This window comes from Trachurus trachurus (genome assembly GCF_905171665.1).
Source record: "Trachurus trachurus genome assembly, chromosome: 24".
NCBI classification, from domain to species: domain Eukaryota; kingdom Metazoa; phylum Chordata; class Actinopteri; order Carangiformes; family Carangidae; genus Trachurus; species Trachurus trachurus.
This window is the reverse complement of record NC_139910.1, coordinates 15,832,430-15,887,459: the sequence shown is the minus strand read 5'-3', so window position 1 is coordinate 15,887,459 and position 55,030 is coordinate 15,832,430. Positions and strand designations below refer to the sequence as shown.

The window sequence follows — 55,030 nt, the reverse complement described above, 5'->3', positions numbered from 1 at the left end:
TGAGCTTATGTGTATATTCCATGGGGAGATGGGAGTCAAAAGATGAACAGTGAGTGTCCCTGTGAATCTGAACAGATTACAGAGAGAGAGAGAGAGGGTTAGGGTGGGAGGGGAAACAGGCAAGGTTTGGATCAATGGCGCCAGATCAATGATCAATAGGCCGCTCACACCAATACACTTCCTGCTGACGCTCAGAGCTCTGGTTACACAGATGAAAATGGGTGGGCAGGGCCAGAGTGTGATGATGATTTATGTCAGCGGGGCAGATGTGTTATTTCGGAGAGGGACTGTCTGATAGAGATGCCTGAATGTCACTGCCTGGACTCAGAGAGTGAGGCAGTATTTTCACATTTCAACTGGCTCTGGTCTGCAGATGATGATAACAACTTAATAACTAATATATAAGAAAATGAAGACGTGGTTTTAACCAATTTTCGAAAGATAGTTTCTTTTTAAAAGGACTGGACAAAGGAAAGAAACACTGAGTGCGGCTCAGTGTGAAACAAAGGAGATTTGTTATCCAAAGTCCAACAAAATTCATCACTTTAGTGTAAAACTGGGCATTAGAGAGGTTGAATATGTGACGAAGAGGAAGAAGAAGTGCTACCAGTCTATCTCACAAGTAATGGCCAAGTAATTTAATATTCAGGCCAAAGTGTGCTGTTGCAGGCCAAAATCTCTCCTCCACAGACGCTGTACTCAGTGAAGAGGATTCAGTAACTGAAAGGGGAAGATAGCAAAAAAGATCAAAATCAATATCACATTGGCCGGGCAACCAAGAACAAGGAAATAGATCATTTTCCTGCAGTAACATGGGTGATATTTTATCATTATAAATTACAAATATACCCCAGTGTCTTCGTCACAGTTTATTCCAACAGAATTTCTCCACTGCAGAAGCTTTTCTTTATAGAATAAGTGGAAAAGTGGTTGCACTGTAAAACATTTAGGATGGAAATGCCAAAACAAAACAATCTGAAATGGACCTAAACTTAAACATTTTTCTCGAGCAAGATAAAGTTAACGCCTCGAGGTCGTGTGCCTCTGCCAACCACTGTGAATTCTTAAGTGGCAAAACATTTTTGTGTTTTGCGGGGGTCACAGTAACCTTTGACCTTCAAGCACCAAATTCTAATCAGTTCATCTCGGAGTCCGAGTGAATATTTGTGCCAAATTTGAAGAAATTCCCCCGAGGCTTTCCTCAGATTTCACGTTCACAAGGACAAAAGTGTGTTGTGTGAGGTCACAGGGACCTTGTCCTTTGACCTTCGACTACCAAACTCTGATCATTTCATACTCGAGTGAAGTGAAGGTTTGTGCCCGATGTAAAGAAATTTCCCTGAGGCGTCCCTGTTTTATAATTTTGACAAGAATGTGAGGTCAAATTGACCTTGACTTCTGACCTCAGTTCATACGTGAATATTGTGAATATTTGTGTAGGATTTAAACTAAATCCTTCAAGGTGTTACTGAGATATTGTGCTCACGAGAATGAGATGGACACACATGAAGGCCTCAGAAACTCAGAGAGCCAGACTGAGATACAGTACCAGGAAGTGACTCGTCTGTTTTTTGTTTTCATGAACACAATTTTGGCAACTCCATCAAAGACCAAAAACGACTCACATATGCTCCAAAACAAAAAGGTCATCTTTAATTCATTTTATGACAATATTCATTTATCATTTGATCATTAAAAACAGAAAAGCTCTGGAGAAAAACAAAAACCACAAAAAAACAAAACCATCTATTTGAGCAGAGCTGTTGCATCACAGCATGTGTGCACTGATACCACGCGCACACACACACACACACACACACACACAGACACACACACCACTGCAGCTCATGTCACCTAACGTCTCTGAGAACAAAGCTTTTTGTTGCTTCACAAGGTCAAACCAAAAGAGAACACGCCATCAAATACTCGTCACATTAGTATGTTGCTGTGCCCATTCATAGAGGTGAGCACAACTCAACACGCGCACACACCCGGACACACGAACCAGAGCCCGGTTTCGACCTGTCAGTCACCCATGCCTCTCACCGCCAAGGCCTAGTGACAACTGTTAAATCAGAGCATGCCTTCATCCCGGCCATGGCTAATGCTGTTAACTGCAGAGCAGCATCTCGGCTAACACACTCTGGGTATCTCTAATTGCCCCTGGATGAGTCCGGCTCCTCCTTATGGTGCCCCGGCCCCACGCTGCGGCGGCGGCGGCGGAGCGGGCGCGAGGAGGAGACCACGCAGCATCACTGGATGGCTCCTCTTTCTTGTCAATTTCACAGCTAAGTGCTGCGTTCTCTCCTCCTGAGCTCCAGCTCATGTCTCCAACTTCTGCTCCTTATTGAGCTCCACCCTGTTACAACCCCCCCCCCCCTCATCCTCCCCCCTCCCCCTCCCCCAGATCACACTTTAAGTTACCCCTTGCAACTGTGTCCACCCGACTCTTAGCCGCGGTAAATTGGGTTAACGCTCACTAAGTGTCCCATCGTTAGCGTTGTTAATTGACTACTGCGTGTGATAATTAACAGGGAGCAGACTGCCTACCTCGCTAATCTTATTTAGGTCATTTGCATTTAAAATGGTTTTGGTCTCTGGCAAGTTGAGGGAAAAAAAAAATACATGCGCTCTTGGAAATCATGCCTGATGGACGAGTCAGTACAGCCACTTAACATAAAAGCCTGTGAAATTGTGGTTGATGAATTTTGTGTCTATTTTTTATTTTTTACTTTTTGAACCAGTTTCTATATAGAAATATGACTTTTTGTTATAACTTTGAATATAACAGAAAATAAATAAGCAAATAAAGGATTAGAGTGGCCCAAAAAGTTGCCTTAAAGTTGCGTTGACTGTGTTCACCAAAGGCGTCCTGTCCCATAAATGTTCCCATCGCATCCCATTTCTCTCACTAACTAATGCTGTGTACTCTTATAATGTATGAAGGTTGATTTTGTTGTCGTGCTGTGATACCTCCAGATGAATGTTTCCTTTGTCGAAGCACCTTCTGTCCTATTTTGGCAATGACATGAGCGCTCGGTAGCTACGGGGGAGACACACGGCTGAGCACTCCTCCTGATTCACACAAGCATTAACACAGCACATTAGCTCGGCGGAGTAGTGGGAATGAAAGATGGGCTAACGCCGCTGCCCCAGGCAAAGTGAAGACATACTCTAAAGGCAGCTGCCATCTATTATGGATAGCCAGTGCCGACCCCCACTGTTGGTGTTATGGGGGTGACAGTGCTGTCCTTGCCGAGGCGTTGACCTTCTTTGCTGGGGAGAGGGCGCTGGGCAGATTAAAAGTGGACTGGCTCACCGTGCAGTCCAGGCGTGCCCCTGATGTTCTGCCCAGATGGTAAACCACACACACTCATGAGCGCACACAAGTAAATACGCACACACACACACACACATTCTGCTGCATCCTGGGAAGGCAGATGTGGAGTTTTGAACACAGCCGCTCCTCGGGGTGCTCAGCCTTCAGAGTTTATACACTCTACGTCTACATTTTTCCCACACACTCACTGTGCAAGACACACACCCACACCCACACCCACACCCACACGCCACATGCAGCCCCTCAGAGGTCTAACCAACCCTCACCTCCTCCACTCTCCTTCTGAGTGTTTCTCCATCACTTAATTCTGGCTGTATGTATGTGAATCATCCATCACTCACTCAATCAGTCCATTGAATTTCATTTAGTGCGGTGTTACACAGGGCATGTGATTGATTCACTGGTACCTTTTCACTGAAGCTTGAATGACACACAATGCTGGTTTGTAGACGCTTGCACACACGCGCACGCACACACACACATCCCCACACACACACACACCACTTCCTTATACGCTGCTGCACTGGGTCTCCATTGCCAGGGGGGAGAGTTGGGTGCCCATGCTGCCAGAGAAGACCCCTCTGAGACTGACTCAAGGTTGCCATGTCCAGCTGGCTGTGCCAACATCTGTTCAAAATGGCCTCAAGACTGGCATGAGAGAGCCCCGTCTACGCTGCTTGACCTTGGATCAATGGCCACATTTGGAAAAAATAAATGTTATTGCAGCTACTGCACGCTGCTGACTGCATGACTGTATCATGTCTGACCATGGAAAACAAAATTTTTTTCCCACTGATGACAAATATTTACTCATCAAGAATCAAAGCAGACTCGACCAGCTGGCAAGCACGTTGTGACTGGGATGGAAAAATGAACAATACAGTAATTCAGAGAGCTTTTCCAAGAGTAAATCAAAGGTTCATGCAGACCAATAACAAATCAAACTGTAAGAGACAAATGAGACGACTAAAAGAGAAACAATTGTATCCTAACACAAACACAAGGCTTTAGCATATCCTGCTCTGCTTTCTCTTGGAGGTGTGGTTAAAAGAAGTGACTAGTTGCTGCAGCCCTCAGCACGTAGGCACCGATAGTTCAGACATGTGCACTGGAGTGAGACTACCGACAGCTTCGCTGGTGATGAGTTATGTGTTTCAGTCCTTCATTAACTCATTAGAAGCAGGTAGAGACCTTCTCTATTCCGTCTCTTCTCTTAGCACCTAAGAGTCGGCTGTTTTATTCTCTACTACAACACATGGTATGAAACTGATAAGTAAATAGAGGTTCAACAGTTTAAAAAAAGAAAAAATCAAAAAAAAAATATCAAACAGCTTCATTTTGTTATACTTCATAGCTTGATCAAGCAGGCGTGCACCAAAAAGCTAAATGTTTTACAACAGGTTTCATATTTTCTAAGAAACATCTAAGTTCTTTCTGTCTCGGCATGAAACAGGAACAAGGAACAACAAATTCACATCCGTCTTGCTCTCATTTAAGCACAAGACAAAGGTGTGTGTAAAACAGGACAGAGATAATATTATATCAGTTGTAGGAAGCAGGAACATAAAATCAAATATTTCATTGTTCAAACTGAACATGGCAAAACAGGAGCAACAAATGTGCAGCTTTGAGTCAAAGATTAGAATCAAAATGTATATTTTATTACCAGAATATAAGAAACTAATCTCTTTTTGTATAATCAATCTATTCTGCTACAACAGGAGGTATCGTACACTGACGCATGTATTTTTAGTGGATGTCGGATTCCACAGCGACTCTTTCAAATGAAATCATCAACTGCATTTAAAAAATTTTTTTTTTACCTCTCTTCCCATTTCAGGGCGACAGCGAGTTTCCTGAAGGTAAATGACATTTATTCGTGGCTGCATCAGTAAGTGTAGTGTTAGTGGACAGAAAAATGATTGACCGCTACCAACGCTTTCCCTGTTTTAATTCTTCATGGAGGTTGTTCTCTGCCAGCAAGCCTATCGATTTTTCTATCAAATACGAAAACAGGCATTGTGGAGAGGCCGCAGAGGTCAGTGTGAATTAGAGCAGAGGTGTGTGGGTGTGTGTTTGTGTGTACCTGTGTGTGTGTGTGTGTGTGTGTGTGTGTGTGTGGGTGTGGGTGTGTGTGTTTGTGTGGGTGTGTGTGTTCCCCTCCTCCTCTCCTACATCCCCATTGTCACTCCCCAAAGGCCTCTCTGTTAAATTGGCTGACAGATAATAAGATCATACAGGAGAGTAAAGACACAGAGACCTTTGTCCCACAATCCAACAGTCTAACTTCTGGTAAAGCTCCTATTGTGCATCACAAACAACACTCAGTGAGTTCAGCATGGATGCACACGAAGAAGAAATAAATTCAGCTTAAGAATCTGTTTTTGGGGGGTGAATTTATATTATATTGACGAATCTTGGATGAAATTACCTTGAGATTCAACGTTCTTCTCTTGCTCTAACACAATTTTGAGCGTTTAACAAATCCCTCTATTTTGTAAAAGCCTATTACAGTTACATTTCACGAATATTAATTGTAATATCAATGAGAAAGCAACATGTCATGTCCGTATTCACTTAATTTCTTATGACCATATAATAAATATCATATCATACAATATTGACATTAGTGCAGGATATTTTTTTTTACATTTTTAGCTGAGCTTTTGATTTGCAGTGACCAGAAAGTTTTGGCAAAAAAAAAAAAAAAAATCTGAATGATCCGATAACGGTGCTTAAAATACCAGGACTTCTCCCTCTACATGCACCTTGTGTCAGTAAACATCTGTACCACATGTGCAGGCAGTGGCTGCTCATTGTAAGTGTTTCAGTTAGAGCTGCATGACATGTACAATGTTAATCTTTATTGTATTGTAATGGGCTATATGAGCCACGGCAGGCTTGTAAACTAATGGGTGACTAATTATCGGTCCATGTGGTTTACAGGACGGCTGTGACTCGGGACGGTGAGCTGCCTCCGTCGTTATCTTGGTTTGCGCCTGTCAAGAAGAAGCCGTGGAAGTCGGCAGAAACAGGTTGTGAATCCTCCTTTACTCACCCTGTCCCTGCCGGGGATCTAAAAGCTAACAGCTGTCTGCAGATATCAGGCTGATGTCTCGTTAACACAAACAGTGCAGATGAATTAGTGAGCAGACTTTCAGTTTCTGCTCTGTCTGGTCTCAAAGTCATCATTTAGGTGGATGACTGTGCTTCGCCACGACTGAGCTGACGGTTCATGTGTAGCTGTATGAGATATCATTTCTTTTTTAAATTATGCATAATGATGATACCCTTGTAAGTGGCACAGCTTTTTTTATATTCTTCTTGCTCCACTGTTTTGCACATGTATGGCAGCCCTAAAAAATGTATATGTTTGAGTTATTTTCCAAGTGCTAAAGAAAATAAATCCTTTGTCCTGTTTGATGTGTTTCAGTTTATAGTGAGAGAAACTGTCTTCATCAATTATTTAATTTACTATTTGATCATTTACTTGAATATACAATCAATACATCATATGCTCGTGTGAAGCATATTACATCCATACTACTATGAAATATATTAGTATAATAACACAATGTGCATTTAACATGTATTTAAGGAAACAATGTTGAACAAATTACTACGTTGCTAGAAACTACTACAAACCATATGGTGAATATGATTCAAAAATAAAATGTTAAAGTGAGTCTACTTTACCAGGTTTCTTTTGTTTTGATGCTGGTTTTAGTGCACACACCAATGTATGAAAAAAAAGAAATATTTGACATACGTAAACAGCATTTTCAAACGTGTCAGTCATCAGTCAAACAGTAACAGTATAACTTCCTCACTCCTCCGTTTGTGGTCTTGGTTTTTCTATAGCAGTAGCTGCTCCTGCTTTTCTCATTATCTCTAAATCTCTGTGCTAAAATCCCAAATGGGCTGATTCTATTCAACCACTATCTGCTTTACATTTATCTATAGTATTCATATTGAGATGTGCAGCTCTCCCTTTCCCCACAACATCCCTTAATACATCCCCACAGCGTGTCCTCAGGCCCTCTGCCCCAAGGGCTCATGGGATACGGATACTCCCTGGGGCTGCTGTTTTCACAGCCTGTGAGAGAAGCACTCGAGAGAGAAGGAGAGAGAACAGGAGAGAGGCGGCAGCAGCGTTTCTCTGTTTGCTTGATGTCACTATAATGGAAATATGCATAAGTGAGAAAAGGCATAGTGGGCCTTTGGGGCCCAAGAAGTACAAATATTTTAATAACAAACACTTTCAGTGTTTGCCTCCTGTAACGGCACCTGGGTATTATTTCACATTGAATGTAGTCAGTCAGTGCCAAATTCTGTATGCATAAAGATATAGATGTTTTCCTCTTTTACTGGAAGTGATTTTCATGCTGTGGAAAGTTTTCCTGGTGATATGTCCTTTGGAGAACTGTCATTAATCAAAAGTCAAAGTCACCTCAGATCTCACATTAGAATAGACCAGTTTAGCTACGGCTGAAATTGCAGCTGACCCCTCTTGCCCTGAGCACTTATTCAAAATCAGCAACACGGCCATAGGGGGCTAAAACAACTAAATTGAGTGGGGTTGCAAGAAGCTAGTAAGAGTACTGGGGGAAAATACCCAATAAAGCAATGCCAACTGGCAATCTCAAGGGTTTCTTTGAGCTTTCTAATGTCCTGATGGGTGACTTACAGCTTTGTATAGGCTATAAATGTAAATGACAAATGGGGTTATACTGTAGAGAGTAAAGAAAAATGAACAACAGTGGTGGTGTTCGTGCCAAAACGGTAACCCATGTCCAGTGCAAAAGGATGCCTGTGGTCAAACACAGACCTGAAAAGAATCTGACAAAGGTGGCAACCTCCAGCTTCACAAAGGGAGCGGCTAACCCAAAAACAGACCACAGCTATTACAGACGACAAAAAAGTTTGCATGCAACAACTGAAAACTTGGAGGCAAAGGCTTCTGAAATGTTTGATGATATCCATCGACACATTGAAAAATATTGTTTGGATTAGAGAACAACGTAAGCCAAGACTTCTTTTAACAGGCACAGTGTCGCCAACATATGGAACAGATGTGCTGCTTTTATAATAGCAGACAAATAAATATCTGCTGTTGCTTAATGGGGAAAACAGCTCAACTGCACCTGGTTAAGGCACGTACTGTATTTGCAGTGAATTCTAAATTAGATGTAGTCTATTCATCTTGATGTTTTCCTACTTTCACTCTCACCCACTGGAAAACAACAACAGTCCCAGAGAAAGAACGGCCTCAGTATTTGGTGGACATCGGTGTCCATAACCAGTGTATTTGAAGTCGGGGGGGGGGGGGGGGGGAGAGAAAAGGAAATACAGTAAAAGGTTCAACTGAACAAGTTCGACTCCCTCCTCAGATTTTCATAATGAGCTGTCAGTCATTTCTCAGTGCCCAACAACTTTCATCTGCCCTGATTCCTCCCAACCTCCCCCATTTATCACTCCTTTCTCTCTTCTGCGACGCGCTCCTCTGACGCCCCGTGTCGTTTATCACGTCCGGTGGAATAGAGTTTCTCCAGCTGTCAATTTAGGAAATGGAGTGACGAGCGGGACCCCTGGGACCCCGCACTAATCTCAGACTGCAGTGTTACGGAAAATGATGTACATGTCCAGTAGCCAGTTACACTCGCACGTGTAAATCAATTTACCTGTCCTCACCCCCAAAAAATTCATCATGTCAGTAGACAAACAACTAATCAAACGCTGCGCCGGGGCAAAAGTCAGCTCAGTCAGGGTCTAAAAATTACACCTAAAGGTTGGAAAAATCTACTCCACTCGGCTCCGCTTTACTCAGCTGCTCTTTCATGTCGATAGCAGCATTCGATAAACTGCAACCTGCTCCGGGGGGTTTAACAGTCAGCGCTGCTCTGTGCTGTCAGAGCCTGTGGTGAAAAATGCCAGTGTCACACAGTTATGCATCCCATGGGGAACAGATATCATAGTCGGTTACATGACAGGTGTGGCAGATGAGCAGTGAGTGAGACCTCTGCTCATCACTCTGCTGACCGGTTACCACGGCTGCGGACGGAGCAGAGCAGAGCAGAGCAGAGCTACAGTACTCCCCTCTGAATGCACAAACAACTTCACATCCACCGACAACAGGAATCCTCTTCTTGAAAACCCGAGGCAGTAAAAAGTCGATTCTGTCTTTTCAAATTTGTCACTGTCATTATCATATTTATTTGCATTTCAATACGATGCACAAGTTTGTAAATTTCCTGTTTTTTGGGTCAGTGTTTCTTATTAAAAAAAAAAAAAAAAAAAACCCACAGTGGTTACCAGTTCTACCTCAGCTTGACTGTGTGAAACAGTTATCTAATGGCCATAGTATAGCAGTTATTCCACCGACCGGCCACTTGTAATCACCCTTGTGGTTTAAAAGGTCGAGGGGTCAGGGGTTATGGGAGATAAGGACCCCTGGGACTGTCATAAAACACTTGCGACACTTCAGCCGTCGTTTGTCATGCCAGAGCTCGATATCACTCATTCATCTTAGTTAGGAAAGTCTTTTCCCTTAATAGACACCTTACGTCATAATCCTGCATTGGGACCACAGCCTGAGACCAGTTTACTGATTTTATTTTTACACACATGTTTAGAGCATGATGGTGTATTTTTACACTGTTCAAAAATGGGGGGAAAAGAAAAGAAGAATGACTTCCTGTAGTTTCAGTCGAACGTGTGTGATTATATGTCTGTCAGGAAGGATCTTATTCAAATCTACAGAAGCTTTACTTAAAATAATGTTTCCTCTGCGTGTCTAACCATGACATAAGTTTTGGGGTTTTCAAAGTCAAAACACACTTTCCTCAGATTGGGTGGTAACAGCGACTGCTCGCCCTCATGCACATCTGCATTGTATTTTCCAGAAATTTGCAAGCGCAGAAAGGAACAATCAAACAGCCGACAAAACAAATGAGATTCCCTTACATTACGCAAGCGTGTAATCACATTTCCCATGTTGTCTCTTTCCCTATATGCTATGTCCTGACGAAAGTGGAGCCAGAGAGCTGGAGCTGCATCGGGCGGGGAGGGGAGGGGGTGGGGGGTCACGGTGCGACCTGGTGCAGGCCTCCCTCCGTTTTAGCTCTGCATACGGGGACATTTTTTGCTCCCGCTGAGACATCTCATTTAGTGCATCTGCAAACAACATTACAGGTGGAAACGCTTTAGGAGATGTCTTGCAAGCATTAATCCCATTTGTGTCCTAACCCATTTCAAATGTGCATTCCCCTGCACTCAGTAAATGAGAGAGATGCTGCGCCGATCAAATGGATGCAACACAAACATTTCCAAGGACTTCAGTGGACACACAAAGGAGATGTCATCGCTAAGAGGATCTGCATTCAGAGAAAAGAAAAACTACTGATGGTGTTGAGCAATGAGAGGCTGATTTAATAAAAGTATAGTAGCCTATGTATTTCGTTGGACAAAGAAACAAGGAGTGGTGACCGCAATGTAACCAAAAACCACAAAAGAAATCTTAGAAATAAAATAGTGATAGCAGCAGGTGGTGACACAGAGTTGTATGATGCTTCTGAAAATACATTCAATAAATAACCACCCTAGTTAAATTAATGTCAAATTCATATGTCTTGCAAATCCATGTTTTTTAATCTGATAATGTGCAGTAATCTAGAGAAATTAAGCACCTCCACCCGGTTTAACAGTAAACCTGCTTTTATGTGTCAACATCATTTAAGGAAAAACAAGCATCATTACGATCATGACAAGGGCAGGTGATGCTTTGAGGACGACACCGCGAGTTAATGACAAAGAGCCGTGCACACTTTCTGCTCCAACCTGGTTTACTGGAGCTCGATCAGGAGCCATCATGTCCAAAACATTGGAGGTGAATGTAACAAAAGCAGGTGGACTGAGTTCTTTAATCCAGCTGTGATTGCTTAAGTATGTATCATGTAGAAAAAAAAATTATAAAAAAGAAATAAAAAAGATATTTAAATATATATATATATATATATATATATATATATATATATATATATATATATATATATATATATATATATATATATATATATATATATATATATATAGGGCTTTGGATACAGCATGGATACAGAAAGCATGAATAAATATCATATGCTGCCGGTAGTTAAATACTACCCTCTAGTGGAAGTTGATTATTGCTTGATGTTTAGTCGTGGCCAAACCAGAGGAAATACAGGCTGGGTTTTATTACCTTTAAAGTGAGGCCAGTTGTTAACAGATTTTCTTGATTTTCTTGTTTCCAAACATCAACTACAGTTCAGAACAAACAGGAATAAAATCACAGGCGAACGATGCTGATTTGCTCAGATTTTTCAAATGTCAGCCACATTAGTTTGGTGACATGAGGGAAGAACAGACAAACCACAACATGAGGCACAGAGCAGGAAAACATGTAAACTTAGCCCCATGCAGGTCAAATGAGGAAATTATGATTGATGGTTAGTTGATCGATGGAAAATAATTTGGCACCTTTTTTGAATCGTCAACATTACATTGTTCAAGTTGCCATTTTTCTGTGTCATGTGTGATGTGACACATCTTTAAGTTTTATATTAGACAAAATAGGTAGAAGATATTATCGTGGTCACATATTGTGAATTTGTGCTGATTTTTAGACAAAAGTCATTAATTGAGATACTACTCAGTAGATAAATCAGCAATGAAAATAACCACCGCAGCTCTGAACACCTGCACTCTTCTTTTTCCTCACTGCTTTCTTCACGGTTTCAATTCCACATTACGAACTTAAACCACTATTAGCTGAATGACATACGCCACCCAATCTCCATCTCTCTGTGCTTTTAGCATTCTCCTCCTTGGTCACGTCCAATTAGCTATCCCCTAAACACTCTTTCTCATTAGGCAACCCATAATCCACTCATTGTGCCTTGATTTGGCAAATAAATCACACTGAGTTTTTTCAGACTCTTTTCCCTCCCTCCCTTCCTCTGCTGCTGTCTTTTTAAGCTCTGTCTCTCACTCAGCCTCGTTAACCCTGTCCAGAGTTTCTACGGTGACAATCTCCGCCAGGCCTCCTCATTGGACATGGCAGCCGGCAATTTGCATGCCAGACTATTTCTCTTCATCATTGGGCCTCTTTCTCGCTCGCTCTCTCTCATGCTCTCTCTACCCCTCTCTCTCTTTCTCTATGCTAGAAGAATAGAGAATAACTCAGCAACTGACGGCAGACGGCATGCACGTCCTTGTCCTACAAGGTTACGAATCCATTTCATCTGTGCAAGAGGGGAGTGAATTAAAATAAATGATGGCTGGACATTTATTGCATTCTGGGGTGAAGGAGGGATTGGGGAGGAGAGACACAAGTTGCAGAGTGAGACTTGTGTCTCATACCGAGTCAGACTGGCAGACAGTTTGATTTGGACTGGCACACAGCACTGGCAGAAAGAATGAAGACAATATGAAGACAATAAAATGATCTGTCCCAGAGCAGAGTTTGGATCGGTCTGTTTCTAGGCAGACTGGGCTGCTGGTCTGGGATCAGACGAGTCATTACATGTCAGTGTGTGTCCATCATATGTCACTATGTCGGTGCCAGGGTGAGTCAAAGCTCACTTCATCGTGCTTCTTTTCTTTTCAATTATATTATATTTAACACAGGTTAAGTACAACACTATTATACTTGTTGTGCGTGACACTGGTAATGAAATGCATTCATGTTCCCTTGAGATCATTTTGTAGCATTTGCTAGTTAGAGTGGAGCTGGCTGTGTTGTGAAATATGGAGTGTAAAGAAAATGTGTCTTTTTAAAAAAATATTTTTTTCTTTTTTGTAAGTGTATTTTTGAACATAGACAGAAAGGCACAGTGGATTGATAACAGGTTTTTTTGTTTTCATCTACAGATGAATCGTTTGGATGAGAGACTCATGTCAGATTATTGGCCACATTCAAGACAGAGCTCCTGCAAATTGTGTTAATATAACAATGTTGAAGTAAAATCAATCAGCTCTCGACTGTTATGTTATTATCTAAAAGGCAGAAGTGGATCTTTGATCAACGCTTCTTCCCTGTGAAACTTGATGAATGCAGCATGTTATTATTTATTTTATAATACTTATCATCACATGTGGCAATAACGCTGGTTCAGAAGGGCTACACAAGATGCTAAAAATTATATGTTGGCTTCTGCACACGCTCTGTTGTCAATTTCCCATGTGCCAATCATTTTCTACTTTTTTAGATTTTATGTATAAGCTGCAAACGTTCACCTGAAGACTGTTGTTGATAAATCTATAGCTGGGTTCAATACTGAACTTTCAGTGCCATCAGTGTGGGGATGTCTTGTCCACATTTAGTCTCTTTCCCCCGTTTTTAATATTTCTAACCTTGGATTCACTGTCGACATTATATAATTAGCACTGTGACGTTGTAAAAAGACAGCAGTAGTGTTTATGGAGTCACGGGAGAGCCGCCGTGCATCACTCCAAACTGCTCCTTGTTTCCGTCTGCGTGTTCCAGAAATACATCGAGGACCCAAAGGATCTCTGGCTAAGTGACTTTTTTTCCTGTTGACCACAAAGCTATCAATATGTCTGCCTCTTGACACTGCCCTATCTCTCTCTGGACATGGAGGCCGGACTCTGAATGCTGACTACTGCTCGCTGCACAACTCTCCTGGACCTCTTCCAGGACACTCCATTGTAATACAGTTATTTTTAGACAAGCCGACGCAAATAAATATTTATAGTTGTTTGCAGGTCAGGGGTCTCAATGAACCGCGGGGTGGATGGCAGTGAATAAACTACTGTATGTAACTACGTAAGCACGAATAACGGTTCGGTGAAGCAGGGCAGGAATAAACTGATGGGTTTTGAACTGAGATATTTAAGGCTTGGCATTTGCTCATACCTTAAAATAGGAAAAAAAGACACATGTATGCAACACAATTAAGGCTAAGAACACATCTGTCAATACAAATGCTAGTTAGGCTTCAAAATAACCCAAGTGGAGAGCTTCCCGCTGCCTTATGGGGTTATTCATGGCAATGTGGTGTTAGATTTTTGCTCACACTTTCCCTGAATGCGGCTTTCTCATTTTCCCTGACATCTGGATGCCTGTGATAATAGCTTTGGCGCTGATCACTTTTACATTTAACTTCAATGTGTCCGTGGAAATTATTACACTTGTCACTTCACTCCACTTCCTGTCAAATTTATACTTTAGAGAGGGCATTTCTATGCAAAGAGACCGGAATGACCTAGACAAAGCCTTGGCTTGGGCGATGAAGGAGTAGCAAAGAGGGGAAAATTTAAGTTTAAGGAAATTAAGAAATGCTGAAGGAGCCAGAATGGTGATTGAATGGTAACATTTTCCTGTGGTCTCCCCGACCAGAATTTGGACAGAGTTTGGGGGGAATATTGTGTTTCTGTCATTGTTCGTCTGGCCGAGCTTTGAGTCTAAATATAGGTTATGTAAGAAAGACTCAGGCCACACATGCACACACACACACACAAAAGGCAGAATGAACACTGCTTTCTTTTTTTTTTCTAAATGACGCTCATTCCTCTTTTTCTACAATAACATTCATCTTTCTGCCTTTCAAAACTAATTCAGGTATGTCATCTGTGCCATAACTATTATATCAGTATTTGTTATTATTTTGATGTTTGAATTGACTAAGAGATAGTTGTATCAGTATATAGAAGAAAACAATGACAAATGCCACCTTAGGCATATTAAAACATCATATTACATCTGTAACAATTAAATTTCATGTATAGATGTATTGAGGATTCAAATGCAATGGAAACACAACATGTATAAACATCAAAGCCTGATATGAACTGTTGGATACAGATGGCTCTTGTGCAAAAAAACGTCAGAAAGTTGAGTCTGCTCTGTGTCTTTCTCAGTTATTCATCATACAAGAGATTGTCGTCAGAGTGTGCGGGCGGTCAGACAATACAGAGAATACAAAGAAGTCGATTTTAATTTCTGAAAGTAATGGTGTACACCTCCGTCTCTGAAACCACATGTACCCATAATGGATCAGATTCCGCCAGAACATTTTGTCCTGTGCCTTTCTCAATTTTCTGACTCCCTTGATAAAAGAAACAAATAATAATATGGTGGACTTTTCCAATCTGCTTTTCAAAACCACATCAATATGTGCCATTGCAGTGAAATGGCTCACAACAATTAGGGGAAGCTCTGGTTTCAACAGACCGACGAGACGACGGCCCCAAACGGGGGCACACACTCTGACCTTCCTACCAGCCCGCACCACCAGGCGTCCGTCAGTCAAGGCTGCACAAATAACCGGGATACTCAAACACTTGTCATCATCGCTCATCAGCATCTTGATTGTTGAGGAGGAACAGATCAGAGGGAATGTCCACATACATCCAGCGGCCTCTGATGTGACAGCAAGGGTTTATGGGATAGCAGTGCGCGAGCCCCACCCGCCTCACCTTGACCCCGCCGCCACGCTTCCGTCGCCGCCACCGCCGCTCCTCTCGTCTCAGGCTCTACGGTCTGACCTCATCATCAAGGAGGGCTCTGGCCTCGCCTCTGACGGCTGAGTTATTACCATAATTACCCATGAGGCATTGCAGGGAGCGTCCACGTGGCAGAGGCCGCCCATGTTTAACAGAATATTTGGGTGTTTTATCGGCTTTAACTCAGCCCCTGGGGCAGGTGAGAGGGGGCCGGGATGATAAGAAAACCACTCATGTGGGAAATGAAGAGGACCATTTCACAGACGGAACCAAGAAGGGGATGAAATATATCGTCAAGGCAGCAGTGGCCAGTGCACATATGCCATATATTCTCTAAGACAAAGAGTAAATATGCTCATATATTCAGGTGGTGGTCGAGATGACTGCTATATAAAAATAGCACTTTAAACCTTATGTAATGAAAAAAAGTACTTTGATTGTTTTCTGTCAAAATGTAATATTTCATGTCCTGAGCTGCAAGGCAGGCGGAATAAACCAATAATAGATACAATTTTCTTTCTTCCCTTTTCTTACTCCTCTCCTAATTCTTACTTATTTGCTGTCAGTCAAAACAGACGTTTTATGTAGTTATCTGTTGTTGTTGTTTTTAATTCACAAAGAAGAAGAAGAACTGCCCTTAAAAAAACAGTACTGTAGGTCAGCATACCTTTGAACTGAAAATAGGGTCAGGAAAAAATATTTGGGAAATGCACAAAACACATTTCGGAGGGAGGGTGTTTTATTTTTTGTTTTTTTGTTATTTAAAACCACTTAAAGTTTCTCAATTTTTAAAGGAAGTGCTTAAAGTCTGTCATGTCCAACAAGCCAGGAGGCCATGCATATTCATACAGTTAGACTGAAGAGTACAGCCCGTCCTGCCATACTCAGGTCACAGGGGCCATTGGCCTCAGGCCAACGACGCGCATAGAGACAAAGATTGTGTACAGTACGTTCACACATTTATTAGTCTCCATATTTATACTTAAAAGCTCAGTTGAATCCACACAGAGAAAAAACAGAAACACACACACATTCACACACGCCCTCGCCTGCTCAGAGAGGTCAACGCATTAGCATTCCCATACTTACAGTATTCTGACTTTCCTAGCCCGATATAGCTACCCATCAAACATGTCCAAGATGGCACTTAGCCGTGTGTGCCCGTGTCTTATTATGCAGACCCATCTGTGTGGGTTCAGAGGTCATGGCCAGGCCTGGCAGGGGCTACAGGTGAGCAGATGAGAACAGTAGGGGCTCGGTTTAATTTAGCTAAGCACTACAGGACGTGGTGCGCCCCCGTACCTGGGAAGGACAAGTTGAACTTTTCACACTGTGCCTCATACTCATCATTTCAATAGGTGGAAAGTCGAGGAAAAATGAGAAACAGAGTCAAAAAAAAAATAATAATAAAAAATTTGACACAGAATATGTGTGTCTTTGTGGTTGTGTTATTTTTTAAATTGTTTCAGAGTTGTTCAAACAAAGACAGACAAGCTCATAAACACACAAATCCACACACACACGCACACATGCACGCACACACACACACACACACACACACACACACACACACACACACACACACAGGCTTCTGTCACTAAGTCTTTGTTTTTACCTCCCTTTCTTTCTCGTTTTCCCTTTGACTCACATCCAAGTACACAATACACACAGACATATTGTGAGAAGATGACTGTCAGCAGTGTGTGTGTGTGTGTGTGTGTGTGTGTGTGTGTGTGTGTGTGTGTGTGTGTGTGTGTGTGTGTGTGTGTGTGTGTGTGTGTGTGTGTGTGTGTGTGTGTGTGTGTGTGTGTGTGTGTGTGCGCGTAAAATGGTGTGAGGGTGTGAGGGAGAAAATCCCTAATCTGGCATGGACCAGCTTCCTGTCTAGACTCTGCATGAGGAGGCCAGCACTAACCTGGCCAGTGTTGTGAGTGTGTATGTGTGGTGTGTGTGTGTGTGTGTGTCCATACAAGCACATTAACACTGTGTTTGTGTGCATCCTGTTAATGTATGTGTGCGCACAGACCTACATTATGTCTGTGTCTGACTATCAGTGCTCACAATCATCGTTCTGGTCCAAAGCAGAGAACAGACATTAACCCCTGGCTTCCATATCTACTGTCCAATGTCTGTTTTTAATTGGACAATCTCCAGTAAAGCTCCTTTTTGTTTTCTCTGTTATTTTGACACTTTCTCTGCCACGCGTGCCAATGCTGCCGCGATTCCAAAAGCCAATTTCCTCATTATCCAACTTGCTGCACTTACGGGAATACAGAGGTGGGGGTGAGGAGGGTTAAAGTTGGAGGGAAGTGGAAAAAGGCCTGATGTGGTTTTGTCTGACATTCCATACAAAAGGACGAGGATGAGCTAGAAAAGGCCGAAAGACTCGGTTTTCCTCCTCATTCTGTGGCATTCCTAGAAATTCAGCTGATCAGTGAATGTGAAAGTGAACGCTGTATCTTTTAGCCTGAACAGCATAAAAAAAATAAAAAAAACGATACTGAAAGTGCTGAAAGTTAAGTCACTGTAAAAGAATCCCTCGTGGTTTGGTAACATGATTAAACTGAGCTGAATCATAACTGGAATCGCTGACAGCCTCTTCCCATCAATCACTCGCTCCAACCCTGCCATTAGCAATCACAACAAACATCACCGAGCACAGCCACTTACTCACACGGAGTACTAATCAAAAAATGCTAAGTGTGTTTAGCTTTAGCTTTGACAGTATTTGTCTGGAGTGTGAATCAACATCATGGGCGCTGCTATTTCATATTCATGCCGAGGCCCAATGACACCTTGTCCTCTGCTTTCCAAAAGGCCTTAACTCAGCAGATCACCATCCCCTTAGACCCAGATGTAAAGTGAACAGTCTTCACCTTTGTGACATCAGACCACCTCAATATGCCGTCTTATGGGAGAAAGCCGTCACAGAGGCCTGCCAAAGACCACGACCACGACCACAGCAGCCATCAATCCAGGGAGAACAAATCACAGAGGTGATCTTTTTTTTAGGTGGGAAAAGAAACGACTAAATGTTCACACTTAGAATTTCTCTCAATCTACTGTATGTAGTTTTATATTTAAAGCACCTGTACAGACTTTTCATTTAGTGTTGATTTTGGCGGCCCCTGTGGACGAAAGCGGTGGTGTTTTTCCGTAATGAAGACTGCATTTCTCCGTTTGTCTGGCCGACGTGTGTAGATTTGTTTTGGAAACGTCGGAAAGAAGACGGGATTTGCTTTTTTTTTTGCAGCGTAATGTATCTATTCGTATCGTTTCGTCAGTGGTCCAACCCGGCCATGCCCTCCAGAGGTAAAGAATTAGACTACTTAGAAATAGCGTATCTTTACACTGATGGGCTCATTTGCTGTTGTAGGTACAGTAACAGAGACACATCAGCAGAAACCAGAGACTTTTGCGTATCCAGTTAAAAGCTCCGTACCGGGGCTTTAAATAGGACTAAACAATTATGTACAAAGTAACAGGGCCCTATTCACTGATGAGAACTGTCCTGTGAGCTCCTTTGCAACTTTTGATCGCTAAAACAACCCCGGTATAGTTTTGTCTTATCATACCTCCAATGAATTCTGATCTATGCAGCATAATTTTCCTCAGAAGTGTATGGAAACAACAACAGGAGTAAAACTAGCATGAATATTGCACTCACCACCGTGATCAGGAAAGCAGAAACATGGCTCCAACGAGATGCTGATGTCGCTCCACGTCTCCTGCAGAGCACCTGAACACACCATGTCAGGGCCGTGCATCGCTCAGCTGGTTTGAAGGTCGTCTTTCCCCTGGTGATCAAAAACAATTTTGAAATTGATTTATCCTTTCATGGTTACAATTTAAACCAAACTATACAAAATTAAACGTAAAGTAAATGCAATTACACTACATCATTTAAGCTCCTCATCCTCATTCCTCAGGCTTTGTTTGTTTAATCTCCTCTGGAGCAAGAGCTCGATGTACAAGAGTCACACACAGTCAATCAACTGGCCCCAGAAATGTCCATTATAGGGAAACATCTAAATAAAGCCGTCTACCATGAGCTAACACTGAGCAACCATAAGCTACTAGTCATATGAGACCAAGTATGGCTGTAGCAGTGAAACCCCTGAGTGTGTGTTGTGTTGTGTTCAGTGGTCACGCTGGAGTGCAGGGTTTGACCGTGACTTGGGGGCGAGGAAGGGAGAGCCATTCGTTCACTTCACTGCCCTCTAGGCTCGTATCGGAGAGTTGCTGCAGCGAGGACCCAGAATACTGTGTGTAGTAGGGAACGGAGAAGTTGAATCGTGTGGGAAAACAGGATTTTGCCAGAGATGTGGGAGATCAGAATCACAGCCAGCACAAACCAAGTCCGAACCAGTCTCAGAAACACACAACCTGGGCACACCTGTGGGCGCACCGACACTCACATTCTTCCAGTGTTAATCATCTGAAGTCATGTGGAGCTGCCGGCCCCTGCCTTAAAACTTAACCACAATGTTTTATTTGTTTTATTTGTTTGCACAGTTAAAAAATTAGTTACACAAGTAAAAGTAACAATTATAACAATTTGAAGTGCAGGAAGAGGCGAAAACTCAAAGAGCTTATCACATGCCTCCACCTAACAATAAAATATTATATCATACTTAAGAAAACAAAATATACAAATGAGCAATCAGAAAAATATTTAGATGATAGAAATAAAAGAAAATATTACACCGAGGTGTGGCTTAAACTCTGCCATGTCATCAATTTCAGCACCGTATCAGGAGGAGAAATAAGACACAACAACGACAAAGTGACAGACAAGCTTTTGCTGATCGTGCCACGTGATCTCACCTTAAGTCATCGTCTAGCCACCGTGGTGTTCCTTTCCTATGTACATGTATTGAGAAAACCGATGACTAACACAGATGGTGGACGAATCATATGAGTCATCTGAGTTGTATGGCCATGACATATACACATCATCGTCTCCGCTGGTGTGGGTTTTAGGGGTCTCCTGTTAGCATTCCTACCCAACTGACTACCCAAGTATGACTCATATGGCTTGTTACCCTCAGACAAAGCAGACTTTACTGTGCTGGCTTGTCAGTGTGCTGTAGTAGGGAAATCTGGCAGGATGCTGCTTAGTATTTGGGGTTTGTCTGACTCCGTCTAGCTGGTCTTAAGCAGTCTGACTCTGTGTATGTGTGTGTGTGTGTGTGCGCGCATGTGGTTCGGATGGTAAAGTCTGTCTACGCTATGGAACCTTTTAACATCTTAGAAGCCAAAAAAAGTCAGTTTTATGTTTTACAAACACGGCACGGTCCAACCACTGGAGGAGGTTAAGCGCTACGGCCGCAGTAACTACTACTCTGACAAGTAGAGTCAGCAGGAATCTAAACCTACGTCGCAGGAAAAGGAGGACGTATTCCTCCATATGGCTATACCAGCATGTGTTTTTGTTTTCATCGTCCGGACTGTAGCTGCATTCCTTTTCCGTGTGTCGCGCGAGACGGACAGATTGCCGGAGAGTGACTCACTAAAACCTGACCCAGCAGTGAGGTAATCACTGGAGGACGACTGGAGTAAAAGTGAACTTTGATGGTGAAGTCTGGGATCATGTCTAGGAATCCCCAGACAGTTTGGACTACTACAATGTGTGTGTGTGTGTGTGTAGGGGGGGGGGGGGGGGGGGGGATGACATAATTGTTGTGCACCAGACAGGGTCCATGGGACGGTGTGTGTGTGTGTTTGGCCTCCGGATGTGGACCTGAAACCCATTACAGCATCTCTCCACACAGTCCTGATAAGACAAACCGACGAAATACATGCTCAATCAGGAAGTGCCGTCGGTATTTGATCATTTGTAATTCTGCCTGCTTTTCTGATGAGATCAGAGACAACCAATGGAGGAGGACGATGAGAATTAGAGTGAGTCAAGACATGTTTTCAAATAAAAAACCTAATATATCAGCTGATGCAGATCCAAACATGCGACATTTCAGAGAAAGGTCTGAGATTGTTTTGTACTGACAGATAATTTTGTGCTGTCGTAGAGTATCTGGACTCCTGAAGGGAGAACATTTTTTGAGCATTAAATAAACATTTTTAGACAATATGATCCTCTTGAAATGTCGAGTTCCTCCGCTCCTGTGGCTGTGTGCAGACACAGACGGCAGACATAGCTATGCAGCATCACCTGCTGGCTTAGTGGAGAACTGCCAACATTACAGAAAACTGCCAAGGGATGGGACACAGAAACAGCAGCATTGCAGATGCAGAACAAGGAGCCTCATTTATTCCATCAAATCAACCAAAAGTCCAATTCACAGTAAGAAACTGTGTAAACTGTAAGAATGTATCTATAGAAAGAAAAGCCACATAAAGTAATGGTATATTCACTGAGGTATGCCGCAGCGACTGGAAAATGATCTACTGCAAGATCATCATGCTAAAGAACAAAAACAAATTCTGACTCTCTGGGTAAGAGGGGAAAATCTGAAATGACTTTGTTGGGTCATAGTTTCCCCCAAACTCTTCCCTATGATTATTTTCAAACTTTGGAGATAAGCTTTAATTCGGTGCAACGCAGTATACACAGAGGACTGTGGGAAAGTGGCTGAGGGATACCAGGGACCTGGATGCTTGTCCCAAAATAGTTTCACAATGCCTATGAAGACATCTCATTCCCCCGCTCATTCTTGGATCACTGAAAACCCAAACACCCATTTTGGGTTTGGAACACGACATCACTGAGCCAAACTTATGAATGAAGACATTTCAGCCAGAGCCTGGGGCGACGCTAGTGGAAACCAAATCCAAACAATAAACAGACAAGCAAAAATGTTTCTATGACCAAAGTATCAAAGGAAATTGATACTATGGAGCTTAATCATCTGCAAACAAAACAGAGCATTTACTGTCTGCCTGTTTAGATAGCTCAGGAGAGATTTATTCCAACTGATATTTACAGTACGTAGGGGCAACAAACTGCTTATTAAAACCCATTCAAATGCAACAATAATTGAAAAGGGGAAAATAAATGTTATATTTCAAAAAAATGAACTTCAAAATAGAGTTTTTCTGCTCCGTACTGTTCAGATGTGATGACGATGGACCGTTCAAATAGAAGACAAAAGACGTGGTAACAGAGATACCCATAGTTGGAGTATCTGTCGTGCATGAGCATGTATTCAACTTTAAGTAACATTGTTCTAACAGAATACACAAATATACAAACCTCGACCTACTCATCTCTAACTCCAACAAATTAGCGAAACAAATCACGATGGTTTATGTATAATGCACACACAGACACCTGAGCATATAATCCAAAGCCAAATATTGACCAAGTTTGGACATCCTACAAAAATCATTCTTGCCATGCAAACTAGTGAGCAAAAGAAACATAGTGAAATACCAGACCCCATGTTTGGGTATGGGGCCTCCAGTGGTTGAGTGAGCTTTGACCTAAAATAGGTCTGAGAAATGTGGATATGCTCTATGAATAGAGATAAAACAGACTGCGGAGGGGAAAAAATCAAAAAGATGAAATAACTTAAGGGGTCTGCAAATAAACCTTCAGACATCAGGGTAGAAAAATGAATTTTATGTGGATGGTGGTTTGCAGAGGGCATGGGAAAATCTGCTACGACAGTGAGGAAACTTTGGTTCTTTTGAACAGTAATGAAATCATGTAGCCAGAATGTGAAGTCTGAAAGGATCTCTGTAATTTAAGAGCAGCATCTGACAACCGGATTTGTCCTGTATTGTGCGGCTCTTCATAAGAAGGGTCCAGCTGAAGAAGAGCAGACAAAGGACCCAACTGTGAATTATTACGAAATATGTGTTTGGAATTTCTATGTGTAAAATCTATGAATCTCTTTCATTGTTAGTTTTATGGTTTCTCTGACACAAAGATAGCACGTATTCTTTTTTTTCTTCTCTTTTTTGTCCTTTTTGTTTCATTTGCTTTGTTATTGCAGGTTTCTGTTTATTTGCTATTGGTTTTTGTCATTTGTCGTTGTTGTCAGGGATGGTGTAAGTGGAATTATTTTTTCTTACTTTCTGTAAAAAACAAAGAAAGGAAACATAACTGTTGACTGTTAATTTCTCTGTCAATTGATTGGTTTCCCAATAAACATATTTGAAACAAACATAGCACATATTCAGCTTTAAAAAAAAATATAGGACACAATTTTGATGTTCAAGTTAAGCCAAACAATATTGAACTTCAGATATGTTGACCCAGTATTTAGAGCATTTCAAGGATTAGATTTGGCTGTTATGTTGGACTATTTCCTTTAGTCTTTAGGAGGAGAAACTGTTTTTATATTTTAGATAGAACAAACATGAAACAAACATGTAGAAAGTTATCTGATTGATGAAACCACACAGTCTGATTAATTAGGCGACTGTGAGTACCGCGACTGGCCACTAGAGGGAGGACGACCCAGGCATGAACAAACTCAAAATACGGTAGATAATCAGAGGAGATATACAGTAGCCTATACTTAGACCTCGCTAAGATCACAGCTGACGGTATTGTTGAAAAACATGGAGATAAACAGCAAAGACTATAGTGAACGATCAGATTATGAATCATCTCAGATGCCTTAATACAGAAGAAGAAGAAAAAACTGGCCACAATATTAAAACTGTAACTTCCCAACTTCATATAAGAGTAGTCTACAAATAAGTGAGCAGTCAGAGAATAAAACAGTAGACTCTTTACATGTTTATTAGTCACAGCTGATGTCTGGTGCGTCGCAATGAGCCCTGTTATGATTTGGGCTCTCCCGGGTGCTTGCGGTCCCTCCTCCATCAAACGTCAGAAACTACTGGTATAAAACACATGCGAGGCCATACCGACCGCTCAAAGTCGCATATACCTCGTTAACCTGACAGCCTGCGGTCTGTCTCCTCAGAGACAATAAAGAGGCTCTAGATTTTAATGAGAAAGAAAAGAGGAGAAGTATGCCCAGCTGTGGGACGACTTAAATCTACTGGACTGAGCACAAGAATGCAAAAGAAAAGTCTGTTTGTTTCTACAGAGATATTTGTGCCGGATAAGTCTCATATATGTGGGAGAGTTTCTGCCGCTCGGGACTCTGAACTGGGTAATGTCTGATGGGCGAACGCACAGTTGGATTTCTGCTGATAACGAAAGGGACCGCCACGAGAAAATGCATTAAGTGAGGAGTTCTTCATCATTAAGCTCCAGAGGAAGTTCAAAGAAAACAACAACAGCGGGGCTCATCAGCTTGATCTCTGACGGCTCACTGACACTGACCTTGGCAGTCGTCGCCTGTGAATCTGCACCTTTTTGTTTTTCCTTTAACCGAGCGAACCAAATGCAGAGAGAAAGATGCATTTGGGCAAGGCTTTACTGTTTGTCCTCCTCCTCAACTGCGCAACTTTGAGCTCGTGCCTGTCAACTTGTGCCACCGTGGATATTGACCATGTGAAAAGGAAGAGGGTCGAGGCGATACGGGGTCAGATTCTGAGCAAGCTCCGACTGACGAGTCCCCCGCAGTCCCTCGGACCGAGTAAAATCCCTTATCAGATCCAAGCATTGTATAACAGCACCAAGGAGCTACTGGAGGAGCTTGGGAGGGATCGGCAGCAAAGTTGCGGTCAGGACAACACAGAGACAGAGTACTATGCCAAAGAGATATACAAATTCAACATGTTCTACGGACCGCCAGAGAGCAGTAAGTATTGCAGCTCCTCACAGGGCAGCCAAGTTTCTATCAATTTGCCATTTCAGTGTCAGCAATCAAGGCGTCCACCGTGCGCAATTACGCACCAATTGAAGAGCGAGCCAGATGCGTCAATCAAAGTTAGGTGTCTATGTCATGGAGCCTTAATAACTTCTGGTCTGCTGCATATTAGACAGATTTTAAGTTAAACACAAACACTTTGAATGATAACTCCCGTCTTCCACAAAAATAGTCTTTAAATTATTTGGCTGAAAATTCATAAAAATTACAGCTAATCCTGCTGAGAAACCCACTATCCATGACTGTGCAAATAATGTTAATCCTTAAATTGAAAACTAGATGTCTCCTTCACCATAACGTGAGCACAGAGAAACTTTCCCTCCCTCAGCACATGAACAGATGAAGGTGAAGTCAGCCTTCTTATGTTAAACTCTGCACATACATCTATTGACGTTAAAAAGAGAGAGGGTACTTGTGTCTGAGCTTTCTGACATTTGTAAATCTGAAAGGTGGACTTGTTTTGCACTTGGAGGATGTGTTTTATTCCTGTAATGCTCACCACCAACCTGTTTTAACCCTGAACTAGTGTTCCAGGAAAGTCACTCTCCTCCTACTCCTGACTCCACTCTTCCTCCTCTTGTTTTTTTTCCTCCATGGATCCTGTCCCTCTCCCCAGATGTTCCCATTTCCTTTCCAGTCAGGCCCAAATGAGAGGGACATCTGCCCAGACAGAAGGGGATGCCTTTAGGAGAGGGAGTAGGAAAAGTTAACGGAGGTGGACAGGAAAAGTTAGATGATGGAAGGACCTCCCCGTTAGCCTGGATAAAGAGACCCCTCTCCCCCTCCGGTGTGAAACTACAGGAGGAGTGGGGGTCCCGTGAAGCTATCGCATACACAGACACATCATTACCACCCACGTCCCCACTGAAAGAGAGCTTTAAGTGACCCTGCTGCTTGTCTTGGCCTGCAAATCAGCCGCAGGGGTGGCCCGTGAGCATGAGATCACTAACTGCACCGCTCAGGTTTAACTTAGCTAAATTGGGTGTGAACCTGAGCCAGCATCCATCCCCCTAAACATGAATGATTCCACTGTGCCATCATTTTATTAACACTAAGGCAACATTGGGTAGCATTTATCTGCCTGGTTAAATAATAGTTTGGGGATATTTGTCAGTAAAGTCCTGTTCACATTCTCTGCTTCATGCTAAACCTCTCCACAGCTAAATTTCCTATATGGAATTAAAAGCTATGAACTGGACGTGGAAAACCTATGCTGAGAGGGACATGTGTCAGTACTTGAGGGAGATTCATGCAGCATGTGGTCCAACTGAGTCTGGATTACCAAGAAAGCAGAATAGGATAAATGCTGTGCGTGTGTGAGAGCCGGAGAGGGCCTCATGGTCTAGAGGAAAGCCAAGACCATTGCATCACAGTCCCTTTGAAATCAACAGGTGTTTCTCAAAAGACCTATTTTCCTTCAGCAATGTTCTGTTTTGAATCTCACAAAATGATTATGACAAAAACGCCAGGCACTAAGGTGCCTTAAGTTCATGTGGTGGTTTCATTTTTGGATTCAGAGTCACAGATGGACTTTAGGTACAAAGATGTAAGAGATTTACACACATGTACCTTTTTCTCATAGTTAGGTGAAGACCAGTAACCTAATGTAATTACTATGGCAGAAAAGCAATATACTGTAACTCTCAGATCTGAACTGACACAAGTACCTCAAAATATCTTAATCCTAGTCAACAACTAAAACTTAAAATGTGGACAACCTACTGTAATATCACCATTATTATTTTTTTTAACTTTGTCAAACATAAAGCTGTGGTATTGGCAGGAGTTTTTATGTGTCCAACGTGATCTCATACCTGGAAATATGCATTCTGTCAATAGCTTGTACAGTATATCCACATATACTCACTGAGGCTGCTCAGACTGGTTAATGTGATTTTCATATGCTGGAACAGGCAAGACGAACAATTTTCAGATTCATTGTGCTCTGGCAGGGACGACTCCTGATTTCTTCAGTTAAATGATCATGAGGAGATGCAATCGGCCTCAGGTTAACCTATTTTACAGAAATAATATAACTTTCTAAATATTCTGTATCTTCACTATCTTTGCAGTTTTATTCAAGAAACAAATAATGGTCCACAAGTTGTGTAACCTTTGTCTATTTTAAGATGCAAGTTTTATCCACAGCTGCTTTCAGTTTTTTTATCAACAGCTCTAAAAAATAAGATCTAGTAAGACATCTGATGCACTTATAATCAGTAAATAAAGTACTACAAACAGTATTTGTTTCTGAAATGTACAAACAGTGACAGAAAATTTAAATCAAGTACACCGTCTCTCTTCAGCAACACATGGAAGCATTTTCTGATCTGACGCCAGCTGTCAGCAGGATGACATTAGACAGTCATTTCCAGTCAAATATAAATCTCTTATCATCCGACAGAGCTGTGGTGAGGGTTGGTTAGATTTAGAGAAACACTGTGATTTAGGTTGGGCTTCTTCGTTAAGGTTAAGGAAGCCTCATTATCATGGCTACACTGACAGAAAGTTGGTTAAGGTTAGAGGGTTAGGAAACGGTCATTGTTGTGCTTAGAAAAAAAAGAAAGAAAAGAAAACATCTTCGACATCTATCCATCAACCCCGGCCTTCTCCCTGTGCAGAATGTGTTGTCATAACATTGTCAGACTTCCTCCTTTGTTCCTGACATAATTACTACTGCCACTAGAGGGATTTGACACAGGCTGAAACGACTGATGCTGTCATTCCTCTCTGGAGGACAGTCTCCAAATTTCAAATCAAGCCCATAGACTTCAATAGATGCACTCTGTATGTTTTATACTTAGTCAGCATGGTTTGTAATGGTATCTTTACTTAAAATTAGAGGAAATGATTCATCTCATGCAACAAAATATTTGGATAAATGTTTTTTTTTTTTTTTTTTAAATCCCTACCATGTCTTAGCAAGCAGATTTCTTCTCTTCCCTTAGAGCCAGGCCAACACTCATGCTGTTTCTAGTCTTCATGTGCAGCTAAGCTAACAAGCTGCTGACAGAAGCTTCATATTGAGTATCCGTGAGAGATGTTGACGCAAAAAAAAAGTGTATTTTTCCAAAGATATAGAAAAGATCAGGTAGAAACAGCAGCAGTGTACTACTAGTTATTAGGACACAGCCACCTTAGGGTGTTGGCCCTTGTGGTATGACAGGACTAAAGTGCTGGCTTTGTGGAATCAATTTTTGACTCGGAACCAGTGATTTCACTTTCTTTCCCTCAGTTAATGTGGGCAAACATACACTCTCCTTTTGATGGTTTCTGAAGGTAAACTGTTGACCTTCTGGTGGATCTGAGGCAGCTCTGTGAACCACCACAAATCTGTGACAGGTGCAAATGAAGCAGAAAGCTGCTGCAAGACTGGCAAATTACTGCATTGAGAGGCTGGACAGCAAACATCGGAAAGATTTCCTTTTATAGCATGGTACGCATACAGAATCTGGCATATGTCAATGACTGAGGTTGGGTTGTGGAGAAGTCATCATGGTCAGAAGGCATTTGGGTCCAAAAAGTTGTCAGTGGAAGGGGTTTTGATACGCAGATACCAGAGAGATGAAATCATACTAAGCTCAATAATATTGCTATTTCAAATTACAACATTTTCATTTCCACCAAATATAGACAGAAAGTGTTGGAAAAACACCGAGGAATTTTGATAAGGCAGGAAACAACACAAATCATTTCACTGTGACTGATAAACTTGGTGGGGTTGGTAGACCCAAGCTCATATTTTAGGTGTGAATAACTTTTATAGTATATAATGAAGCAATGTGAAGAAATATGGTTCGACTGAATTATAATCTAATTGTTTAAAATGATTACATCTGCTGCCAACTTAGTTCATGATATGAGTTAGTAACAGTGACAGAGAGCTGTGTGTCCTTGGCACATGACAGATCTGGCATCAAGTGGATGAAAGTTCAATTGAAAGGCACAGTCCACCCAGAGTCGCCAGGCCAGAGGAGCACATTTCAAAAATATGTGGTGATCTGAAATGAGCATCTTGATAATTGATTGACTGTTTTGATCATTTTTGAAGCGAAATGCAACTTAACAACTTTCAGTTATAATTGTGGGAGTGTCTTACTTCAGCATTGTCTTATTCATCATGTAAATCAATAAATTAAAAATAATTGGCTCTGAGAATGAAAACAATACATATTTTAAACTATCATCATTTTAAATATAATTCAGAGCTTGGGATATGAACATCAGAGTGTTTAGAGATTTCAAAAATCTTGTTCATAGTTATAAGTTATTTATTTTTAAGGTTTTCAAAAAGATTCTCAAAATAATGATGGAAAAATCTTTTAAAAACATAGACGGATAATTATTACCTGATCGTCTGTTTCTGCACATAGCCAGATGGAGAGATATCACGACAATGATTCATCAATTATGACCAAAAAATAAATATATAGATGACTTTAAAAAGCCTTTTTTGTTGTTAATTTTCAAAGACATTTCAACATGTCACAATAGGAAGAGCACAGGTTTCAATAATACAATGAATGACATCTGAACTGCATTTAGCTGTTTCGGTTTCAGGGTCCTGGTATTGATAAAGCTGGCTCACTGTGACACTGTCATGGCTTAGACTTGAACAGAATTTAATGTAATAATACCAATGTTATTGATAACACCTGTGCTTTTCCTACTATGCTAGGGCAGAATGTCTACTGTGAATAAGGCCTACACCTGAGAAACTCTTCATTTCATCTTTTGCATGCATGTGAAGGAGATTACAAATCGATTATCTGTGATTATGTTGTCCAGAAGTGATGATGCAGTTGTCTGGACATAGACTGCTGGTTTTATCAGATCCTGATAAGACTTTGTAAGCCTGTTCTTTCACTTAACTTTTATTTTATTCTCTCTGTTCCAGACGATCTGCTCTACTGCCCAAAAGGCATCACCTCTAAGGTTTTCCGCTTCAACGTCTCCGCCATGGAAAGGAACTCAACCAACCTCTTCAGAGCAGAGTTTCGAGCTCTGAGGATGCCAAACTCAAACGCCAAGAGGAATGAACAGCGGATTGAGCTCTACCAGGTGTGTAAAGATACTGTTTCCTTGTCCTTCTACCAAGATCAAAGGCAAAGCTCAGAGTCAAGGCTACAAGAAGCTTCGAAATCTCTCTTTTCTGGATTTAATCTTTGTATGCTAAAACATTACTAGATTCTAGTCTGTCAAGAATGCATCTTACATAAGCTGGTTACTTGTTCTCCGCCACATGATTTCAGGCTCTAATTGACAAAGAGAGCCAACGACAACCAGATTGTGGTTGCGGGCGTGGGTAACAGCCAGACCAAAAGCCAAAAAGCTCAACAGGCCTGCGGAGTGTTTGCAGAAGTGAGACAGGGTTACTGTTAGTGCAGCACTGGCAGGTCAGATCTAATATGGTCTCCATTTTGGTTATGTAGAAGTCTTTTTTAAATCAAGCTATTTAAAGGGGGCTCTGTTCGACTAAGTGATGACATGATACGACCACTTACCTCAGTCATAGTCAACATCATGAAGAGCCTGTAATTCTGTCTTGGTCTTATGGATCCAATATAAAGACAACTAAAGTAATAAAAACCGAACCAAAACAAACCAAACCAACAAAATGTAGTGCAAGTTTTTCATTCTGTTTGTTATAACTGAATCTGTCATTTTATGTCTGTCGCCATTTAACGGAATATACATGTCATGCAAAAGGATTTCAAGAAAAATCTGTCATTGAACTATAATCTAATGTTATCTAATCTAACTTAATCCAATAATGCCAAGCATCAAGGTTCTTCCATTGTCTAGCGAGTGCGTGTTTACAGAAAAATGGTCACTGTTATGCAAGGTAGCAACAGAGGGCAGGTGCTTTCACTCTACCAAGAACTTTTTTTTTCTTTAGTGCAAGTGATGGCAGATACTCAGGGATTGAATATGTTTCCATCTTTTCAAAGTAGCAATAACACAATAAGAGGGTTAAAGTCCTGTGTTTCAAATCTTAATAAAGTCCATAAATATGGCATCAAAAAGTACTGAAATATGGCACTTGGATAAATATACTTTTATTCCACGACTCCTCGTTATTCCAGAGAAATAAATCATATTTGTCTTTGACTTTGACATATTTCTTTTCACATTTTCATCCAAAAATATGGCGCCATGTGAATGTGCATTGTTTTACTGTTTTACTGTTTTACACCAGAGACAGGTCAGGAGCGCTAGACTTGTAATTTACTTTTATAGGTGCTCCCACTGAACACACACAGCAACCACCACCATTCTTTTAAAGCAAAAGCTATGAGCTGAACTGGACAAATATGTTTATATTTAGAAAGAATAAAAGTGACTGTGGGTGATGTGAAGGCTCCAGCTAGCAGTGAGAAAGTCACAGACAATTAGCATCCAATTCTGCAGCTTTGCACAATTTCATCTTGCCTGTAGCTTATTACTTTGGTCTAGCAGCAGACGCGTTGAATAAATGGCTGAATTGTTGTATATTATATCCTCACATCAAGCTTGTTTTGACCAACAGCTGTTACTCTTTTAGTAAACAAGCTGTGACAAACTATGCCCTTCCTTGTCATGACACAGATGATAGCAGATAATAACGCAGCTAGCAGCTAGCTAGCAAGCTAATGACCCGTTTTTACCTTTGGAGAGAAAAACAAAGTGAATATTGGACTCGCATATTGAATGTTGTCCCATGTCGTCCATGTCAGGATATCTGTCATGTTCTTCTGCCCCCAACAGGCCAAACACTAAAAACAGAGAGAAACACAGATAAAGGCTCTATAGGCTACACCCCAGGTGTTTTGAGTTATCTGGCTAATTAGTCTCTAGCTCAGGCTAAAGGTGGATGGAGTAGCTCTGTGATGTCACTTGACTCCAATCAAAACAAGAAATGTGTGACATGTACCTCAATGCAAGCCAGTGGTAGTCAATCAAGCTGTCGACACATGCTCACAAACTCTACTCAAACTTACAGTGAATACACCAAGCACGGCCTTATAATATCAACAATTTAAAACGAAACAATAAACATCGTCCCTCGTTAGGTCGCCTTTTCAACGATGAAGCTGAATGGGATGGGTCCAAATCTTCAGCTTGTTCAGCACTTTGGTTTATAACCACATACCTGCAGATCCATCAGCTCCACTTTGTGTTTAATAGCTACTCATTAGCAATTGTTTTGCAATTACACTCATTATCACTAGGAGCATGTTGTTATGTTGACATTAGCATTCATGTGAGTTTGGAGGGAAAGTAATGACAAGGAATGATCTCATGACTTCAGCATTCATGTTCAGCTACAAACACATTTTTGTCTACCACACTTTAAAACTAAGGTAATTTGAACCAAGTGTCAATGATGTTGAGTGGCGGTTGTTCTTTTACTGCACAGTTTGATATATAAGAGTTATAAATACAGAGCTTGTTCAATACCCACTGTACAGTATCTAATACATCTCAGCCTTTAATTACCTTTAACGACAGACTTCAGCAGATCTCAACATTCACGCTTGCTTGCTCTTGCATGCTCTTTACAACCAAATGCAATATATCACTGCTTTCAAAAAAAAAAAAAAATTACTTTCCCAATCGTAATTACAACTTGGATGTTGACGTGAATGCTATTTACAAGTGGGAAACTGGTGATTACTGTGCCTCCAATATGACACGAAAGCACCATAAGTACAGCTTCACAAAGCCATAAAGATGTAGGTTTTAAGTCTTTTTAAAATCTGTTTCCATGTTCCTGTGATCTCATCATCTTAGCTCATCATAGCGTGTCTTATCTTAGCTCAAGACAACAGCCTGATATCTGGTCTGGTGTTATTTTGTTGATGCAAATTCAGTGTTTTTGAACGACCGTGTCTTCTTGCCTTGCAGATTGTGAGGCCAAATGAACACATTAGGAAACAACGCTACATCGCAGCCAAGAATGTGCTGACCAAAGGTACCCCTGAATGGGTCTCCTTCGACGTGACCGACACAGTGCGGGAATGGCTGGTGAACAGAGGTACGACTGAGGTCACTGTTACTTGTTTTTCTACAAAAACTTGCGTCAGTTCTCATCATCCCAACTCATTTTCAACTCACAATCCTCCTGACGATCCTCATTGTACTTGTTTGCCATCAGGAACTAATCTGGGCTTGGAAATCAGCGTGCACTGCCCCTGCCACACCTTCAACCCAAACGGTGACATCATTGACAATGAGAACGAGGTGTTGGAGGTGAAGTTCAAAGGTGAGCCTCAACAACCTTTTGTCCCATAGCTATTTGTTTGGTGTTAGTTGCTCTTTGTCTGAGAACGCTGATCCTGTCAGTTCAGGATCTTGAGGTTGTCATCTTGTCCGTAGTTGTATGATTGATCATTTCTCAACTTGGGAGGTTTGGTGCGAAATCGTTTCAATTCAGGAGTTGATCATTGTCAGTGAAAGATGAAATGTAGCTTGATTCATCTTTTGCCTCAGAGGACTAAAAATAAAACTTGCAATGTCAGACAAGAAGACAGCAATGACAGTTTCATACTCAATAATTTTGAAAATTGCATGCTCAGATTCAGGGAAGTTGTAAAAGGAAAAAAGAAAAGCCACTAAAGGCGTTGGTTTACATGCGGCTCGATCGTGTCTATAATTAAGGTGTGGATGGAGATGAGGAACACAGTCGCTTGGATCTGGATCACCTGAAGAAGAAAAAGGAACAGTACCTGCCTCATCTCATCCTCATGATGATCCCACCACACCGCTTGGACACTCAGTACACCCGCCGCCGCAAGAGAGCCCTGGACACAAACTACTGTTTCTCGTAAGGGATACTCTAATTATCTTGAAAATTGAATATGTTTATATGCACCCGCTCATATATTATGATATCCTAAATATATCCTGCAACATAGTGTAACCAATATAGCCTGGACAATGAAATTGTGAAAATGCACATTTAAATGCATTATAACGAAAAACTGATTGTTTACGTTTCCCCGTCGCAGAAACACGGAGGAGAACTGCTGTGTTCGCAAGCTGCACATTGATTTCCGACGTGATTTGGACTGGAAGTGGATCCATGAGCCCAGTGGTTATGATGCCAACTACTGCTCGGGGCCCTGTCCTTACCTGAGGAGCTCAGACACAACACACAGCTCGGTAAGGAGTCGGACTACTCATCAAGACAAAACAAGAGAGTTTGTGAGAGACACGTTACTACAGTGGAAAATGAAAAATTGTTTTCCTTTAAGATGGTATAAATAGACGTGCAGGCATACACATATTCATACCTTCATGGGATCAAAACAAGCATGAACCTAAAGACGAATACGCTCAATCCAAAAAAGCGGTTGATTTCAAACAAGGCAACATGGCGGCAACTAACAAGCAACAGCTCATAAAGATTAGCAACCTATGTATTTTGTTTTTACTTTCAGTTTCAGTTTCCTTGAAAATACTTTGTATCTTGTTGACACTGTGAGGTGTTTTGTTGACCCTGGAACTGAAATGAACTTTCAGCTTCACGTTTTAGTTATTGAGCTCACACATGGGCTGTTTGGCCACACCACTGGAAATATCATAGGCAACATCAAAAACACCCTTTTCCATAAAATGTGGGGGGAAAAACACAATAGAATTCACCAGATTATTTAGTATTCATCGTTTAGTTGGTTATTTATGAATCTTAATGTGAATTTACAATTATGTATCTGAGTATTTATAGATGGTATACTAGCCAGAAGACTCCATTACTCTATACATACTGAATATAGCACAATTTACTGACTTGTTGCACAGCTGTGAAAGATATTTGAAAGTGAGTTTCCATCTCTCCCGTGTGCTTTCCAATAGCTGCTGAGCCTGTACAACACTCTGAATCCAGAGGCATCGGCCGCCCCCTGCTGTGTCCCTCAAGACCTGGAGCCCCTCACTATACTCTACTACTCTGGACGAACCCCCAAAGTGGAGCAACTCTCCAACATGATTGTCAAGTCTTGCAAATGTAGCTGAGAAGACATTGAAAGGCGAGGTAGTGTGGCACGATTTTACTAGGTACTGACCAAACCCATGCTCGTTGACTTTTGGACTCTTAGCTGTGACAAATACTTAAACTGACCCTGTGGCCTCGTGGCTTAGATCTGAAAACCACTCTGGAGGTCACACTTTTTTCTTTTTTTTTCAAGGACGCAGATTTTCATAAAACTTGAGGTCACCTTTTTTTTCCTTGTTTATTGTATTTTTTCACCCACTCAGTCAGTTCTGGATAAGAAGTAGCTCTCTCCTCACTCTTAAAAAGGTCCAACCCTAACCAAACTCAGTCTTACAATCAAGGTACGATCTTTAAATATTTTTGTCTAGGTTTGTGAAGATTGAACAGCACGCTCATGAGGCTAGACTCCCGAACAAATCTGTGACATCTGTGGAGAAAAAAAAGAGACTTACTCAGTGATCTATTTTCTTTTTCAAAGCTCAAGCAAATATTCCACAAAGTTCATGTCTCTACTTTATCAATACAGCAGCTTCCCTGTTTCTAGCCTTGGAACGGTATTGTTAATGGTCACAAATGTAGACAGTGCTCTTCTGAATGGTTGAAAAGTCCATTCAGGATCTGGACTTTTCCTTGAACTTGCCTTAAGCTCCCTTCCCTTCAAACAGTGGGCATTATCTTCAATCACAAAAGGAGAAAGGACAGACTTGCTGCTGTATCCAAAGCCATAGCTGTGGTCAGGGAAAAGGAGAGCTGAGAGAGAATGCCTGTTGGATTTGCAATGGAAAGTGAATGAACAAAGAAGTTGAGCCAAGCTTTTCTTTTTTTGGCCAGCCAGCAGCAATGGCCCTTTTTTTTTCAGTGCATCTATTAGAATGGATGGAAGAGGAGGAGGAAGAAGCAGAAGAGGGAGAAGAAAAGGGAGAAGAAGGAGAAGAAGACGAAGGAGAAGGAGAAGAGGAGGGAACCTGTATGCAAGGGAAGAACTGTGATGGAAACTAGCCATGAGCACACTGCCTGCCATTCACTGGAAGTTTTCATCCCTAACAGGTTCAAATTATTTTTGGGACATCAAAGAATATACTGGAAAAGAACAAGTGTTATGCAACAAGTTTTTTTTTTTTTTTAACGAGATTTCTTTTACATTAATAGCAGATTTGGTCTGTTATGCAACTTGTCATATAGTGATTGTTTCACTAACTGGGATGAAAAATGATTGATGGAAACACTTTTGTATAAAGCCTCGAGTACTGTTACATTTCCTTGTGATTTAGACAGAATATGCAACTTTTTTTGTGCATCAACAACTTAGTTTGACTTGTTGTATTTGGTCCAGTGTATGTTTGACTAAAAGCTTAGTGTATTAAAAAGGCGACTATCCCCAGATAGTTCAACTAGAGCACTTTTCTCGAGCAATAACAGGAAATGACATGAAATTTAAAGAGCAGCTGTTACGTTTGTTTGTTTTGTTTTCAAAGTCATAGTATCCTATCAACTCACCTGTCACCTTTCACTCCAGCCAGCTGACAAGGAGTCACATGTGCATGTGCAGTCAGGACTCTGGTGTTCCCAAAACACTGCAGTCTTTCATTCCCTCGGCTCCGTCTCTGTTTGTGTTGGTGCTCTTTTACAGTGTGAAGCCCTAATGGAACAAAAAAATGAAGAGGGAGGGGAAGAAGTCATAACATGACAGTGGCTGGATGTACAGTTAGACCTCATTTTTCTCCGAGTCAGGAGAGCGACTCTGAATCCCTGTACTGTTTGACGTTGGCCCAGTCAGAGTCATCTAACCTTTAGGTGACATGTAGGTGATGTTTCTGGCAGTAATATTGTTTTGTTGACTTGTTGATTATGATTGTTATTAAAAACACAACATGCAAATCCTGTATGAGCCCTTCTTAAGAACCATTAGAATAACACATAATAATCAAATGTAATAGATCTGTAAAAACATTTAACACCAAATTAGAGAATGATGAATTTACCCAGTGGTCTTGTCTGCCATATTGAAATGCCATTTAAAACGTGATTTTCTCATAATGTTTTGGTTCCATACGAACATAATTTTTCTTACTTGAATCTCACCAGTCCCACCTGTTTCCTGCAGGGCGCATGGAGAGGCCTTTTTTCTACAGGAGCAATAAATTCAATTTCCCTTTCTCAGGGATTGTTGCTTAACAGCTTTCCCAGGCGAGATGCAATTACTCTTATTTTCAGAGCATATTAATGTGCAGACATCTCTTTATTTTCTTATTTTTCATAGTATTGTTAGTAAAAAAAAAAAGAAGAAAAACACACACATAACCCGGAGAAATACATGTACATCATATATTTTTACACTACCCTCCAGGTGTTTATCGGCTTCCAGCATTTCTGCCTTGGATTTATCATTTGAGTTTTTCCAACAACAGTTCCTCAGTTCACCAATTTATCAAGCACAACAACTCCAAAGTACCTTTTGACCTTTGACCTGCTGGAAAAGAGCTACAGAGCTTTAAAGCTAAATTTGTTTATTATTGTTTAACCTATACAACTTGAATAATTATAAATGTTTGAGAATGACTTGGTGTTTTATTGGAAAGTCAACGCCATCACACCTTATTAATAATGGTTTTCTAACATTTTTGATTAATAGCCTAACCACCTTAATGATTTTATTAATTGCAAAACTGATAGTTTATTTTAAATGTGTTATGAATTATTAATGATGATAAAAAACCAGTCTCGTCTTCCTAACTTGTACTTATGCTTATTTATAGGTGTGTGATAAAGTATCACTAAATGTTTTATTAGCCATTAATAAAACCGTTTAAAGCCTTAATTAAGGGTGAAATTGGCAACATCTATTTTTATGTCAAGTTCGCCAATGGTTTGCAATCAGCCTGGCTGATTTTTTTTTTCTTGTGAGGGGGGGTGGGTGGCTTGGGTTGAGCTAATATGGACTGACAAGTAGCCAGAGAGAATTCCCTTTCTCTGTGTGCCCGTTATTGTTCCCTGTCACAACCAATCAGAGATGAACCATGATGGCGACACAAAGACCAGAGGGCATGACGAGGTCTAAAACAGGGGTTGGGGCTTTAATGGCTTTGCAGACGGCCCTGTACAAACAAACACACATTACCGGTAAAGAGCAGTCATGTCCCATGCATGATTGACTTTTAACCTTCAGCATAAGTCACTTACTTACGTCCAAGTTCACTTGTCCCCACTAGAAACAAAGTAAAGTAAAGTAAAGTAAACTAAACTACAACAGGTTAAATATTACATACATCAACTGCTCTGTCTGTACTGTAGCTACGTGTCTCTGTTTACTTCTTCAAGTCAGTGAATGCAGCTTCAACTGGGTGGTTGTCCACTGGGAGCACTCCCAGTAAGATTAAGATAATATAGCTGGTTCTTCCAGAGAATCCTTTCCCATGTCGGTGTAATGGAAGCAGGCTGAGGGGTTAGCGATGGCGAGGCCTCTCCTGACAGACGCATTAGCTTGGCTTGGGTCTTTCTACTCCTGCAAGGAGTCATTCTGGCTTATGTAGCGGCCACATTGTTCAGAAATTGGCCACACAGACAGTGAAAGCTTATAGCGATGGGCATGCTCATCAGGTGTATGTTCGTCATGATGTTATAACGGTGAAATGCCCAAGGAGAAAATGAGTATAATGATAATAATATGGTTGAATGAGTCATAAGTTGCACCATCTGATTGGATCTAAAATGAGCCTCAGCAAATGCTGTGATTGTATCTCCTGCCTGTCTTCTTTAATTGCATACAATTTTTTTTAAATGAGGAAAGAAAACCTGTCTGGATTCTGCTGAGTTGACTTGACTTTTATTTATAGAAACAATGAGACTCAAGGGAGTTTTGAAGATGGAGATAAGAACATTGTTTTCCTCTTCTGGGGTCAAACTGGCCACCTCAACCTCAAACCTGCAATAAACCTATTTCAGGCTCCCAGCTACTGGATGAGCAAGCCGCATTCATTCAAGTTCAGGGTCCACTTCTGGGTTGGAGACTAACTTTCTCAGAACTTGTGCTCTTCCAAGACTTACCAATGATGAATTGCATGACACGTAAATGCACAGAGGTTTGGAAAACTGTCTGCTGCTATTCCCTGAGCAGATTAACAGATGTGGAGGGAGAAAAAAATGAGAGAGGGGGAAGTGAGAGACAGAGACAGTGGGGGAAAGAAAGCGAGTGTGTGTGAGAGAGAGAGAGTGAGAGGAGGGAGAGAGAGAGAGAAAGAGAGAGAGAGCGAGAGGGGGAGAGAGAGAAAGAGAGAGAGAGCGTCCTCAAAAGGACTGCTGCTGCAATAAAATCATCAGGTCACATCAGACCAGTTCTCAGGCCCCAGGGTGGAAAGAGTTGTGTAATTCAGCAATGAGAAGAGCGTACACACACACACACACACACTTTCACACACACGCACGCACACACATATACATATACAAGTCGAGCCAGCGGCCATAGTCACTGGAAAAGAGTGAAGGGGTGAACAAATATGTAAACACATATCAACTTCATAGACCTTTATAGCTAAACAAATGAATGGGAGGTCTGGATCAAACTACAGCATTATATTACAGCAGAGTGTGTGTTTCCGTGACAGTATTCCAATAATAGTGGGATGGTGTGTGTGCGCAAGAGAGAGAGAGAGAGAGAGAGAGAGGGGGGGGGGGGGGGGGGGGAGAAAAAATAAGAGACTGTGAGAGAAAGGAAGAGAGAGACTGAGTCAGTGTGAGATTATAATTTGCACACCGTTTAACTCAGGATGCAACAGCCAAGTTTGAATTACATAAACAAGTGGTGATTTAGAGATAGAGAGCGAAAGAGAGAAAAGAAAAGAAAAGAAAAGAAAAGAGAAAGTGTGGCACTTAAAAGCACAACTATGTGATTTAAACTTCCACTTTCAAAATTCTCATTTAAATATTTGCTACTACCACCAAGATAGCGACTGGACGCCGTCTAGCTGGGGGAAATGGCAGATACACATTTACCTTTTCTTCGCTGGTACAGTAAGTGTGCGATGGCGTCCAGTCGCTAGTTTTTATGCAAGCCCACAGCGCCACACGCCCAACTTCACCTGCACAGCACTCTGTCATTGGCTGAGGGAAAACACACCGACTTTCCGCCCAGAAAGGTCCCGACTACACCAAAACATCAAAATACAGTCACCCCCACACATGAGTAAAAGCCCATGAGGTGATGACTAAGCAGGATTTCTTATTTAGGAAAATCCTGCAGACTCTTCCTTTAAAGACTCACAACAACACATTCAAACTAAATGAAAAGTTGAATACGCAACACATGCGCTCGCTTGTTTCAATACACTGAGACCACGTTCGCACTGACTTGTGTCGAGCTTGTTTGACTAAGGCCGGTCCATGAGCGCGGCGGGGGGTGCCCACGCAGCAGGTTATGGCAAAAGACAGAAAAAATAAAACACAGGGTCAACCCGGGGGAAAAAATTTGAATTTGGCTCAAATTGTTTCACGACACATCATCATCCGCCAAACGTGCTGCGCTGGCCAATCAAATACATGCAAAATGCATTCCTACTTGATTATATTTATTAAATACTGTTTACCTTGTGGTCATTACAACGAATAGCTCGTGCCATGATAACCTTCTACCACATTCATCACTCAAACTGGACTTTTCACTACCTTTAAAAAACATGCCCCAACCAACACACTGTGCACTATTTTAATAACAGAATCAAGGGTTGTTTTTTTGTCTGATTGCCCATTTAGGGGTTTTATTCCCAATTTCTTACTCATGGTTGCTATTGTGGGTTCGATTCCAGCGCCCGGGGCCTTTCTGGATGGACTGTGCATGTTCTCTCTCTGTGCCTGCGTGGGCTCTCTCCTCCCACTGTCTAAACACACATTAGTTGGACTAGTGGCAACCCTGCATTACCCATAGGTGTGACTGTGATTGTGTGTGCCTTGTTCATCTCTACACGTCGACCTGGTGACCTGTCCAGGGTTTACTCGCCCTCGCCCTGAGGTCAGCTGAGTCTCTGCAACCGTGGATAAGCAGTTCAGACAATACAGGGGCATGCAAAAGTTTGGGCACCCTTGGTCAAAATTTCTGTTAATGTGAACAGTAAAAAGTGGAAGATTAAATGATCTCCAAAAGGCATAAAGTTAAACATTTAACTTTTCTTTTTTTTTGCAATATTTTAAGCAATATTGGTGCATTAATTTTTTTCAACAATTTTAGTGAAAAAGGGAAAGCAGCACCCTGGAGAGGACTTGAGCTCTCAGTTAACTTTGACCAAGGTATCAGACAAGCTATTTACACGCTGTGATCGTTTCCAAAGGGGGTGCGACTATGTACTACTAAATATGCAGGGTGGCCAAACCGTTGCTGCGGGCCCTTTTGCTTTTCTGTCATCGTGAAAATGCAAAAGATGAAAATCAAAAAAATATATACAGCATATTGTTTAAAATGTAAAGGGAATGTGTCATCCGTAACTTTATGCCTTTTTGAAGATCATTTCATCTTCCTGTTGCTGAACTGTTCACATTAACGCATTCATTTTGCCAAAATTACTCTAAAATTGTAACCCTAACCCTAACCCTAATGGATAGTTGCTAGTATTATTGACAGTAATATAATCTATTCAAGGTGGCTAAATACCTAGCCTCTACTGTAGCATTATCCTGTGATGGTAACTCATGGTCGTACTGCTTCCCCGAGACACTTTGTTTAGACATAATGTCATACATGGGATGCAGACTGTGAACTTTATCCTCTGGTGTTGCATTTTGAACCGTATATAGTCCCATATAAACATATTTTATGCTGCAGCCAGGACTGTGCATCATTGCTACAGTAGCTACTGTTCAACAAAACGGCGGTACTCATTTCACGACGCACGTCCCAGTTTCAATACACAACGAGTGAAACTGCCCAACATCCTGACAATAAAACGATTAAAAGGACTCCTTTGTTTGAGACATACCTCTGTGTAAAACTGCCGGCGGGGCGGGGTTTCAGTTTCCTCGATGTCATTTATTTTGTCTCTCTGTAGCTGTAAACACCTTCACCATTTATATCAGGTTATAGGCCCTAATGCTTTACCTACGACTATATAAACTCCCAGAGAAACATGAGGACCGGGGATAAAACAGCACGTCTGTGTTGCATATCCTGTATGTACTGTACAGTATGTGTTCAGCTGCTCTTATGTGTGTGTGTGTGTGTGTGTGTGTGTGTGTGTGTGTGTGCAGATGCAGTATATGGCTTGTGAGAAAAGGAGAATCCTAAATCATGTGGACACCTGAGCATTAATACATGTTAGATTACCCTCTAGGTAATGGTAACACCGGCCTTCTCCCCCATACCCATCCCCGAAGAGCGAAGCAGACTGATGAGGGCAGTCGTATCTTTAACAGCCTCTCATACAGCTGCCTTCACTCAAACAGGTAATGGAGACAGTGTCAGTGGGGCGCTTTCTCCTGCACAAGCTCCAAAATGAGGACTTAAGTGGTTTTGCTAAGTTTATTATCTTTCTGCCTGTCTGGGCATACTGTATGTTCTCACAGTTACTGGGGGATCACACTGGTGAAAACAGCTATGCAGTGGTCTCTCCACAAAGAAGCCGAGATTTATACCACTTGGATAAAGGCTAAGGAACACAAAGCTTAAAGTCACCGAGTCAATGATCTGCAAGAGGCCCTAGCAGATGTAAGAGATGCTGAAAATAAAGGCTTTTTTTTAACCTGAATTTCCTTAAAGAACACTGGAAATAACAACCGTGCAAACATGGGTACAGTCCCAGCGCTGTGCTGTGTGTAGTTAAGGATCATTAAATTGGATTGCACTTAATGTTGGTCCATAGAAAGGAAAGTCTGCAGGTGTTTCATATACTGTAGAGTTTGGAATATGACTAAAAACAAAGGAAAACCAGGTGTTTCCTTAAAAAAAAAAAAAAAACTTTAAACAGGTGTCAGTAGTCCTGAGAGGTTTTTATTACGACTTTATAATGAAACCTAATACAAAATGCATGATAAGTTGGTGCAAAGTGCCTTTCACAGACCAATTATCAAAGTCTATATATAAATCTGGACTGTGTGCACCACGTTGTACAACAGTTGCAATCATGCATTATCAAAATGAAAGAAACAGGCTTTAATGAGCACTGAAATTTCCACAGTGACTTGAAGTATTTCACTTGTAACAATAACTTCACTGTTCAAATGTTCGGCTTCTTCAAACACCACATTACCACCAGTTACTCGTGGATACACAAAACTGCACTGCTGAACTTTTATCCATTAGCATAAACAACTTAATGCCAAAATTACTCAACAAAAGTGGAAAAAGTAAAAAAAAAAAAAGCACATTCTGTAATTATTCTTGTGTGAGTAACGAGATATTTCTGCCGCGGCGTTTCCAAGTTACCGGCAGAAGCAAAGACGTGGTGTTCATCCACAAAGCCAATGAGAAACATGTTTGGTTTGTGCCTCCCCATTAATCTGCACGAGACCTCATGACTGCTTTGGCTGGCGGCGCTCCATGGGCGACTGGCTGCTCTATGTCTCACACAATGTGTTTATGTGTGTGTGTGTGTCTGTGTGTGTAGCCAGCAGGCCTAAAAGTTACACGTGTGTATGTGCATAGGCTGATATCCAGATTCAGTCCAGTTTCCACTCACATAGTAAAGAATCAGCCTTCTTCAGATTCTCTTCATCCTCATCTGTTTCTTCTATCTTAAATCATCCCTCAACACCTCTGGTGCTCCCCTGTCTTCTTAAAGGGGAATTATGCAAGTCTGGTCGCTTTTCTGCTGTTTTGCTAACCCTCCTCCCGGCCATGTGCATTTGCTTTCAACGAAGCTGGCGAGAGAGCAATCCATGGAGCTGTGGATAACGTTATTTATCATATACATGTTACAACGTTTTTAGTTTTATCTGTGTCATAAACAAGAGATTACGGGTAACGGGGCGCATTTGTGTCGCATTGCTGCTTGCCGAGACGAGAGCTGGGACACCGGGTAGGCGGCACTGGTCTTGCAAGGTTTGTTTTCAGCCAAGAGATGCTACATCACGGCAGAGAGCCTCCATTCTCCCTCAGAACAAGTTATAAGTCATTTATTTAACCAGCACAATTACTCCAAAGCTGTTTAATTAAGGTAAAAATCCAGCATAGTTCCTCTTTAAGAACGGCGTGGCCCATTGTTCAGTGCAGATGTTCTGATATTCCTCCTCTACATGCTTCCCCATCCCACCGAAACCTGTTACATCTCCATGGTCTCCGCTTCCTCTACAACATTCAGCTCTACATCTCCGCCAAATCCATCATCACTGAAACTCACTCCACACTGCATCGCTGAAATCAAATCATGAATGAAAGCCAACTTCCTCAAACTCAACTGTGATAAATGAGCGAACCTCTTCTTTATACCACCTACAAAACCTATAGCCTAGCTCTGCTCCCTCTGCTGCACCAGCAGTTTTTATGTAATCTAAATCATCTTAAAGTCCACTATACCTCCAGAAATCTGGTTCACGCCTGCTCACTAACTGCCCCTCATGTGACCGCATCAGCCCTGTCATCCAGAAGCTTCACTGGCTTCCTGTACCACAACAGATCCATAACAAAGCCCTCCATAATCAGCCCCCCCCTCCCGTCATCCTCCGCTCGTCTGATGCCAAACTTCTGTCTCCACCTCTCAGGACCGAGCACCAGACCTGGGGGCAACACAGGAATTTCCAAAGTTGCCCCCCTCCCTCTGGAAATCTCTCTGCACATCACCATTAAAACTCCCCTTTTCAGAGCTGCTTTCAATGTGAGTAATGTTATGTCATGTACTGCATTGCACTAGCGTTTATCTGATATGTATAATATGATCATTTTTAATTCATACAAATAACCTGTAAGTATCTTTCAAAGTACCTTATTATAAAATGTATTGTTCTTAATACCATAATATTAGCCTATTTGCTGCAGTAGTACAGTATATTATTGTTTGGGCCACATGAAAGTTCAGTTTCATTTAGAGGGGCCACTCCCTAAACACATATACACACACACACGCACATAATCCATCCATCCATCCATCCATCCATCCATCCATCCATCTATCCATCCATATGTTGATGTTGTTATATGTTGAAAACTATACGTTCTTTTTTGTAACATCTGCTTATTGGTTTTTAAATCAATATTTAAAAAAAACAACAGAGCAATTGTACAAACAAATAAAGAACAAAATTGATGATGACACACACATAAAAAAAAGCCAATGACAATGTTGTAGTGAAATGATCACTAAAGTGTAAAAATTCATCATCAGACTGATGACAGGTTGCCAGAAACAGTCCCTTCTTTTTGGCAGAATGAATCTAATTTTCTCTAGATGGAGCACATTCCCTAATTCCTTCAGCCATTAAACTATATTTCTAACCTACAACTGACCGTACAGGATCTGCTGGAGCCATTTCTTCTTGGCAAAGCCACTTCAAAAAACAAACCCATCACAAACACACTTGGTGTGATTTACTAGTGAGGTGCCACCACCACCGAAATGGCAGCTCGTCTCCTCCCGCCTACAACCTGGATCTGTGTATATAATTTACGCCTTAACAACAGAACAGCGGGCCCCATTAAGGTTTTTTGTAAACGTCCAGTTGGAGCAGAATGAGATAAAATAACCCAGTGTGAGAACGATGCTTCGGTTTGGACTCGGTAACCTGACATGGCAGGATCACAGAGGATCACAGTGTATGTCAGAGCAGGCCTGCATTAATGCAACATGTAGGATTTATACTCTCTAAGTCACTGTGATCCACAAACAAACTTAAATTGCATAGTTTTCAAGCCACATCCTGCCGTCACTGTAAACAAAAACTAATATGGGCAGTCCCTTCTCACATTCCCACTACATGCTCCAACGCTCCACAATAAGATTTGTCGAGCTCTCGAACACAATCGCTGCATGGGTACGGCCTCACAAGGAGCTCAACTGGGAGCCTTGGTTTGTCTTGTGGAGGTGTTTCCATTGAAATAAAACGCCTCTAAACAAACTATCGCTGGTTCGGTTTCTCTCTCCTCTAATGCTCAGATCATCGTATTTGTCCAGATGGCCAAATCGGATCTGTAAACATACAAAATAAGATTCCTCTTCCCCCTGTCACTGCCACTCACCCCTCCGTCTCCAGACCCCAATCCCATTTGTCTTTGTATTCCCTTCCAAATGAAATAGTGATTTCACTGTGTCTGTAAACTGAGCCGATCAGCTGTGTTTTGTTATGTTTGCAGAAGGCAAACAACAAACATCCTCGTAGTCAAGCTGCGGGCCGTCCAGCGGTCCACTTCTCCAGCCCAGTGACTAACATGTTTCTTTTATTACACGGATTAAGAGCTAAATTCAGTTTTATCTTTTGAGCACCACAAACATAATCAGTGTAATGGGAGACAGAAACCCACGCTGCGTTAAAAACAATCATTTTACTATTAAAATTTCCAAAGATGGAATAACAAATAACAATTTCCAGTTGAGGAGCTTTATTGTGTAATTCAGCTATTTCGATTCATTTCTCAAGACAGTGATTTTATTTTTACGGCGTTGTGTTTTCACTTACTTTTTGGCACGTTTCAATAGGATCCATCAACCTCAAGAATACAGATTTGTCAAATGTACGCCACAAACTTGCTAAGTACATTAATGAGACGACCTCTTTTCTATTAACATCACGCTCTGATGGATCCTTGATAGTAACAATTCAGTAACAGCCGCACCGCCTTTTGTCTACGCAGCGACAGGACACACTTGTAACTTTCCAGTTGTTTGCTAGCATTGCTTTGCAAGGTGTTTGGTTTAAGCACAGGGCTGGATATATGAAAAGGTCTGTTTACATTTACTTTATGTGTTAAGATTTGTTGCAATCCTCTGTGAGCTAACATTTACATAAGTCATAGGCAGCTCCAATAGTAGCTCCAGGTTCATTTGCCTCGTCTTATTAGATTTCAAAAGATCTAGTCCCTGCAGTTACGCTAACTTGTGCTTAATTAAAAGACAAGGATCACTAATCAGCGGGACGCTCTTTTGAGAACTCATGACATATTTCTTTATCTTAAATGTCAAATAATTACAAAAAAGTTTCAATGGTTTTTATTCGATGACTATAAGGCAACAAAAAATGTATTAAGAATCAAGCTTCAGTGTCAAACTCCTTGTAAGGTTAGCATTTACTTGGTTTATGTTAATTTACTTGAGTACGGTGGCCCTGAGAGCTCAACACACTGCAAGCGTAGTAGACAAGGGCGATGAAGCCGAGTACAATATAACCTTAAAATAAGTGCTACCTTCATGTTTTCAAGTCTCCAAGATATGTTCAGGTTACACGACAACAGTCTCTCTGGTCTCTCCGTTTTCCTCTCTATGCTATATGGTCTAATTTAAAAAATGCAGATCGCAGCCACGTACACAGTGATAGAGAAAGACCTACACAAAGAGTCAATGTAGTAAGACGGTCTGAAAACACCATTGTAATGACTGGAGGTGTGTTGACAGCTTGGTAGACAAGTCACGTCGTTGGTTGAAGATAAGGCACACAAACAAAAAGCAGCACAGTGCAAGGCCAAAAATACGTAAACACACCTTATTATGCACCATTACACATAAAATCATGATCCTTTTGTCTTTTAAATCTTTTGCAAATCTTAAGTGAGCATTTTGAGGAGCCAGTAATGTCAGGAGTTTATGGTTGTTCAGGATGAGCTTTAAAACCTCTGTAATCTCCAAAACGGAGCACGTAACCTGCCATTACCCACCACAGTTTCACATGGCCTCTGTTTTTGTTAATTTACTTTCCACCATTATACATGGTTTACCAAACACTTGCAATTACCTTTGCCCATAGCTTCCTCATTTAGGTGTTTTTTCTGACAGTGTGGATAATTATAACCATCACCAGGAAACTTATCCATGAACGCATTTTAAAGGCACTTTTACTTTTCTCAGTAAAGTCGAATCACTTTATGCTTGAGCAGGACTTCGTATTCTTTCCAGTCTTGACAATTTCACCTCGTCTCCGTTGATTACATCAGATCGGTCGTACAAGATCAGGCCTTTCATCAGTGATGTAAATGCAGGCAGCGACCCCAAGGTCTGACTATTTTAAAGTCCCACGACGGCCATAATCTCCACTTCTGGCTAAGATTTCACTCCATCCATTACAATCTGATAAGAATTCAGGGCTACTAAACAAAAGATTGAGATCTAAGAGCAATCCTCCCTCTTGTAGTGAAAGAAAACAGTCCGGAGACACTTAAAAATGAGTTTATGGTGCAGTCAGTGTATGAGGGAATTTCCCGAGAAGAATCCCCCTACTCTTAAACTTATCCTCCAACATTTGTCTTGAGCCAAGAGATCTGCTGCTCTGAGATAAGATTTTTTTTTTTTTTTTTTTGCAAAACATTAATTAAGGCCTCGAAAACACCTTGCCACGAGGTCTGCTATTCCTTAGATTAAGCGGAGATGGTGTGTGTGTTTCAACATGTTTACCAGCTTGAATACTACAAGACCTCCATGCTCAGTGCCCGTGCTCTCATGGGGGTAGTAAGAACATCTGTTATCATTTTTTTCACTTTTAATGACATAATGTTTTAATGTGGGGCTCAGGCTTCACCCGCTGCGCTGATTCACCAGCTTTTTTAATGAACAATTGAGCCAGCAGGTCAACCATCAAACACTAAGAAAATTACAAACCTACTCCACAGTAAAAGAGACTGGTGGTGCCTGATTTTAAAAATTGATAATGTGAGCCAACTGTACTGATCTTAAATCACTCTGTTATTTCATGAATGACAAGCCCAGCCCAGCCCCCCATCTCTTGAGGAAACACAATAAAGATTTATCTTAACTCTTTAATCTATAGGCCTGGAAGCAACCAAACAGTGCCATGAAATCCAGACTCCTTCGCCACACCCCACACACACTGTACAGTACAGCGTGACTCAGAAAGTAAACAGTATCTGTAATGAATTTCCCAGCAGCGGTAGCTGTCCCCTACATGTCGGGCTGCTGACTGCTCAGGCGTCTTCTTTCTCTCTCGCTCACAGCTTACTTACCGTCGCTATCAAAAACCATTTATCAGATTTATTTGATAGATTAATCCCAAGGCACAGTTTTCTCCCTCCAAACGTTAGGCCTCACACAAAGCCTGCTGTGCTTGGAGGCAATCAAATGCAAGCATGTTGCGGTTCTTACTGATACATTCGAGTCAAAAATGTGTCATCCTGCTAATACGAGCTAAAATATCAAAGAAAATAAAACCACTGTCTTACATAATCGGAGCCCCTCAGCACTGATCAATCGCAGCTATTCAAATGCAACTGGGAGTGGATCCCAAATAAAGATTGCAACTACAGACTGAGACATTGACAATTATGGCGCACGGTGCCAGAGATGCTGGAGAAGAAAAAAAAAAAAAAACATGGCCCGGTAAAGAATATAATCTGGAATGGTTGCTGGCCAGATCTGCCTGAGAATCAGCGAATGCGGCGGTGCAATCTTATCTCTGCCCTAAGTGTCGGCCCCAGGAGGCTGTCGAACTGTGTCACAGGGCTTCGTTAGCATGTAGCTGCTCACCATGAGGAGAGTTGTCTTACCTCGGGGGGACCAGGGGTGCATAGCCCCTCATCTGGTTCTGATTTACGAGAATGAAGGTGGAAAATAGTTTTTTTTTTCTCCCTCCCCCATTTTTTTTTTTTTTTAAAGGAAAAAAAAAGCGTACTCTTTTCATTTCGGCACCCCTTCTCATTTCAGCTTCTCAATTAGCTTTCTTGGATTGTCAGCCTTTTGGATGCTTTCACTTAAAGGAGGTTACATGAACTCGACCATGCAATTGCCAATTTAATCACCGCTTCATGCCAAGAATTTACAACAAAGAAAAGGAAAGGGAATTCAATTTCATGTCCAGCTTTCATCTTCAGAAAAGATCTATTACTGTATATAAAAGTCAACTGAACAGGATTATGTGACAGGACACATGATTAATGTATTGCTTTGAGGAACTAAGAATAACCCTGTGAGAAATTACCCATTTTTCTCTTCACCATAATTTGAACCCCTCGCTGGTTATCTGAAATTTTAATGCATTGTTTCTTCCGATCTCGGCTTTTTCACAGACAAATAACGTTTCGCTGAGAAAGTGAACCTCTTAAATGTGACACAACAGAAACTAAAAGTATTTTATGCTAAGTAGAGACAAGATTTCCTGTTTGCATTCCCATTTGAAAACTGGTCGTATGATCCCAATTCTAAATCATACCATATGTTCCAAAAATTACTTTTTGCAAAAGCACATCCAGCAAGACCTAGAGTTAAAAATAGACACCGGGGAAATTTGGAGGTCGTTCAGGTATGTTGTTGGTTAGCTTCATATGGTAGATCCATTGAAGCCTCTCTATTATGATCAAGTATATCTACAGATGTGGCTGGAGAACAGATTTATAACAGACTTGTGTTAGGATTCTTTGGCTGAAATCAGATCAGATGTTAATCTTAAACTCATAGCCATTACCCGGAAAAACGTAGGGTGCTTTTTAAAAAATATTATTGTGAAAAAAAGAAAAGGAGGTAGCCTATTGGCCACTGGAATCCAAGTCTAGAAAATATGGTAGGATGGATGCCCAGTGGTTGTGTAAAGGTTTGTATGCACATGATGCATACAGATATTATTATAAAGCACCAAACCATAATTGCCCTCTTTAGGGACTTTAAGAAATATGCTTATTCGCTTCCTTGTAGAGTTAAACATGAGGACTGACACATAACCTACTCACATGTCATGTGTTAATATGATGCTGAGGCAGGAGTTAGGCTATTTAGCTTAGCTTAGCATAAAGACTGGAAACAGGGGGAAACAGCTAGCCTAGCAAAAAAAAAAAAAAAAAGGAATATAAGAACATTTAAAACCACTCTTTAAAATGTTTTTTTTTTCAGCCTGGGGAGAGTTAAAGAGTTATTGAGATAATGAGGTGAGGTGTGTGATGTGTGTGAGTTCAAAAGGTCAGGTGTAGTCCTACAGTCTGAGTTAGCCTAGCTAAACTTTGTAGGCTACTCCTTCCAAGTGCCACAAAACATATAAAACTGAATACACAGACACAATATAGATATTTTTAGATTCTGTGACTTACAGTTCCTTGGGAAATCGATATCCCAGCCCGCCATCGCAAACACACGTCCGTAAATCCTCAGAAAAAGACGCTGCGTATGACTCCTGAACTCCCCTGAGAGTCATCACGTTTTCTTAATTTCTTCAGTATTAAAGTTATTTACGTCTAATTATCTGAACATACACTGTGTAGACTGCAAACTTCGACTGCTAATAGCTAATTCGGGTTTAATCTCGTCAACTTTATCGTAAAGAGAGGGGGGAAACAGTTCATGTTCAAGCAAACAGCAAAATGACAAATGTGCTGCTTACATCTCCTGAAGCATCATGGGAACTGTAGTTCAGCAAAATCCCGGCCTTTCAAGCCCTTGCTCCAAGAGTTTGGTCATAATAAATGGGAAGTAGCCACAAACACAGCTCAGTCTGCTGAAGGCTGAAGCACCACGTAGCCAAGTGGAGAAGTTTCCTTTTTCTGACTAACAGGAAATGGGCCAAACTGCAGATTTGCTATGGATGAAAGATTTTTGTATGTCCAACCAATTGAGTTAGAGTTATCCCTTTAGGTCATAAGCCTGCTGCTCTGTAATGCTGACAGTGAATGTTATAAATTCAATAAAGGCCCAGAAACAAAAAGTAAAAGTCAGAAAAGAAAAACTTTGCCACAGGTACTGGTTTAGAAAAACTGATATTGGACTTCTTCATGGATTTTTCATTTAACGGGGGGAATTTTACTGGATCCACTCCTTGGATTTGCTTTATCAGACATTTTATATTGGATTTACTGCATTACTGGATCTATTATAATCCTAAGTAATTGACTTTGTCATGGCTGGACTGTCATAGTATTACCCACAAATACCTAGCCTACCAAAGTCACATCCAAGATTTTTCTTTCTCCTTTCATTTTCCTCTGATTTTTATTCACTTCTCTTACAGTTTCTAATATTCATTTTTGGGATAAAGTATCATGTGACTTGATACTTTTGCGCATAATACTGTGATACTCTGAGCATTGTATTGCATGACAGTTATTGTGCATAATAATCTAGATCTACAGTTTTGAGTTCATTCTGCTCACTGCAAGTTGTGGCAGATAAAATCATCAGATAAATGCATCAAATGCAAATGTAAATACGGGCTGGAAGTGAGATATAGAAAAGCTCATCCGAGGGAAAATAAACAAATGCAAGAAACTGTGCAACGTTCGAAAAACTTTCCATTTCCAAAGAATATATCCGTTTTTTCCCCTCACTAAAGACCCCTCTGAGACTATTACACTTACCTTTAAATTCTCCCAACTGTGACCCAATACCCCAAAGTAAGTGCCCATAAAAATGCCACAGAAATTAATTACAAGGAAAGTTGATCTTCCCATTGTTAATTTGCCAGTTTAATATTGGTGTCCCTGCGGGAGTATAGAGATCTCAGAAAAAGCTCACCGGGAGAGGTCATTATTGTGGCTCGGTCTGTAAAGATACAGTTTCAGTCTAGGAAGCTACAGGGTTATGGCCATAACCACAAAGACACCGAAAAAATACACTAGTTCAACTTTATTCCACATGGAGAAGATACAAGAAACTTTTTTCTCTCTCTCTCTTTGATGCTCCGTCTGTCTTTTCTCAAGAATGAATACTATTATAGAGGGTAATTAAGATGCCTCCCTAGCAACCCACTGGCATCAGACTACATTATGTTGGCTGTGAGCCTGAAAAGCAAAGAAAACATTGGCCCCGAGAGATGATCCAGGCTTGGCTGAAGGAGCAGGGAAGATATATTCTCAGTAACATTACATCAATAAGAGCAGTGTGCCCGTGTGTTGAATCATATCTTATCATGGACGTCAGCCAGAAAACTTTTTCATTTCACAGCATCATACCAGAGGGTTGTTTGCCTACTGCTGCTGATACAATCAGCATGAGACTGAAATCCTGCTGCAGCTACAAGTCTGTATTTCGCATGGCTATAGTTTATAGGCTTCAAAAATCTTTATAGCTCATGAACTATAATACAAAGAGAATGTACTGCGCTCTGGGAATAGCTGGTCAATGCAGCATGGGGGTGTAAGATTAGGAGACATGGTGCTTAAAATGTCTTACTTCAGACAATCTTCCCTGACCAGCCGTAAAATTGTCTTTGTATCTCTCTCCCCCCCCCCTCTCTCTGTCCTTAGCTCTCCCTTCGCTGTTGGCTTCATCAGCAAGTTTCCATGAAATCGCAATGCCTTCCTCTCTCTAAAGAGCCTCTGAGAATCAGCACAGTGAATGTAAAGCGATAATTCGCTGGGGGAAGAAATGACTGCATGGGTAACTGGTAAAGATGTGGTTGGACTGGAGGACAATAAGAGGTGGATGACAGATTGATAACGGAAGAGACAGAGCATGTACTTCTGTTCCCTCCATTATCGATTTACTGCAAATACATGCTGTGGTACGTCTGAAGCCATATAATATTTTGATAGAGCGCTTTCAAGCCACCCGACTTTTACAGAAGTTGTAGGAGTTCAGTGTCTGCGCAGGTTCGGATTCATTGTACATCTGAGAATGAATGGTTCAAATTAAAGGCAATTCACTGCTCCCGTGGCCAATATTTACATTTTTACAGAGCCAATAGCACAGGTGGAACATATTGTAAAAGCATAATATGCGCAGGCATTCTTTTGGAAATAGCAAATAACAGTATTTATGTCATGACACATGTGACAGCATGTAAAACAGCAGAGAAATCTCCCTCCAACTTATCTGAGGAGCCAGGATTTTGACAGTAGCTCTTCCAAGAATCAGTGAGCGCAAGCTGCACTTAAATGAGGCTGACATTGCAGTAAATATCAGCGCGGTATTCGCAACATCTGTCAGTGAGTATTTAAAAACACTGGTAGCATGACAATTACTCCCTGGGCCTATTTACTGGTAAATTGGTGGGTGTCTCACAGGTGCAAGCAGTCATCTGGGAGGTATCAGAGAGCAGGAATGCTGAGGAGGAAGCCGGTCGAGCTTCCTAATGTCAGGAGGTTAATGTCAGATAACAAGATGTCAGTGTCTCCTGTTTGTAGAGCAAGATAGAAGGCACGTCACTTTGTAATGGCGGTGAGTGGAACTGCTGAAATCTCACAGTTCTGCTTTGGAAGATGTGATTACTGCAGATTACTGTCCTGTGAAATTGTAATACAATGGTCTTTTGTGAGTGGGATGCAAAGAACATATGTACCAGTCTGAAATCACCCCCTCATTCAGTCATAAGAAGTAGGAATGTCATGTAAGAAGAATTTTTACATGAAACCAATCTTGTCTAAGCTTACAGTGCACATTTAATGCTTTGTTTTTTGTTTTTGTTTTT

General features: G+C 41.3%; 1 protein-coding gene across 1 annotated transcript; it reads left to right on the top strand.

The window, feature by feature from the left end:
- The first annotated feature begins 24,709 nt into the window (after positions 1-24,709).
- On the top strand, positions 24,710-37,336 carry LOC311007440 (transforming growth factor beta-3 proprotein-like). The gene is made up of 7 exons (XM_084000625.1): positions 24,710-25,527; positions 30,494-30,657; positions 33,484-33,613; positions 33,734-33,841; positions 34,237-34,402; positions 34,587-34,740; positions 35,434-37,336. The coding sequence occupies exons 1-7, from the start codon at positions 25,182-25,184 to the stop codon at positions 35,590-35,592; spliced, it is 1,227 nt and encodes a 408-aa protein (XP_083856751.1). The 5' UTR covers positions 24,710-25,181; the 3' UTR covers positions 35,593-37,336.
- Positions 37,337-55,030: the final 17,694 nt, after the last annotated feature.

Coding starts and splice junctions, on each gene's coding strand:
- LOC311007440 (XM_084000625.1), top strand. CDS start 25,182: ATGCATTTGGGCAAGGCTTTACTGTTTGTCCTCCTCCTCAACTGCGCA. Junction 25,528..30,493: donor CTACGGACCGCCAGAGAGCA/GTAAGTATTGCA, acceptor TCTCTGTTCCAG/ACGATCTGCTCTACTGCCCA. Junction 33,614..33,733: donor GGAATGGCTGGTGAACAGAG/GTACGACTGAGG, acceptor GTTTGCCATCAG/GAACTAATCTGGGCTTGGAA.